Source organism: Oncorhynchus masou, chromosome 27, assembly GCF_036934945.1.
Source record: "Oncorhynchus masou masou isolate Uvic2021 chromosome 27, UVic_Omas_1.1, whole genome shotgun sequence".
NCBI classification, from domain to species: Eukaryota; Metazoa; Chordata; class Actinopteri; order Salmoniformes; family Salmonidae; genus Oncorhynchus; species Oncorhynchus masou.
Window position 1 is genome coordinate 36,649,005 of NC_088238.1, and position 72,089 is coordinate 36,721,093.

Sequence of the window (72,089 nt, forward strand, 5' to 3'; positions counted from 1 at the left end):
GCGTGCGGTGACGTCGATAGACCGGTCGTGATGGATTAGGGTTCAGAGTAGCAGAGGGGTCCATGTCCAATTGTCAAAATAGGTATAGTGGCCCAAGAAATTGGCCGATAGATCTATTCATCTAACAGTCCAATATGCTCTAGACAGCTAACGGGCTGCGGCTAGCAGCTAGCGGGCCGCGGCTAGCAGATGGGCATTCAGGGGACGTCGCTACGTAGGGGCCAGTTGAGTACCCCCTCGAGCAGATTATGTCGATAGTCCAGCAGTGAAGGATTGGCGAGCTTCCGTGCCCCGTACCGGCAGCAGAAGGGGTCTGAGTATTGTAGCCCAGGAGTGGCTGATGGGCCTCTTCAGCTATCCGTGAGAATGGGCCGAGCATGAGCTAGCTCCAGGCTAATTGGTGCTTGCTTCAGGACAGACGTTAGCTAGGAGTAGTCACTCGGATTGCAGCTAGCTAGTTGCGATAATCCAGGTGAAAAGGTTCAGAGCTTGCAGTTGGAATCCGGGGATATGGAGAGAAAATAGGTCCGGTATGCTCTGGTTTGAGTCGAATTGTGCAAACTGGCAAGAGCTTTCCGAGCTAAAGGTTAGCTGATGACCGCTAGCAGTGGTTAGCTGACTACTAGCTAGTAGCTAGTGAGCTGGCTAGCTTCTGTTGGGGATTCCGGTTCCAAGGTAAATAAAAATATTTTAGAAAAAAACAGATCCACACCACATTGGGTGAGTTGGGTTGTAGGAGAGTATTTTGAGGTTTAGAAAAAGATAAAAAGATATGGGAAGAAAAATATATAAAAATATATATACATGGGACACGACAAGACGAAGGACAAAGACGTCTGACTGCTACGCCATCTTGGATTCCTGTGGACATCTGTTCTGCAATGAGCCAACAGAGCATGATACCCTTTGTTGGCATAATTGATATCTTTCAGGCAGAGTACACCTGGCATAGCCCTTTTTATCCACTGTATTGAAAAGGTGTGAAAGAGGGAAAGTGTGGCAGCTTAAGCCAGGCCCAGCTCCAGCTACACTTGTTTAATATCAAGCAATGCCTCATTTTCTCATTCTGAAAAGTAATCACATACTGTAGAACCACATTAGTTCACAGATAGTAGTTTGTTCGTTAGCTAAATATAATTAGTTAACATTTCACACAGATTGCCAGGGTCCAGTACGCATCTAACGCATTATAACTTGAGGAACAGCAAGGCGTTGTAGCGAATTGGTTAGATTACTAACGTTAGATCATCTGACGTTGTAACATTAGCTGCCTGAATTTATTAGCCAGACAATTTTCACCCCATAAACTAAATTATTTAATCAATTGGCTAATGCTCATCATTTCTCTGGCTAGCTAACAGATAATTCGAACCAGCTAGCAAGATATTTAACAATGCTAACAATACTTGGTCCACCACAATTCTTTTGTGTGATGTAACTTAAAACAACACACTTCACTGCACCTATCCGGTGTATGTGATAATAATAATAAAAACACAATAGAATGAACTTGCCTGTGCAATCTAGCAAGGCATTTCTAAGAGCTGGTTAGCGTTTTTCGTCATGAATCTTATTTTGAAGGCAGCTCTGCAGAGTGTTCACCTGCTGGCACAGCCACAAAGTCAAAAACTCTGATTTTAATTGGACTTTGCAGCTGGCCTATCTAATGGCAAATTGCCCAGTTATGCCTCCAGGACAAGACTCATGACAATAAACGTCAACCTGCTTTCTGGGAAAGACCTACTCTGAAGAGAAACTCTCCTCCTCCTGCCCCTCTCCTCTGTCTCTCCCTCCCTTCCAATCTCCTCCCTCTTCCTCTCCTCCTTTCCTCTCTCCCTTCCCCTCTCTCCCTCCCCAGAGGTCAAATTCCAAGGAGCTTGGACAGGAATCTCTGACTCAGACAAAAAATAACTGAACAGTTTGAAACAACCGTTTCTCTTGGGCTGCTTCCCAAATGGCACTTTATTCACCAAAGGGCTCTGGTCAAAAGTATTACACAACATAGGAAACCAACTTTAGTTATGACACACACATTTATAGGACCCGTTAGTTCATGCACTCAGCAACTTTCACTTTCTCTCTCTTTGTCTTCTTTCTTTTTACAATTACTCTGAAAACAAGTTTCTCAACCAGTGGAATTGGTGTGTGTGTGAGAGAGAAACTATTAGTATTGATAATAATAGCAATGATTTCTCTAATTCCTCTCTCTCCCACCCACACTCTATTTTTCTTTCTCGCTCTCTCGAGGCGCTACAGACCCTGGAGCATTCAGCACTACACAGCTACCTTCGAGCAACCAACCTCTCTGCCCCCTCTGGCCGTGCTCTATACCGCTTACCACCCCCGTCTGCCTGCTCCTGCCTGTCTCCACGTCATCTATTTCCCCCATGACTACCCCTGGACCCTCTGTGTCCAGGCTCTCCCCCTCTCCACTCTCACCACTGTTGCTTCAGCTTCCCATGTGACCAACCCATACCCAATGCTTCCATTCAGCCACAAGAACATTAGTGAGGCCAGGCATTGATGTTGGGCGATTAGACCTGGCTCGCAGTCAGGGTTCCAATTAATCTCAAAGGTGTTCGATGGGGTTGAGGTCAGGGCTCTGTGCAGGCCAGTCAAGTACTTCCACACCGATCTCGAAAAATAATTTCTGTATGGACCTTGCTTTGTGTCATGCAGTGTCATGCTTAAAACTTCTTAGGGCTGAGATCCCGCTAATGGGACCGATATGACAACAGCCAGTGAAAGTGCAGGACGGCAAATTCAAAACAACAGAAATCCCATAATTAAAATTCCTCAAACATAGGAGTATTTCACACCATTTTAAATATACACTTCTTGTTAATCCCACCACAGTGTCCGATTTCAAAAAGGCTTTACTGCGATTATGTTACGTCAGAGCCAAGTCACAGAAAAACACAGCCATTTTTTCCAGCCAAAGAGAGGAGTCAGAAAAATCAGAAATAGAGATAGAATGAATCACTAACCTTTGATGATCTTCATCAGATGACACTCATAGGACTTCATGTTACACAATACATGTATATTTTTTTTGATAACGTTCATATTTATAGAAGAAAATCTCAGTATACATTGGCGCGTTATGTTCAGTAGTTCCAAAAACATCTGGTGATTTTGCAGAGCCACATCAATTTACAGAAATTCTCATAATAAATGTTGATGAAAATACAAGTGTTATGCATGGTACTTCAGATACACTTCTCCTTAATGCAACCGCTACATCAGATTTCAAAAAAGCTTTACGGAAAAAGCAAACCATGCAATAATCTGAGTACGGCGCTCAGAGACCAAACCAGCCAAAGAAATATCCGCCATGTTGTGCAGTCAACAGAAGTCATAAATAACATTATAAATATTCACTTACCTTTGATGATCTTCATCAGAGTGCACTCCCAGGAATCCCCGTTCCACAATAAATGTTTGTTTTGTTTGATAATGTCCATCATTTATGTCCAAATATAAACTTTTGTTAGCGCGTTTTGTAAACAAATCCAACCTCACGAAGTGCGTTCACTAGGAGCAGACAAAATGTCAAAAAGTTCAGATACAGTCCGTAGAAACATGTCAAACGATGTATAGAATCAATCTTTAGGATGTGAATTCTGTAGTGTTAAGATTTTTCCTTTCACTGGATCTAAGGGCCCTGCCCAAACCATGAAAAACAGCCCAGACCATTATTCCTCCTCCACCAAACTTTACAGAAGGCACTATGCATTCGGGCAGGTAGCGTTCTCCTGGCATCTGCCAAACCCAGATTCGTCCGTCGAAGTGCCAGATGGTGAAACATGATTCATCACGTGATTCATCACTCCAGAGAACATGTTTCCACTGCTCCAGAGTCCAATGGCGGCGAGCTTTACACTACTCCAGCCGATGCTTGGCATTGCGCATGGTGATAGTAGGCTTGTGTGCAGCTGCTCGTCCATGGAAACCCATTTCATGTAGCTACCGATGAACGAACAGTTCTTGAGTTGATGTTGCTTCCAGAGGCAGTTTGGAACTCGGTAGTGAGTGTTGCAACCGAGGACAGGCGATTTTTACGAGCTACTCGCTTCAGCACTAGGCAGTCCCGTTCTGTGAGCTTGTGTGGCCTACCACTTCGCGGCTTAGCCGCTGTTGTTCTTAGACTTTTCCACTTCACAATAACAGCACTTACAGTTGACCAGAGCAGCTTTAGCAGGGCAGCAATTTGACGAACTGGAAAATTGGCATCCTATGATGGTGCCAAGTTGAAAGTCACTGAGCTCTTCAGTAAGATCATTCTACTGCCAATGTTTGTCTATGCAGGCTGTGTGCTCGATTTCATAAACTTGTCAGCAACGGGTGTGGCTAATCTGAAGAGGCATCCCCATACTTTTGTATATATAGCAGTGGCGGTCAGTGCCATTTAAGATGAGGGAGGACCATTTTTTTCTCATGAGCATGGCCTTATTTCAATTACAGCATATCAGATGTCATTCATATTCCATTCAGCCAGTTCATTGTAACAGCAATGGATTTTGGCTATTACATGATACTCTAATTTCCCTATACCTATCATGAGGTTGTTACAACCTAGCCAATGAATGAAAGTTTACAACGTAGGTGCGCGCAGGTCGAGGGAAAATTGAGGTGACAGACAGTGACACATTCAATACTGCCTTGCACACACTTACTTGCATCTAGCTGATATAGGGTTTATAGCTGATATAGGGTGTAATCATCAGTCCAGGTATATTTATCCCCGTTTTGTTCTGTTTAAATGTTTTTCAATCATGCGTAAACACAGTTCACTTTCATAACAGCCACGTTGTATCCTTCTTGCATCTATGCTCTCTCCTCCTCTCATCTTTCCTTTAGTCGTTTGTAGACTTCAATGTACAACACATCAGTTGTATGTGATCAGGCAAAAAAATCTTTCCAAGCCAAACCACATCATAACTGCTACACACAGCACACATCGTTGTCAACCATAGTAGCACAAACTAACACATTAGTAAACCTGCTACAATCATGCAGTAACATTACAGCGAACAGTCAGTAAGCAGTTTAGCACTTACTCCAGCGGGCCCCGATGGCAAAGAAATTGTAAAACCAAAGCTTACCTTGACTTGGGTTGTGTTGTTCCAGTGTTGTGTTGGATAGTCATAGCGAGCTAGCTAACATAGCATTCCACTGTTTGAGCAGGGTTTTTGAGTAGGCTAAACTATCTAGCTGCATTTGCTAGCTAAGTAAGTGAAACTGTTAAAAAATGATGAAATCTCTCTCTCTCTCTTGCTTCTCCTTCATTTTGGAAGAAATTAATTTGTTCAAAACTGTTCAACTATTGTCTTTCTCTCTCTGAGTCAACTATTCACCACATTTTATGCACTGCAGTGCTAGCTAGCTGTACCTTATCAGAGCTCTTGCAGCAATCCACCCAATCAAAGGATCAGAGAATTAATCTAGTAATGAAAGCAGAAGTTGGAGGACGTCCTCCGGAAATTGTCATAATTAATGAGAGCTTGCACCATCCCGGAGCCTGTGTTGGCATGCTTCTCTGGCTCCAGTCAAGCCCTGCTCACTCCTTTCAATCCATCCTTCTCTCAGCCACTTTCTCTCTCAATCTCTTTATCGTTTCTCTCTCAAAGACAGGCAGGCAAGCAGTTCTTGTCAGTTTTTTTGTAAACATTTCTCCATGTTCAACTGTTTTCCTATTGTTCATTGATCTGTTTAGATTTAAATTTTTTCTTACATAATCCTGTATTTTCAAGAATGACCTATTCTGATGTCCTGGTTTGTGTATGGTGAAGTACATTATTGACCAGTATTTGTCAATGTTCTTATCACTGTGTCTCTGTTTCTCTCTCTCTTTCTCACCCCTACATTCTGGAGTTGTAATGTTGCTCTTTTCAAATGTTGTTATTTGTGGTTAAAGTGCAATTCAGGTTATGAGTTTGAATACAGATATTTGTACACATATTGTTTTTCTTGCAATATTACATTTCAGGGAGCTGTCTTCTAAAGACCACCTGCAAGCCTGCTTAGTACTGTAAAATAATTGTCTATTACTGTAGGTATTTCCCTGTAAATCTACAGCATTTACTGGCACCACAGTTGCCAGTTTAATACTGTAATTTTGCTTTTACAGCAGTCATGCTGTAATATAGTTCACATTATGATTTTCCTTACTGTAAAACATATTACAGCATCCCTGCTGTAATTTTACAGCATGGATGCTGTACTATGTTACAGTATAATGCTGTAAATATAAAGGGAAAAGTTTTACAGTATAGGCATACATGCCAATTTTTCCATTTTCTGGTGTCTTTTTGTTCCTATATCATTATAGTTATTTTGATTTCATTTCATCTATTTATTATTTCCTTTCCCAGATGTCCATTTAAAATCCATTTTGGGGGTAGCCTTTTAGGCTCGATGACAATTTAAAAATAAAAAGGTATTAACTAATCTGATTTAAAACTTAAAATAAAACTTGTCATATAAAACGTTTTCATATAGAAATACGTTTGGGAGATGTAGGAGTGGTTTTGTTTACTCAGGAATTGGAGTAGGGCAGGGGGAGGAGAGTAAAGGAGGAACCATGGGTACAGTGCATTTGGAAAGTATTCAGACCCCTTGACTTTTTCCACATTTTGCTTTGTTACAGCCTTATCCTAAAATGCATTAAAAGAAATACCCATCAATCTGCACACAATACCCCATAATGACAACACAGAAACAGGTTTTTTAAAATTACATTCAGAGACTTGTCCCAAAGCCACTCCTGCGTTGTCTTGGCTGTGTGCTTAGGGTCATTGTCCTGTTTGAATGTGGTTCCTTCGCCCAAGTAAAAACGTCCCCACATGATGCTGCCACAACCATGCTTCACTGTACGGATGGTGCCAGGTGTCCTCCAGACCTGACGCTTGGCATTCAGGCCAAAGAGTTCAATCTTGGTTTCACCAGGGAATCTTGTTTCTCATGGTCTGAGAGTTCTTTAGGTGCCTCTTGGAAAAATCCAAGCTGGCTGTCGTCTGGCTTTTACTGAGGAGTGGCTTTTGTCTGGCCACTGCCATAAAGGCCTGTTTGGTGGAGTGCTGCAGTGATGGTTGACCTTCTGGAAGGTTATCCCATCTCCACAGAGGAACTCTGGAGCTCTGTCAGAGTGACCATCGGGTTTTTGGTCACCTCCTTGACGAAGGCCCTTCTCCCCCGATTGCTCAGTTTGGCCGGGCGGCCAGCTCTAGGAAGAGTCTTGGTTGTTCCAAACTTCTTCCATTTAAAAATGATGGAGGCCACTGTGTTCTTGGTGACTTTCAAGGCTGCAGACATTTTTTTGTACCCTTCCCCAGATCTGTGCCTCGACACAATCCTGTCTCGGAGTTCTATGGACAATTCCTTCGACCTCATGGCTTCATTTTTGCTCTGACATGCACTGTCAACTGTGGAACCTTATATAGACAGGCGTGTGCCTTTTCAAATTATGTCCAATCAATTGAATTTACCACAGGTGGACTCCAAGTTGTAGAAACATCTCAAGGATGATCAATGGAAACAGGATGCACCTGAGCTCAATTTTGAGTCTCATAGCAATGGGTCTGACTACTTATGTAAATAAGGAATTTCTGTTTATTTTTAATACATTTGCAAAAATGTCTAAACCTTGTTTTCAGTTTGCCAATATGGGGTATTGTGTGTAGATTGCTGAGGAGTTTTATTTATTTAATCAATTTTAGAATGAGGCTGTAACGTAACGAAATGTGAAAAAGTCAAGTTGTGAATACTTTCCGAAGGCACTGTAACCATTGATTACAATTCCGTGAACATACCCATCTCGTGACCACTGTGCTCGACATCAGCACCATCTCCTGTTTACCAAACTGCTACCTGCTCACGTGTGCAAGGAGAGGTGACAACAAGAGAGAGGAGGAGAGGAAAGGAGGAGAGGCTAGTGAAAGCGAGAGAGAGCAACCTGGTCTCAGAGCATTTCGTATTATTCTGTACCTCAATCCGAGAGACTCCATTTTGCATGTTATGTTTGGTATTGTTACATGAGATAAATGGTTAATTAATAAGGCAAAAACTCAAATGTTGCCAGTTTGAATCTCGTCATCGACAACTTTAGCATTGTAGCGAATTAGCAACTTTTCAACTACTTACTTATTTTTAGCTAATTTTCAACTAATTAGCATGTTAGCTAACCCTAACCCTAACCTTAACCCTTTTAACTAACCATTTGCCTAACCCTAACCCTAACCTTAACCCTTTAACCTAACTCCTAAACTTAACCCTAACCTTAACCCTTACCCTCAACCCCTAACCAAGCTAACGTTAGCCACCTACTTTTTCAAATTGTTATTATATTGTACATTTTGCAATTCGTTATATATTGTATGTTTTGAAAATTCTTAACATATAAGAACTGTAATTCGTAACATTTAATATGAAATGGGTGATGACAATCCACAAATGATGAATACATAGGCCTACAATACCAAATTTAACATAAATGGAGTGAGACACTGAATTCAAACCCAGAATAATATGAAATGCTCTGAGACCAGGTTGGAGAGAGACAGCATTACGACACCACTGGAGAGACTTGGAACAGCGATAATAAACCATAACGGCTAGGCTTACTAACTGGGTTAATACAGATGATTACATCATAAACATTGCGCGTGCAGACACCAGGCACTAGAACGCAGGCAGTGACCAGTTGCGCAATTGAGAGTAAGAAACTGGGTTAGAACAAACGGAGGAGCTGAAGAAGGAAGGGATGAACAATGGGTTACCTCGTCTGTAGACACTATTAGCCTCAAACTAATGTAGACACGCACAGAGGGGAGGAAAGAAAGGGGTGAAGGAGGAAGAGAGAGGGAGGAGAGAATGGCACAGTCACATAGAGACAGTGGTGAACAATCGGTGGACGAAGCCTAGCTAAAGAAACAGAAGGAGAGGACAGGAGGTCGGATAAAGGGGATAAACTATGTTCTTTTTTATTTAAAGATGGGGAGTGAAAGAGGGAGTGTTCGCCCTCGGCGTCATAACGCATCCATATATTAGCCCAAACCAAACGCTCCACCGCCCGTCCATGGCGTAAAGACTGGGGTACATAAATATATCTGAAATAATTAAATAATTCGCTGTGGCGAGAAGAGCGTCAGCCGCAGTGTGTCTCTCCTTGCACCACGTAAGCGCAGCCGAAACAGAGACGAGGACAGGGAGGACGGAGAGAGAGAACAAGCCATCCCTTTCCTAGCCGAACCAAGGAGAGAGGAAACGCGACAGGCAGACAACAATGGGAATATAGGTCTATATATACCTAAACCATCTGTGAGCAACCAGCACAGCGGAGGTTTTTGTGGTGTTTTTAGCGGTTAGCTATAAAGGAGACCGGGGATTCGGTGTTGCAGCGGCCGCGCTGAAGAACCGCACATGTCAACACGTTCAAGCTCCACATCTCCATCCCCGCCCTGCGCGGATCGCAGATCCGTCTAACGGCAACGCCAGGCAGGTTATCGAATAACGGAACTGTTAACGGAACCGGGGAACAGTGATGAGAAGGACTCGGATCAATGGTTTTATGATATGAGCCTTTATAAACGAATCAATTAATGAATTACTTATCATCGATGCGAAAGGACCAATCAAACAACTGATTTTATGGATTCATGTTGACATTTTCGGAATGATCCCTATAACCTGCTTTATCGGTGTGATGTGCTTTATCTAAGGATCTATAGGCTATGGGCTCTATTCATGACAGAAATATATACATAAATACCACATTTAGGCTGATGACTTAGTAGTAGTCTTAATTAAAACAACCCATGCGTTTCTTCCTATCTCTATCGATAGATACGTGGACAATTAGGCCTACCCGTTAGATCTATGCGTTTGTCTTTGCATAAAAATATGTTTCGGTTAATTTAAAAACGAGTGAAGCAACCGTTTTTTCCTCCCTCTGCTGTGTTGAGACGTTAGGCAGCAGACAGGCAGTCACAAGCAACACACACCATCCGTCCCTCTGTGGACTGCACCTCTCCATCTATATCCTCCCTCCTTCCTCCCTCCTCTATCCCCCCTCCACTAATCCTCCCCATCCCTCTGTTCCATTCCCAGATTATCCATTTTTATTAATTTGTTAACGTATGAGCTCTTTTAAGGATTAAAAACTGTTCACCCTATCTCAATCCTATACGCCTTTCCTTCACTAGCATATCATCGGCGCATCCAGACACAGACACACAAACTTGACATACACACCGGACAGCTCGCCAATACAACACAGCAGCGATGGAGACAACTAAACTGCCCCCGACCAGCCCGTCCTCCCCGACCACCGGGTTCTCGGTACCGTCAGCAGAGAAAGTGGATGGGTTTCCCCGGCGCTCGATGCGTAGAGCCCGGCAGAGGCGCTCCCACTCCTCGTCCCAGTTCCGCTACCAGAGCTCCCAGGTCGAGCTAACGCCACTGCCGCTGCTCAAAGGTGGGTCCTCTGCTTTCTCCTCAATATCTATTCTATGTAGTAGACCTATTGTAGTACGCTACTACTTTATGTCCTATCAATGTGTATTCTATGTTTATAGTAGGCCTGCCTTTGCTCAAAAATGGGTCCAATACCTGCTTATCAAGCTCTATTCTATGTAGTATGGCCTGTAATATGATTTAGGTTGCAGCCTATTTCCTCAATAGTGTACTTTTGACCAGGGCCCAAAGGCGTGTCCTACATCTCCATCAACTTCGATTCTATCTTTTTTTTCAGGAATAGGCCTACAGCCTAGGCTGTATTCTATGTAATAGGACTATTGATGAAATGTAGTGCACTACATAGGGAATATGATGTCAAAGTAGTGCATTACATATGGAATAAGTAGTGCACTACAGTACATCAACAACATTTATTGATTTGATTTAGTCATTTAAAATCATAAGCCTATCAACGTGCATGGTATAGTCCATTAGGATGTACTGTATGTAGGCTAATAGACCGTATAAACAATTACACTACATGGCCAAAAGTGTGTGGACACCCCTTCAAATTAGTGGATTTGGCTATTTCAGCTACACTCGTAGCTGACAGGTGTATAAAATCGAGTTAACAGCCATGCAATCTCCACAGACAAACATTGGTAGTAGAATGGCCCGTACTGAAGAGCTCAGTGACTTTCAACATGGCACTGTCATAGGATGCCACCTTTCCTACAAGTGAGTTTGTCAAATTTCTGCCCTGCTAGAGCTGCCCTGGTCAACTGTAATTGCTGTTATTGTGAAGTGGAAACGTCAAGGCGCAACAAAGGCCCAGCCGGGAAGTGGTAGGCCACACAAGCTTACAAAACGGGACCGCTGAAGTGCGTAGTGCTTAAAATTTGTCTGTCCTCGGTTGCAACATTCACTACTGAGCTCCAAATATCCTCTGGAAGCAACATCAGCACAAGAAATGTTAGTCGGGAGCTTCTTGCACACAATCCTAAGGTCACCATGCACAATGCCAAGCGTCGGCTGGAGTATTGTAAGCTCGCTGCCATTGAACTCTGGAACAGTAGAAATGCGTTCTTTGGAATGATTAATTACACTTCAACATCGGGCAGTCCGATGGACAAATCTGTGTTTGGCGTATGCCAGGAGAACGCTACTTGCCCGAATGCATAGTGCCAACTGTAAAGTTTGGTGGAGGAGGAATAATAATCTGGGGCTGTTTTTCATGGTTCAGGTCAGGCCCCTTAGTTCCAATGAAGGAAAATCTTAATACTACAGCATACAACGCCATTCTAGACGACACTATGCTTCCAACTTTGTGGCAACAGTTTGGGGAAGGCCCTTTCCTGTTTCAGCATGACAATGCCCCCGTGCACAAAGCGAAGTCTATACAGAAATGGTTTGTTGAAATCAGTGTGGAAGAACTTGACTGGCCTGCATAGAGCCCTGACCTCAACCCCATCGAACACATTTGGGATGAATTGGAATGCTGACTGCGAGCCAGGCCTAATCGCCCAACATCAGTGCCAGAGCTCACGAATGCTCGTGACTGTATGGAAGCAAGTCCCTGCAGAAATGTTCCAACATCTAGTGGAAAGCCTTCCCAGAAAAGCACAGGCTGTTGTAGCAGCAAAGGGTGGGACCAACTCCATATTAATTCCCATATTTTTGGAATGAGATGTTCGACGAGCAGGTGTCCACATACTTTGGGCCATGTAGTGTATGTTTGATGTAGGCTCATCAGGTCATTTCTAATAATTATCAAAGTGAATGAGTCTAGAACAGAGCATCCCATAATGCAGGAGTTCCCAAACCTTTTTGGCCCATGACTCAATTTTGTTATCAACATTTATTTGTAACCCCACCATGTAAAAGGAAGTAATTTAATAAACGGCATTGCCGCTGCTCAAAGGTGGGTCCTCTGCTTTCTCCTCAATATCTATTGAAGTAATTTAATAAATGGCCAATGTTTACTTTTTTAATTGGGGATATGACAGTCTATTACAGATCAGTCTGACAGTACTTTTGACAGTATTTCAATCTGAAGGAAGGATGATTTGTAGTGATTGAAATCAGAATCAGAAAGGTATTAAGTTAAGAAGATCCTCAGGCAATAATTTTGTATCGTCTTCTGTGTGGAAAAGAACATCATCATTGTATTCATAAAGTATCTCAGAGTAGGAGTGCACAGTTTTGTCTTTTCATAATGAATAAGATTACAGGGGACCTGATTCTACATAACCACTTCTGCTCCGAGAAGCTTTGTGAGTACACATGCAACAATACAGTAAAATAAATAAGGATTTGTCCTCCAGACCTCCACATCTCCCTCAAACAGGCTGTTAGCTTGGCACTCATCCCCAGCTTTGATGTCCTCCCCTCAGGCTACAGCATCAGCTTGCCTCCCTGGTCATGGGTCTCCACGCTTTAGCTCACACGCTAACGATGCTAAGGTCACATTTTCACCCACAGGGTAAACTTTCTCCCTCTCCTCTCCTCTCCTCTCCTCTCCTCTCCTCTCCTCTCCTCTCCTCTCCTCTCCTCTCCTCTCCTCTCCTCTCCTCTCCTCTCCTCTCCTCTCCTCTCCTCTCCTCTCCTCTCCTCTCCTCTCCCTTTTTAGTTTAATTATGTATTATTTTACCTTTATTTGACTAGGAAGTTGAGGCAGAGAATCAAGAGTTAATTCGACCCAAGAGTTATTGCGACCCAAATGGCAATATATTCCCTTTGTAGTGCATTACTTTTGACCAGAGCCCTATGGTCAATAGTAGTGCACTACATAGAAAATACTGTGCCATTTGAAACACAGCCAGTGAACCTATAACAGAGGCCTGGTCATGTTTCTAGAACATTATAGCATTACTCATACAGATTCTTTACTGAATCCAATTAAATTCTGAATCAATTACAATCAAATTAAATACAGCAGTGTTTTTTAGTCCTGGTCCTGGGAACCCAAATGGGTTCACATTTTAGTTTTTGCCCTACTGTAGCGCTACACACCTGTTCCAACTAATCAACTCATCATCAAACCTTTGATGAGTGGAATCAGGTGTGTTAGTGCTTGGGCAAAACCAAAAAATGGACACCCCTTCCTTCGGGTCCCCAAAACCAGGATTAGGAAACACTGGAATACAACAATCAATTAAAATACAGTTGGATAAGTAATAGAATATGCAGACGATGAAGGGCACACAGTTAGAATCCAGAGGCATAAGGGGGTTCTGTCTGTGTGTGAGTGTTTTTGTGTGTGAGAGCTCTGGGCGCAGAAGCCGTTGGCAGAGCCTTGCTCCCTAAGAAAGACCAGATAGTTTCTCGTGATCGCGCGCACACACACACACACACACACACATACACACACACACACACACACACACACACACACACACACACACACACACACACACACACACACACACACACACACACACACACACACACACACACACACACACACACACACACACACACACACACACACACACACAATTATACCCTTGCCAATCGTACCTTAAAAGAGCCTATAGTGTACTTTTAGGGGACAAAATAGTATCTTTCTTACATATAGTCTACAGGTACAAAAGTGTAACTTTAGAAAAGGTGTGCCTTTTCAGGGTATCACCATAGTGACAAACCCGTTTTTTCCTTTTAAGTGACAAAAACATACCTGTTCTCTATACCGAGTCCTAAAATGTACACACCCCTCCATCATTCAACTTCTGACACCAATGTAGCAAGTTCAAGGGTATCCCTGAATGGGACTTGAACCTGGATCCAGCAACTGTAAAGTCAACACCTTAACCATTATGCCACAAAGTCCATACCTCATGGCAGTGTTGTGTTAAGGTCACTATGTTATCCATTACAGCCCTTTAGTGTGAAATGCTCTTATGGAAGCCTATATGAAGACTTCAGAAGTGGCAGCAGACATACTCAAACTTTAACTAACTTAACTATAGACTTTTTAAACTGGCACAACACTTCCACTCATGGGTGGCGAAAAATAACTAACCGAAAGCCACACACCCACTAAGCCACGCCTTCAATATAAGGCTGGCACAGGTGTATTCATCATTGTGCCTTATGTTGGGTACAAATATGTACCTTTCTTCAATACATTGTCAATTTGTAGCTTTTCTGCTAAGCAAAGGTACAGATTAGTGCCAACAAGAATTGTTTTTAATATGTGTTTTTGCATGTACTGTACATTGAGTGATTTACTGTTTGATAAATACAAAAATGCTAACTATCCCAATATTTTTTTGCAACTGTTACTGAAATGGTTGTTCCAGTTTAAAATACATAGGTGGTCTCCTCACACTGTTTTTAATGCTGGCAGCCATTATACATGCAAGTTGCGGGTGAATACACATTTGAACTGTTGGATGGACTAACACTGGCTGGATTCCTTTAGGAATTACTAAACACTTTGCAAGCCAGCATAATGTGACTTGCAGGTAGGGTTTCAAAATGCTGGTAAATTTCCCTTGTTTTCAAGAAATCCCGGTGTGATGATTCCTGGAAATCCTTCAAACAGGTTTTAAACTTAGGAATTTTGGGAGACTTACCAGAATTTTGCAAACTTACTTGCAGGCCCGATGTGGCCTGTAAACCATGAGTTTCAGGCCACTGTATTAGGATAAAGCTAGGTCTCAAAATAAGGCCTTATGAGATATGTAATGTATTGTGATAAAGACTTTAATTATAATAATAACATTCACCTAAGAACTCATTTGATGAAGGCCACAGGACTAAAAATGAATTAATTCAACAACCACGTCTCTTTCACTAAAGGTCATGAACAGTCAAAATCATGTTTCTCATGAAATTGGATGATATATGAAACCAGAACAAAGTATGATGACCAAAGTATGAACAACTATTGTTGCTTCTGCATAAATAAAGTTTGATCATAAAGTTACTGGTCCCCTCCCCCATGTCAAACTCTTGGATTCAGGAGGCGGGATTATTAAAGGGAATGGCTGATATCACCCTAATTCACTTTTTTAATACACCAATGGTAACCTTATAATCTCTTACCTAATAAAACCAATATTGTAACCAATATCGGAGAAGGCATGTTTGCAGAGTTGCGTGGTTTATAGCCAGATAGCTACTCTACTGGTGCCAAAATTTGACTGTAGGGTGTCAGGAAATATAATTAAAAGTGTACACTATTCATCTATGGCAAAGATATTTATATGATTCCTTTTCATTTGTGTCTGGTGTTAGCTGGTTACTTCAGCCAGCATGGAACAGGGGGGGGGGGAAGGTTTGTTCAAAACTATGACGCAGTTGTCACATCCGTCTGTGCTGCTGTGAACCGCATCACAAGAGACATGCCAAATCGGAGATGTGTAAAATAGGGTTGAAGTCGGAAGTTTACATATACCTCAGCCAAATACATTTAAACTCAGTTTTTCACAATTCCTGACATTTAATCCTAGTAAAAATTCACTGTCTTAGGTCAGTTAGGATCAGCACTTTATTTTAAGAATGTGAAATGTCAGAATAATAGTAGAGATAATGATTTATTTCAGCTTTCATCACATGCCCAGTGGGTCAGAAGTTTGCATACCCTCAATTAGTATTTGGTAGTATTGCCTTTAAATTGTTTAACTTGGGTCAAACGTTAAAGGTAGCCTTTCACAAGCTTCCCACAATAAGTTGGGTGAATTTTGGCCCATTCCTCCTGACAGAGCTGGTGTAACTGAGTCAGGTTTGTAGGCCTCCTTGCTCGCGTACACTTTTTCTATGGGATTGAGATCAGGGCTTTGTGATGGCCACTCCAATACCTTGACTTTGTTGTCCTTAAGCCATTTTGCCACAACTTTGGAAGTATGGTTGTGGTCATTGTCCATTTAGAAGACCCATTTGCAACCAAGCTTTGTCTTGAGATGTTGCTTCAATATATCCACATAATTTTCCTGCCATCTATTTTGTGAAGTGCACCAGTCCCTCCTGCAGCAAAGCACCCCCATAAGATGATGCTGCCTCCCCCCGTGCTTCACAGTTGGGATGGTGTTCTTTGACCCCCGCCATAAAAAAGCCTCCCCTTTTTCCTCCAAACATAATGATGGTCATTATGGCCAAACAGTTCTATTTTTCTTTCATCAGACCAGAGGACATTTCTCCAAAAAGTACGATCTTTGTCCCCATTTGAGGTTGCAAACCGTAGTCTTTTTTATGGTGGTTTTGGAGCAGTGGCTTCTTCCTTGCTGAGCGGACTTTAAGGTTATGTCCATATAGGACTCGTTTTACTGTGGAAAGAGATACTTTTGTACCTGTTTCCTCCAGCATCTTCACAAGGTCCTTTGCTATTGTTCTGGGGTTGATTTGCACTTTTCACACCAAACTACATTCATCTCTTGGAGACAGAATGCGTCTCCTTCCTGAGCTGTATGACGGCTGCGTGGTCCCATGGTGTTTATACTTGCGTACTATTGTTTGTACAGATGAACGTGGTACCTGCAGGCATTTGGAAATTGCTCCCAAGGATGACCCTGACTTGTGGAGGTCTACAATTTTGGCTTATTTCTTTTGATTGTCCCATGATTTCAAGCAAAGAGACACTGCGTTTGAAGGTAGGCCTTGAAATACACCTCCAATTGACTCAAATTATGTCAATTAGCCTATCAGGAGCTTCTAAAGCCTTCTAAAGCCATAACATAATCCAAGCTGTTTAAAGGCACAGTCATTGATGAAATGTCAATGTAATTTGAGCTTTGTGTGTCAGCAAATGTGCTTGAGATGATTTTACTCTAACTCGTTGTGTGAAGTACTTAAAGTAAAACTACTATAAAGTACTACTTGAGTAATTGTTTGGGGTATATTTTTTGACAACCTTTACTTCACTACATTCCTAAAGAAAATAATGTGCTTTTTACTCCATACATTTTCCCTGACACCCAAACATACTCGTTAAATTTTGAATACTTAGCAGGACAGGAATTTATTCAATTCCCTCACTTATCAAGAGAACATCCCTGGTCATCCCTACTGCCTCTGATCTGGTGGAATCACTAAACAAATCAAATTTATTTATATAGCCCTTCGTACATCAGCTGATATGTCAAAGTGCTGTACAGAAACCCAGCCTAAAACCCCAAACAGCAAGCAATGCAGGTGTTGAAGCATGTTGGCTAGGAAAAACTCCCTAGAAAGGCCAAAACCTAGGAAGAAACCTAGAGAGGAACCAAGCTATGAAGGGTGGCCAGTCCTCTTCAGGCTGTGCTGGGTGGAGATTATAACAGAACATGGCCAAGATGTTCAAATGTTCATAAATGACCAGCATGGTCAAATAATAGGTCTGGGACAGGTAGCACGTCCGGTGAACAGGTCAGGATTCCATAGCCGCAGGCAGAACAGTTGAAACTGGAGCAGCAGCACGGCCAGGTGGACTGGGGACAACAAGGAGTCATCGTGCCAGGTAGTCCTGAAGCATGGTCCTAGGGCTCAGGTCCTTCGAGAGAGAGAAAAAAAAGAGAGAAAGAGAGAATTAGAGAGAGCATAATTAAAATTACACAGGACACTGGATAAGACAGGAGAAGACACATAAACTACTGCAGCATAAATACTGGAGGCTGAGAAAGGAGGGGTCAGGACACACTGTGGCCCCATCTGATGATACCCCCGGACAGGGCCAAACAGGAAGGATATAACCCCACCCACTTTGCCAAAGCACAGCCCCCACACCACGAGAGGGATATCTTCAACCACCAACTTACCATCCTGAGACAAGGCTGAGTATAGCCCACAAAGATCTCCGCCATGGTACAACCCAGACAGGAAGATCACATCAGTGACTCAACCCACTCAATAGACGCACCTCTCCTAGGGACGGCATGAAAGAGCACCAGTAAGCCAATGACTCAGCCCCTGGAATAGGGTTAGAGGCAGAGAATCCCAGTGGAAAGAGGGGAACCGGCCAGGCAGAGACAGCAAGGGCAGTTCGTTGCTCCAGAGCCTTTCAGATTCACCTTAACACTCCTGGGCCAGACTATACTCAATCATTTGACTGACTGAAGAGATGAGTCTTCAGTAAAGACTTAAAGGTTAAGACCGAGTTTGCGTCTCTCACATGGGTAGGCAGACCATTCCATAAAAAGGAGTTCTATAGGAGAAAGCCCTGCCTCCAGCTGTTTGCTTAGAAATTCTAGGGACAATTAGGAGGCCTGCGTCTTGTGACCGTAGCGTACGTGTAGGTATGTACGGCAGGACCAAATCAGTGAGATAGGTAGGAGCAAGCCCATGTAATGCTTTGTAGGTTAGCAGTAAAACCTTGAAATCAGCCCTTGCCTTGACAGGAAGCCAGTGTAGGGAGGCTAGCACTGGAGTAATATGATCACATTTTTTGGTTTTAGTCAGGATTCTAGCAGCCGTATTTAACACTAACTGAAGTTTATTTAGTGCTTTATCCGGGTAGCCGGAAAGTAGAGCATTGCAGTAGTCTAACCTAGAAGTAACAAAAGCATGGATTAATTTTTCTGCATCATTTTTGGACAGAGCATTTCTGATTTTTGCAATGTTACGTAGATGGAAAAAAGCTGTCCTTGAAACAGTCTTGATATGTTCGTCAAAAGTGAGATCAGGGTCCAGAGTAACGCCGATGTCCTTCACAGTTTTATTTGAGACGACTGTACAACCATTAAGATTAATTGTCAGATTCAACAGAAGATCTCTTTGTATCTTGGGACCTAGAACAAACATCTCTGTTTTGTCTGAGTTTAAAAGTAGAAAGTTTGCAGCCATCCACTTCCTTATGTCTGAAACACAGGCTTCTAGCGAGGGCAAATTTAGGGGCTTCACCATGTTTCATTGAAATGTACAGCTGTGTGTCATCCGCATAGCAGTGAAAGTTAACATTATGTTTTCGAATGACATCCCCAAGAGGTAAAATATATAGTGAAAACAATAGTGGTCCTAAAACAGAACCTTGAGGAACACCGAAATGTACTGTTGATTTGTCAGAGGACAAACCATTCACAGAGACAAACTGATATCTTTCTGACAGATAAGATCTAAACCAGGACAGAACTTGTCCGTGTAGACCAATTTGGGTTTCCAATCTCTCCAAAAGAATGTGGTGATCAATGGTATCAAAAGCAGCACTAAGGTCTAGGAGCAAGAAGACAGATGCAGAGCCTCGGTCTGATGCCATTAAAAGGTCATTTACCACCTTCACAAGTGCAGTCTCAGTGCTATGATGGGGTCTAAAACCAGACTGAAGCATTTCGCATACATAGTTTTTCTTTAGGTAGGCAGTGAGTTGCTGTGCAACAGCTTTTTCAAAAAAAATTGAGAGGAATGGAAGATTCGATATAGGCCGATAGTTTTTTTTATATTTTCTGGGTCAAGGTTTGGCTTTTTCAAGAGAGGCTTTATTACTGCCACTTTTAGTGAGTTTGGTACACATCCGGTGGATAGAGAGACGTTTATTATGTTCAACATAGGAGGGCCAAGCACAGGAAGCAGCTCTTTCAGTAGTTTAGTTGGAATAGGGTCCAGTATGCAGCTTGAAGGTTTAGAGGCCATGATTATTTTCATCAAAACACAAATGCTTTGTTTGCAAATTATGTCTTGAGTGTTGCTGTAAATCTGTAAATAAAATTGTTTTTTCCACCTCATCAATCTACACACAGTACCCCATAATGACAAAGCCAATACAGGGTTTTAGAAATGTTTGCAAATGTATTAGAAATAAAAATGTGATATTACATTTACATAAGTATTCAGACCCTTAACATCTATGGCAGGGGTGGGCAACACCAGTCCTCGAGGGCCATCACTAGCAAACACCAGCTGATTAATCAGATTGCATTCTAAATTGAAGATCATGAGTAAGATCATGAGTAGGTGATTATTGGATTAATTTGTGTTAGCTGGGCCTGGGGAATAACTGTGACACCAATCAGGCCCTCGAGGACGGTTGATAGTAACGTACGCTAACGTGCGCTAATGTGACAAGAATGACGTTGTAAGTAACAGCAAACCTTCCAGGACATAGACATGTGTTATATGGGCAGAAAGCTTATATTCTTGTTAATCTAACTGCACTGTCCAATTTACAGTAGCTTTTACAATGAAAAAATGCAATGCTATTGTTTGAGGAGAGTGCACAACAACAAAAAAACATTTATCACGTCAACTGGTTTGATACCTTCAGTTCAAGGTAAATAATGTACTTACATTCAGTAATATTGCTCTGATTTGACATCCTGGGGGTCCCAGAGATACAATGTCGCATAGTTTTGTTTGATAAAATACATGTTATATTAAAATGTAGGAACTGGGTTCTACAGTTTGAACCCCTGCTGTCTCTGGCTCCACGTCCACCCTGCCTGGCCATCTTGATGTGTGAAAGTTAGTGTATAAGCAAATGATCCATCATGTATGACATTCCTGGGAGTGTGTAAACTTACATTTTGTATTACCATAACATTTTTGTATGTTTTCTGTAGTTAGGTACTTGAAATTTTATCAGTTGACCAATTCAGCACATTTGGGGAGACTTGATACAAAATACTGTGCAGTATTTCAATGCTTCACTGGATCAATCTGGAACTTTGCACACACACTGCTGCCATCTAGTGCCCAAAATCAAACTAACGCCTAAACTGTAATATTATATTATGACCTTTCTCTTTCATTTCAAAGACAATGATGAAAAAAAAGAATAACGCTTTTTTTCTGTTTGTACTATCTTTTACCAGATCTAATGTGTTATATTCTCCTACATTAATTTCACATTTCCACAAACCTCTCATTATTTCCTTTCAATTGTATGAAAAATATGCATATCCTTGCTTTAGGTCCTGAGCTACAGGCAGTTAGATTTGGGTATGTCATTTTAGGCGAAAATTGAAAAAAAGGTCCTTAAATGAACTCAGTACTTTGTTGAAGCACCTTTGGCAGTGATTACAACCTTGAGTCTTCTTGGGTATGACGCAACACACATGTATTTGGGGAGTTTCTCCCATTCTTCTCTGCAGATCCTTTCAAGCTCTGTCAGGTTGGACGGGGAGCGTTGCTGCACAGCTATTTTCAGGTCTCTCCAGAGATGTATGATCGGGTTCAAGTCCGAGCTCTGGTTGGGCCACTCAAGGATATTCAGAGACTTGTCCCGAAGCCACTCCTGCCTTTTCTTGGCTGTGTGCTTATGGTCGTTGTCCTGTTGGAAGATGACATTTTGCCACAGGCGGAGGTCCTGAGCGCTCTGGAGCAAGTTTTCATCAAGGATCTCTCAGTACTTTTCTCCGTTCATCTTTCCTTCGATCCTAACTAGTCTTCCAGTCCCTGCCGCTGAAAAACATCCCAACAGCATGATGCTGTCACCACCATGCTTCACCGTAGGGATGGTGCTACGTTTCCTCCAGATGTGACGCTTGGCATTCAGCCCAAAGAGTTCAATCTTGGTTTTCATCAGACCAGAGAATCTTGTCCTTTAGGTGCCTTTTGGCAAACTCCAAGCAGGCTGTCATGTGACTTTTACTGAGGAGTGGCTTCCGTCTGGCCGCTTTATAATAAAGACCTGATTGGTGGAGTGCTGCAGAGATGGTTGTCATTCTGGAACAAGCAACCTTTCAAACCAGAGGCAGATGCCATTCCCGTCCACAACACACTAGCAAAACCAAAAACTACTTGAAGGTAACAGTGCTCATTGTTGCCCCTAGTGGCCGGTTTCCACACCATCTTCCTTCATCTTCAGACATGGATGGATGTTGAATACTGACTCGTATCACGGGTGACCTGCCTGAATATTGATAATATTGAACCATCATATAGAAGTAAACTTGTAGTCACATAATGATATGGTGTGTGATCCTCCCACTACGACTCGGGAAATCATGCAAGTTAATGTCAGTGTTAAATAACGTATGATGAACTTCACAGGGTGGTGAAAGTGCACGGTGATCTTTTAATGCTCATTTCCAATAAATATTGAGTGTCTGATTCTGGTGACGTGATGGTAGCTGCTTGACTGCTTGGATGCCATAATAATGTCATCATGTAGACTAGCCTACCAGCACAGCCTACCCGCACTGTATCTGCAAGCTGTTTGCTGGAGCGCACGTGCCATGACCAGAGTAGGCACATTTGCTATTTAACGCAAAGTCTTTGTGACAAAACTATCAGTAGAGCTGAAAATGTGATGTAAACACACCGAACACATGTACCGATTTTTATTCGGTACATGAAAACTTAAGAGAAAAAGTACATTTTGTGTGCACTATGTTATCACATGGTGATTTTTAGTCTGTTTGGTGGAAACACCATTGGTGGGAAAATACGCATATTTTCTTTATGTGGATTTTTAAATATTCACATGAAAATCTTTTGCCAATTGAATGGAAGCCTAACTTATGTCAATCTCGATAAACAGAAAATACTTCTGTTTGTAGGCCTATTCAGTATCGAAGGGTTTGTTTGACAATCTCAGAATGTCATTAAACCTTTCGGTGTTGTGTAACAGATGTTTCTTTCCATTTATCAGATGGCTGCTGCACAGTTTTTAATGCTAGAATTATTTTTTGGAAGAACGTGCGTAGATAGCCTACAGGAGACTTTTGAAGTATCCTAATCAGATTAAAACATTGTGACTGGTTGTGTTTATGCCACATATAAAAGGTAATACATTGTAAAATATAAATTACAAATCTTTGTGTTAAATAACTCCTATATTAAACACAAATCTCAAAGGCTATATTAAAGAGTTAGGTTCTAGGTGCGCGAGGAGTAGTTGTACGGATTGGAGAGGAGGCAGAGCACCATTAAGCTTTCCTTAATAACTGGGCCTGCTGGGAGGATATGTCTTTGTTTACACAGGCAGCCCAATTGGCAGCCCAATTATGGTATTCTTCTCCCTAATTGGTCTTTTGACCATTCAGATCAGCTCTGAAAAAGATCTGATGTGAACATTTATGATGTGATTGGTCAAAAGACCAATTAGTGGAAAAAAAGATCAGAATTGGGCTGCCTGTGTAAACGCAGCTTATGTGGTCACATAGGACGACTTGGGAGAATGATGATCCGCAACAGACAGCATATCTCAGTATGAGAATTGAAAATACAGCCAGACTGGCCTGTTACTGTCCCTTTCCAGACCTTGTACATTATTGAGTGGAGAATAATTGAAAATTATTGAATGAAACATTCAAATCACAGGGCTTTTGCACCATTATTCAAATTACATGTTCACTGCAGCCTAGAGTAGAATGTTGAAAATTGGTGCAGCTTTGAATGATTTTTTTGTGTTGTATGAATGCTAGTCAGCCTATTGCAGATCTGGACATATACGATCCACCTACTACCATTGTCACTATGAATGGTGGGTGAGGGCAGGATATATAGGTAGACTGTAGACCATATTGACCTGGTGGTATAGTAATAGTTAGCACACGGAAAAGCGTAGTGCATAAGGGAAGTACCAAAACACCTTGATATACAGTGGGAAGAAAAAGTATGTGAACCCTTCAGAATTACTTAGATTTCTGCATAAATTGGTCATAAATTGGTTCTGATCTTCATCTAAGTCACAACATTAGACAAACACAGTCTGCTTAATATTATTAAACTAATAACAGACAAACAATTATAAATGTTCAAGTCTTTATTGAACACATCGTGTAAACATTCACAATGCAGGCTGGAAAAAGTATGTGGATTTAAAAACAAGTTGACCCTGCTTTGGCAGCAATAACATCAACCAAACATTTTCTGTAGTTATGGATCAGACCTGCACGATGGTCAGGAGGAATTTTGGACCATTCCTCTTTACAAAACTGTTTCAGTTCCACAATATTCTTGGGCTGTCTGGTGTGAACCTCTCTGTTGAGGTCATGCCGTAGCATTTCAATCGGGTTGAGGTCAGGACTGACTGGGCCACTCCAGAAGGTGTATTTCTTCTGTTCAAGCCATTCTGTTATTGATTTACTTCTGTCTTTTTGGTTGTTGTCCTGTTGCTTCACTTAACTTCTGTTGAGCTTCAATTGGCGGATAGATACATTCTCCTACAAAATGTCTTGATAAACTTGAGAAAGAATTTTTCCATCGATGATTGCAAGCTGTCCAGCCTTGAGGTAGCAAAGCAGTCCCAAACCATGATGCCCCCTAAGAAGAGACTTGCTTTGGCCAAGAAACACAAGCAATGGACATTAGAATGGTGGAAATCTGTCCTTTGGTCTGATGAGTGCAAATCTGAGATGTTTGGTTCCAACCACTGTTTCTTTGTGAGATGCAGAGTAGGTGAATGAATGATCTCTGCATGATTTATTCAGAATTTAAGGCACATTTAACCAGCATGGCTACCACAGCATTCTGCTCTGCAGCGATACGCCATCCCATCTGGTTTGCGCTTAGTGGGACTATCATTTGTTTTTCAACAGGACAATGACCCAACACATCTCCAGGCTGTGTAAGGGCTATTTGACCAAGAAGGAGAGTGATGGAGTGCTGCATCAGGTGACCTGGCCTCCACAATCACCCAACCTCAACCCAATTGAGATGGTTTGGGATGAGTTGGATCGCAGAGTGAAGGAAAAGCAGCCAACAAGTGTTCAGCATATCTGGGAAGTCCTTCAAGACTGATGGAAAATCATTCCAGGTGAAGCTTGTAAAGAGAATACCAAGAGTGTGCAAATCTGTCATCAAGGCAAAGGCTGGCTACTTTGAAAAATCTAAAATATTTGGTTACTACATGATTCCATATATGTTATTTCATAGCTTTCATGTCTTCACTATTATTCTACAATGTAGAAAATTTGAGAAATAAAGAAAACCCCTTGAATGAGTAGGTGTGTCAAAACTTGGTACTGTAGGTGAGGTGCATGCTAGCAGGTGAGGAAATTTGACTAGGATGGAGAAATTATGCACCAAAACCTGCAAAAGGGTAATGTTAACCCTCTTCTGTGCCCAATAAAACAACACACAACCCTCCCCAAAGCAAAAAAAAAGTTAGACAACCCTGCCTTATTCTGTACCCAGCCCAGTACATTTTGGACTGTCCCTTATGTGGTGATGCTGTGTTGTGTTCTCTGAGATGTAAGACACATTTCCTGAAAGGGACATAATAAAGAAATTGTTGTTCTATGTCCTCACTCTCACTGTCTCTCTTTCTTTTTCTCTCTCTCTCTCTCTCTCTCTCTCTCTCTCTCTCTCTCTCTCTCTCTCTCTCTCTCTCTCTCTCTTTCTCTCTCTCTTTCTCTTTCTCTCTCTCACTGCGTCACAATGTGGGTGAGGTTAGACAATGAGAGAGAGACGGAGGAGGGCTGCTGCTATAATAGTGGCTCTTCGTCTCACACACACACGCACGCATACACACACACACACACACACAGCCAAAACAGAAAAAGTGTTTTTTAAAGACGAGAGTAGTAGTTGCTCATCTCATGTAGAAAGCCACAGAGACAAGGAGGGAGGGAGGGAGGGAGGGAGGGAGGGAGGGAGGGAGGGGAGGGAGGGAGGGAGGGAGGGAGGGAGGGAGGGAGGAGAGGTACCCAGGGATATGGAGGGAGGAAGGGGAAGAGAGTAAGACAGAAGAGCAACATAGATGATGTCATCCCCTCTCTCTCTCTCTCTCTCTCTCTCTCTTTCGACCTTTCCCCATCTCTCTCGTCTCCCTCTCCCTCTTTCTCTCTCCGTTTCCCTGTATCTCTCGCTCTGTCTCTCCCTTTCCCCCATCTCTGTCCTGTCTCTCTATCTCTTCTCCCTCTCTCTGTGGTAGTACTATATTTAGCTCTGGCTGTGAGTGTGTGTTGCCGGGTGTCTGAATCAGTGATGCTTCTTCATGTCTGCCCCTTAAAGATGTCTGCACACCTTTAAACTCCATGTTTATTTCACGTTCTTTCTCTCTCCTACCCTTTCACTCTCTGGCTCTCTCTTTCTCTCTTTTCCGCTCTCTCCATCCCTGTTTCCACAAACTCACTGTCTCCAATTTAATTTGTATTTTTCTGCCACTGTGCTCTGGAAGCTACAATATGTACACTTAGAAAAAACGGTACCAAAAGGGTTCTTCAACTGTCCCAGTAGGATAACCCTTTTTGGTTCCATGTAAAATTATTTTTAGTTCCAGGTAGAACTCTTTTCGGTTCTACCTGTGTAAAGGGTTCAATCAGTTCTCCTATGGGGACAGCCGACGAACCCTCTTAGGTTCTAGATAGCACCTTTTTTCTAAGATTGTAGCTCTCTCTCTCTCTCTCTCTCTCTCTCTGTCTCTCTTATTCAAGTTCGCTCCCCCTCTCTCCATCCCTTTCCCTACCACCCCCTCCTGTATCGCTAATCTTCCCTACCAAGCAAAAATGTATCTTTAAGTGATACCCTATTCTCTATATAGTTTACTACTTTTGAACAGAGCCCCATTGGTCCATTGGGGACACACACTCTATTCCCAGCACAATTCCTTTCCTTGATACTGTAGCCCAGGGATGGGCAACTTTGATGGGGATTGGGGCCACAAAAAATTGGAACTCATCATGAGGCGACGCAGTGGCTTGCGGGTCTGCGTACCCACATCCATACCCACACATGCAGTCTAGTGATTTATACAATCAATATATTTGTGCAGTTAAACTACTTAAATATCTTAACTAAACCCCCTGTATATAGCCTCACTATGTTATTTTAATTATTTAAAACTTTTATTGTTATTATATTTTTACTTACCTATTTTTTATTTAAAACTGTATTGTTGGTTAAGGGCTTGTAAGTAAGCATTTCACTGCAAGGTCTACTACACCTGTTGTAAACGGCATGTGTGACAAATAACATTTGATTTGATTGAAATGCAGGACCGGCCTTAACCTTTTTAACATTTACCGCGTCATGATGGCACAGAGAAATATTTCATACAATTCTACACATTTTGCCATGGGTCGCAGAGATAATGTTATAATTTGCATTATAAAGGAAGTTTTCTTCAATTCTACATATTTTACCATTGGGCAGAGAGAAAATGTTGTAATTTTACAACAAATTTCATTTTGCCATGTTAATATTTTTTTTTACTAGGCAAGTCAGTTAAGAGCAAATTCTTATTTTCAATGACGGCCTAGGAACGGTGGGTTAACTGCCTGTTCAGGGGCAGAACGACAGATTTTGTACCATGTCAGCTCGGGGATTTGAACTTTTTCGGTTACAAGTCCAATGCTCTAACCACTAGGCTACACTGCCGCCCCTGATATAGGGATATGATATCTGATTGCAAGTGATTTACAAAATCAATGGGGCCCCATTGGAGGTCGGGGCCCCATTGGAGGTCAGGGCCCCTGGGCATGTGCCTTGTGTGCCCTGTCGATATTTGGCCATGATTACTCGTTGGCCATGATAACTAGTTTTAGATAACTGGCTAGAGTAAATTACCAAGCTCCCGAGTGGCGCAGCAGTCTAGGGCACTGCATCTCAGTAATAGAGGCGTCACTACAGACACCCTGGTTCAAATCCAGGTTGTATCACAATCAACTGTGATTGGGAGTCCCATAGGGCAAAGCACAATTGGCCCAGTGTTGTCTGGGTTTGGCCAGTGTAGTCTGTCATTGAAAATAAGAATTTGTTCTTAATTGACTTGCCTGGTTAAATGAAAAAAACATTTACTGACATGGCTATTTGAGGAACTGTCAGTGACTGACATACTTAAACAAAAGAAACACTGCTGATGCACAACCACATTTTAAAATTGCATCTTGTGTATTCTACTATTCTAATTCTCAACAGTACGTTGAGACCCCAAAAATGTAAATGTTTTGCGGGAGGCCCCCCCCCCCCTTTTGGAAATCTATCCGCGGCCCCCCCCCCCCCTTTTTGGAAATCAATCCGCGGGCCTCCGTGAGCCGTCTGTTGCCAATCCCTACTCTAGGAATACTCCTTTGCTCTCTTCTTTCTCTCTATTTTCCCTCCCTTTCTCGATCTGTTCTTTCTGGTTCCTAGTTCGGCTCTTCTTCATACAATTACTCCCTATTAAAAACTGATTCGATTTCTCCTTCATAGTCGGACTATGGAGGGAGAGAGAGAGGAATGGATGGAGGGAGGAGAAAAGAATGGAGGGGTGAGACAGAGCTCTACAGTTCGACCATTTTACTCGCATATGCACCTAAATGTTTTGCTGTGCTACCTGGAAGTTTTATTTAGGAGCACCAGTGAGTGAGCCTAACATTTTTGGGGATTCTAGCATTAATATCTAAAATATTTTTCATTGTGTTACAATTTTTTTGCGTGGGGTGCAGGTGCCTACATTTTTCAACTTAAGTGCACATGTGCTCCTTATAAAAAAGGTCAGCGTAGAGCCCTGTGAGAGGGAAGGAGGGATGGGGGAAAGGGTTGGAGTGGTGAGAAGAGGGGAGGGATGGATGCACATTTTTAACAGAGACTTTGAACATTTAGTTCTCACAAATTACTGTTTGGTGTTACCTTGATGTGATCAAAAAGTGCAGCCTGTTGGTTTAACGGTTTTGACTGTTTGCGGGAGTGTTGTGTTTAACTTCTCTCTCTACATCCCTCTCACTCTCCCTCTCTCCATACCTCCCCAGATGCCCCTGTGGCAGAGCTCCATGACCTGTTCTGTAAGAAGCTGCAGCAGTGCTGCGTCCTCTTTGACTTCCTGGACTGTGTTGCTGACCTGAAGGGGAAAGAGATCAAACGAGCTGCACTCAACGAACTGGTGGAGTCTGTTGCTACAAGCAGAGGAGTTCTGATAGAGCCACTCTACCCAGAGGCTATTAAGATGGTGAGAGAGGAGGAGTGAGGGAGGGAGGGAGGAGGAGGCAGGAGGAAGAAGAAAACGTGAGAGGAGAGAGGGAGGGAGAGGGGGGATAATAGTAGCGGAAAGGGGGTGGAAAGTGGATAGAGAAGAGTAGAAGAGTGGAGAAAGGGAGAGAGGGAGGGACGAGAGGAGGTGGAGAGATGTAAAGAACTCTTCAACCGGAGTGTAGAAGAAAATAAAGGATTGGTTGAAGGAGAGAGAAAGAGGGAGGAGAGGAAGAGAGGGACAAGACGAAGGAAGGAGATAGATAGCATTGGAGAAAAGGGTTATGAAGTTCAGAGAAGCCTAGGTTCATTTATTTTCTATTCTCTTATTTTCATCCTTTTCCTTTCCTCCTGCCTCCTCCTCTCCTTTATCCACCTCTCCTCTCCTCTCCATCCTCTTTTAGATCTCAGTGAATATCTTCAGGACATTACCTCCCAGTGAGAACCCAGAGTTTGACCCGGAGGAGGATGAACCCACTCTAGAGGCCTCCTGGCCACACCTGCAGGTACACACACACACACACACACACACACACACACACACACACACACACACACACACACACACACACACACACACACACACACACACACACACACACACACACACACACACACACACACACACACACACACATATATATATATGGGCAGTCACATGATTAGAAACAGATTTTAAATCTATGTTTGTGAAGATGATTCCATCTATCACCTTCTGTCTTTTTTATTTTTATTTAACTCTCAACTGTGTGTGTATGTTTACTCAGCTGGTGTATGAATTCTTTCTGCGTTTCCTGGAGAGCCCAGACTTCCAGCCCTCCATGGCCAAACGCTACGTTGACCAGAAGTTTGTTCTTCAGGTAGATATCCATTTCTTACATGTCTGCCTCTTACAATATGTATTTCAATATGTCTGTCTCTATTTGTGTATTACTCAGACTCTCTGGGTTCTGCATTTTGATAATTTATTTCTCTTTCTCTCTGTGTGTGTGTGTGCGTGTGTGTGTGTGTGTGTGTGTGTGTGTGTGTGTGTGTGTGTGTGTGTGTGTGTGTGTGTGTGTGTGTGTGTGTGCGTGTGCGTAGCTGTTGGAATTGTTTGACAGTGAGGATCCGAGGGAGAGAGAGTACCTAAAGACCATCCTGCATCGTGTCTACGGCAAACTGCTCGGCCTGCGGGCATACATACGCAAACAGATCAACAATATCTTCCTCAGGTACCACGCACACACACACGCTCAGGTATACACACATGCATGTACATGTACACACTCACATACTTACTCACTAACATGCAAACACACACAGACACTCATGTACACTCACACGTTAACATTGCAAATTATGCGTTTGTGTGACAGTGTGTGTGTGTGACCTTTCTCTGTTCTTCCAGGTTTATCTATGAGACCGAGCACTTCAACGGTGTGGCAGAGCTACTGGAGATCCTGGGCAGGTGTGTCTTCTTGTATCACACACTCTTTACCCTCTATGGGGTGCAGGTGCTCAAGTTCTGTAAGATCAATACATGTCACTGAAAGGTCAATTTTTTTGAAAACCAGCCAACATTGCTGTCCTTGAGGACTGAAGCGGTGCATCTCCTCTACACTCTACACCAAGAATGTGCAACTTTGATGGGGTTGGGGGCCACAAAAAATCTGAACTTGTGGGTCTGCGTACCCACATCCATACTCACACATGCAGTCAAATGATTTGTGCAATCAATCTAGTGCAATCAAAACTATTCTTAACTCTGTTAACTAAATGCATTATAAACTCCTAGCCTTTTGGGGGCCCTAGGCAAGATTTGGCCCCCCTACCCCCTACCTCCTACTAATTATTTTTTACTGGCCAATGTCTTGAATGATGGAGAGAAAATGTTTAGTTTTAAAGGGATAGTTCGCCCAAATTACAAAATGACACATTGGTTTCCTTACCTTGTCAGAGTTTTAGCATGTGATGTCATTTGTCCTGGCACAAATGCCATTCGTCATGGGACAGATTTTTCAAACATCATGTTCAGAACCTCTATAAGTGACCTTTATGAGCTTCCCAATCAATTGCAAATACTTTCGGATGATTTATAATTTGGGTTAACTATCCCTTTCAAGCCAAAGTGCAGTCAAAAAGGTGATTTCCCTGTGTTTTATATATATTTACACATTATGAGGTTGGAACAATACTGTGACATTTTTTACATGATGATGCCCTTTTAGTGTTTAGCTGTTTGAAAAGACTGCCCGAAATTTCAGCCTGCTTGGGTGGTTTGGAGTTTTGGACTGCATGGTGTAATTAGTTAATAGACCAATAACAGCTAATTTTCAGTTTTCCCTTCACACTCAGACCACTCCCAGACAGTCCTAGCAAAATTCTTACTTGAGAAATTACTCTTTGCTACAAAGTTATTTTTGTTTATTTTTTACCATTTTATTTTAAAACAATCACTGTAAAGTACTTAATTGTAACCCAGAAATGATTTGATATTGAGATAAAAGCAGCTGCATTGGACTTTTAAAGTTCATTTTCTGCAATTCTACACATTTTGCCATGGCGTGGGGAGAAAATTTTGCAATTTTATAACAAACTTCAAGCAATTCTCCTAATTTTGCCATAGGGCAGAGAGAAGAAAATAGCATATTTCCTGCAATTCGACGTCGGTTGGAGATACATTCTTGCAGTTTTAAAATTAATTTCCTACAATTCTACACATTTTGCCATGACTTAGCCATGTTAATATGATATCTGGGTGAGAGTGACTAATAAAATCATTGGGGGCCTACTGCAGGTCAGGGCCCTGGTCGGTATTTGGCCATGATTACTACAAGTTTAGATAGCTGGCTACACTAACTTACCAATCTAAAAATTGTTAGCTGACGTGGCTAATTGAGTGACTGTCAGTGACTGACATAACCAAATTTCGATGCACAGCCAAATTTCGAAATGGCACCTTGTGTATTCTACTATTGCAAGTCTCAACAGAAAGCTGAGACCCCGACTGAGTAGAAAAAAACATGTAGGTCGGATTGTTTTTGGAAATTGTTCCGCAGGCTGCCAGTTGCCCCTCCCTGCTCTACACAGTTTCTCTTTCTCCCTTACTACAAGTGACACACACCGTTTATCTTTCTCCCAAGTCAACAAAACATACCTTTGATTTTAGGTTTCTTCATGCTGGGACTGAGAAGATTGAGAGATAGAGAAATGGAGGGAGGGTGAGGGAGTGAGTCAATGTTTTGGGAAGGAGGGGGTGTGGGCTTCAGGTTGATACTGACTGAGTATTTATAGACCCACCCACAAACTCACTGATAGATAGAAGAAAGGGAGAGAGAGGGTGGAGAGAAAGAGACGGGAGGGGAGGGAGAATGAAACAGAGGGGTATATAGGGGTGCCGTAGACAGAGAGGATGAGAAATGAGAAGGATTAGAGAGGGATGCGATAGAGAGAGAGGCAATAGAGAGGCAGATATAGAAAAGGAACGGAAGAGAAAAACATTTGTTCTATTTTATCCTCCATAGCTATTTCTCTCTCTTTCATTCCTCAAATAGGAAGAGAGAAAACAAGGTAGAAAAAAGGTTGATTAAAGGATAAAAAAAACGATAAACAGAAGACAGACACAAATAACAACTATGAGAGAGAGAGAGAGAGAGAGAGAGAGAGAGAGAGAGAGAGAGAACTATACATACCTCTGCCTAAACATCAGTGCCACAGGCAGGGGTGCAACTTTGGTTTTAGAAGTGTGGGGAGATTACATAATAGTATATATTTTTTAATCAGATAAACTCTCCAAACAGCCTACCTAGCCGCTTGGAGGCGTCCGCAAGGTTCTGGCAAAAAATACTTGAATCAGCAGAGAACCCATTGCCCTTTATGGTTGTGAGGCTTTGGTCACCAACCAATAACTCACAAAATGGGACAAACACCAAATTGAGACTCTGCAGAGCAAAATTCGTCTAATTATCCAAATCCAGAAAAGACCCGTTAAATTCTACAACCACCTAAAAGGAGGCGATTCCCAAACCTTCCATAACAAAGCCATCACCTACAGAGAGATGAGAGATGAACTTGGAGAAGAGTCTCCTAAGCAAGCTGATCCTGGGGCTCTGTTCACAAACACAAACAGACCCCACAGAGCCCCAGGAGAGCAACACAATTAAACCCAAACAAATCATGAGAAAACAAAAAGATAAGTACTTGACACATTGGAAAGAATTAACAAAAAACAGAGCAAACTAGAATGCTATTTGGCCCTAAACAGAAAGTACACAGTGGCAGAATACCTGACTACTGTGACTGACCCAAAATGAAGGAAAGCTTTGGCTATGTACAGACTCAGTGAGCATAGCCTTGCTATTGAGAAAGGCCGCCGTAGGCAGACCTGGCTCTCAAGAGAAGACAGGCTATGTGCACACTGCCCACAAAATGAGGTGGAAACTAAGCTGCACTTCCTAACCTCCTGCCAAATGTATGACCATATTAGAGACATCTTTCCCTCAGAACTCCCTCACACCCCAGACCTCACAACCATAAAGGACAATGGGTATTTTTAGCCAGATTCTAATTGTATGTAGAATTTTATGTTCCTTTTGATGGCGTAGAACGCCCTTCTTGCCTTGTCTCTCAGATCATTCACAGCTTTGTGGAAGTTACCTGTGGCACTGATGTTTATGCTGAGATATGTATAGCTTTTTGTGTGCTCTAGGGCAACGGTGTCTAGATGGAATTTATATTTGTGGTCCTAGCAAACTGGACCTTTTTTGGAACACCATTATTTTGTCTTACTGAGATTTACTGTCAGGGCCAGGTCTGACAGAATCAGTGCAGAAGATCTGGGTTCTGCTGTAGGTCCCTCCTTGGAAAGAAGCACCAGATTCTAGTAGGGCGAGGTCGGGTGCTGCAGACTGTTCTAGTGCACTCGCCAATTCTTTGATATAGATATTGAAGAGGGTGGGGCTCAAACTGAATCGCTGTCTCACTGCAGGTCCCTGTGGAAAGAGATGTGTGTGTTGTTAGCCAATTTTAACCTCACACTTGTGTACATGGATTTCATAATGTTGTATGTTTTTCCCTCAACACTGCTTCCATCAATATAGCAGACCCTCATGCCAAATTGAGTCAACATCTTTTTTTGAAATCAACAAAGCATGAGAAGACTTTGCCTTTGTTTTGGTTTGTTTGGGTGTGCAGGGTGAGTTTGTGGTCTGACATATGGGAATTTGGTGAAAAGCCAATTTGATATTTGCTCACTACATCGTTTTCACTGAGGAAATGTAGGAATCTGCTGTTAATGATAATGCAGAGGATTTCCCCAAGGTTGCTGTTGCCGCATATCCCATGGTAGTTATCGGGGTCCAATTTGTCTCCACTTTTTGGTTCCACATTTTGGGGAAGATGCCAGAGCTCAGGGTGAATTTAAGTATAGCCAATTGGAATTGGTGGTCTGTGTATTTTATCATTTCAATTAGGATACCTACAACACCACAGGCCATTTTGGGTTGGAGGGTTTGTATTTTGTCCTGTAGTTCATTCAATGTAACTGGAGAATCCAGTGGGATCTGGTCGTCTTTAATAGTTGATTCTAAGATTTGTATTTGATCATGTAGAGCGCATTCGGAAAGCATTCTGACCCCTTCACATTTTGTTACATTACAGCCTTATTCTAAAATGTATCAAATAAAAAAATGGCCTCATCAACCTACACACAATACCCCATAATGACTAAGTAAAAACAGGTTGTGTAGTCATTTGAACATTTAAAAAATGTAATACCTTATTTACTTAAGTATTCAGAACCTTTGCTATGAGTCTCGAAATTGAGCTCAGGTGTTTTCTTTGATCATCCTTCTGATGTTTCCACAACTTGATTGGAGTCCACCTGTGGTAAATTCAATTGATTGGACGTGATTTGGAAAGGCACAATCCTATATATATATAAGGTCCAGCAGTTGACAGTACATGTCAGAGCAAAAAACCTTCCAGATGGACAACCATCTCTACAGCACTCCACCAATCAGGCCTTTATGGTAGAGTGGCCAGACAGAAACCACTCCTCAGTAAAAAGCACATGCGAGACCGCATGGAGTTTGTCCAAAAGACACCTAAAAGACTCTCAGACGATCAGAAAGAAGAATCTCTGGTCTGATGAAACCAAGATTGAACTCTTTGGCCTATGCCAAGCGTCACGTCAGGAGGAAACCTGGCACCATCCCTACGGTGAATTTTCAGCAGCAAGGACTGGGAGACTAGTCAGAGAAAAATGAACAGATTAAAGTACAGAGAGATCCTTGATTAAAACCTGCTCCAGAGCACTCAGACTGGGGCGATGGTTCACTTTCCACTCAAACAATTATTTTATTTACCTTTATTTAACTAGGCAAGTCAGTTAAGAACAAATTCTTTTTTTCAATGACAGCCTAGGATCAGTGCCAGTTCAGGGGCAGAACGACAGATTTGTATCTTGTCAGCTCGGGGATTTGAACTTGCAGCCTTTCAGTTGCTAGTCCAACGCTCTAACCTCTTGGCTACCCTGCCGCCGCAATGACCCTAAGCACACAGCCGAAACAATGCAGGACTGGCTTCGGGACAAGTCTGAATATCCTTGAGTGGCCCAGCCAGAGCCTGGACTTGAAACCATTTGAATATCTCTGGAGAGACCTGAAAATAGCTTTGCAACAATGTTCCCCATCACAGAGCTTGAAAGGATCTGCAGACAAGAATGGGAGAAACTCCCCAAATACAGCCGTGCCAAGCTTGTAGCATCATACCCGAGAAGACTCAAGGCTATAATCGCTGCCAAAGTTGATTCAACAAAGTACTGAGTAACGGTCTGAATACTTATGTAAATGTGATATTATATATTTTTTAAACTTCTTAGATTGCCCCCTTTTTTTCAATTTTCGCCTAAGTGACATACCCAAATCTAACTGCCTGTAGCTCAGTCCCTGAAGCAAGGATATGCATATTCTTGGTACCATTTGAAAGGAAACACTTTGAAGTTTGTGGAAATGTGAATTGATTGTAGGAGAATATAACACAATAGATCTGGTAAAAGAAAATACATGTTTTTTTTCTACCACCATCTTTGAAATGCAACAGAACGGTCCCAGTTCTAGCCATCACTCTGGTTGTAATTCCGATGGTGTCTACAAGATGGCAGCAGTGTATGTGCAAAGCTTCAGATGGATAACTTGAAGTATGAGCAAACTTCATGACATTCAGTGTGAAGTCACCTAGGTACATTTGGGCAAATTGTGAAGGAGGCATTTGCATTCATATTACATTTTTCTGAAAGAATATCATCCAATCTGTATACTTGGACTTTGAATTAGCTTTTCCAGTATTAGTAGCCATATTATAAGTTCAACATTTGCAAAACAACCAGTTTTCATAACTTCACAACTCTGAATATTCTTATAATTTTTGTCCAAAAGTAAAAGGCATGCTTTTCGAACAAGATTATTAGCTACATTATCCCGTAAAGCCCAGCTCATTGGCTATCTAGCTAGCTTTGTTTGATCCCGATTGGTGCTTATTTGACCAAGTTAGAGTTGTTCAAGTGAAGATCGCCCGCGTCATCGGCGTGCCATGAAGGTGTCGCTATCTCACCAAATATGGTGTCCTATATGATATACTACACCCCTAATTATATAGTGAAGTTTGGTTACGTTCTAGGATCTCTGAGGAATACAAACAAACGTGATTTGACTGGTTGAAACAACGTTTAGGGTTAGATTTTCAGGTTCCTTTCTTTGCAAATTGAACAAGTGGAAATACAAAATCGATTATGCATGCTATATGGACCTTTTTAGGATATGAAAAAGGATTGTATCTAGCAGAATTTAAGTACACATTTAACTTCAGAGGTGAATTTATCAAACATATCGTGGTGAAAAAAGTGTTTTGTTGTTAGGAGCTCTCCTCAAGCAATAGCATGGCATTTTTTCGCAGTAATAGGTACTGTAAATTGTACAGTGCAGTTATATTAACAAGAATTTAAGCTTTCAGACGATATTAGACACTTATATGTTTCGACATTTGTTGTTTCTCTAAAATCTGCGATCGTGACAAGGCTCTGCATGATTTACAACTGTCCCGTTGACCGGGCGCCTTTCCTACATTTGCACAAATGTCTAAAAACCTGTTTTTGCATATTTTATCAAACATTTGTCATTGTTGTAAATTTCCTTAGGCTGTCTGCTTGATTTTTTTTTGATTTCATAGGTAAGCTTCTCTCTCTGTCTACAGCATTATAAACGGGTTTGCTCTGCCCTTGAAGTCGGAACACAAGCAGTTCCTGGTTCGAGTCCTGATACCTCTACACACAGCCAAGTCTCTGTCCATCTTCCATGCACAGGTCAGTCATTCTCTGTCTCTCTCTGACTCTCTCTCTGACTCGTCTGTCTCTGTCTGTGTTTGTCTGTCTCTCTGTCTCTGTATGTCTGTCTATCTCTGTCTGTGTGTCTGTCTCTGTCGGTCTCTCTCTGTCTGTCTGTTTGTCTGTCTCTGTCTGTCTGTGTGTTCCCCAGTGCTAAGAGTTAAAGGTGCGCTATGGAGAAATAATTTTCTTGATGCTAAAATTCAAATACTTCAGGTTATGTGACAAAACAAGGAATTATAGTGTAGAAAATCATTCTATAATCTAAACCGCTGTGAAATATATTTTCCATAACCAAAATAAGTCACATTTCTATGTGCATTTGGTTGGGTTGCCAAAAAGGTTACACATTGCAGCTTTAAATATTAAATGAGATTGCATTGTACACCCATGACCACTAGAGACCAGCCTGGAGTCACACTACAGACTGACTGCACATCCAGCTGTGATCACAACTCACACTATACTCTTATAGACACACACAACCAGTATCTGTGAATGTGTGTGTCTGTGTCAATGTGTAGGTTTCTATATATGTTTGTGTGCTCTATTCAATCTGTATGTACATGTATCTTTGCATCTCAGCCTTGGTGTGTGTGTGCATATATATGTGTTTGTGAATGTGTCAGTGTTTGTGTGTGTATTCTGAGTATAAACGTCAGCTTGCCCTACATTTCCCTCTTCAGACTCCATGTATTATTTATTAACACACACAGCACGGCCTGCCAAACACACATGCTCTCTCGCTCACTCGCTCTGTTTCCCAGTACTAAGAGTTAAAGGTGCATTATGGTGAAATAATTTCCTGGTTCCTGAAACTCTACTACTTCGCCTAATTTCAGGTTATGTGACAAAACAAGCAAGTATGGTGTAGAGAATCATTGTACAATCTAAACTGCTGTGAAATACATTTTCAATAACCAAAAATATAGTTTGAAGCAAAAATTAAGCTTCAAGAACGGGAAGCATAGAAATAGCGCACACAGAACAGATCTACCGCTTCTTTGACTTGCTTTCAGAAGGACAGATCTATAACTCACATTTCTATGTGAAATTTGTTAGGTTGCCCAAAAAGTTAAATATTGCCGCTTTAAATATTATATGAGACTGTAATGTGCACCCATGGCCACTAGAGACCGGCGTCGAGTCACACTACAGACTGACTGCACATCCAGCTGTGATCACAACTCACACTATACTCTTATAGACACACACAACCAGTATCTGTGAATGTGTGTGTCTGTGTCAATGTGTAGGTTTCTATATATGTTTGTGTGCTCTATTCAATCTGTATGTACATGTATCTTTGCATCTCAGCCTTGGTGTGTGTGTGCATATATATGTGTTTGTGAATGTGTCAGTGTTTGTGTGTGTATTCTGAGTATAAACGTCAGCTTGCCCTACATTTCCCTCTTCAGACTCCATGTATTATTTATTAACACACACAGCACGGCCTGCCAAACACACATGCTCTCTCGCTCACTCGCTCTGTTTCCCAGTACTAAGAGTTAAAGGTGCATTATGGTGAAATAATTTCCTGGTTCCTGAAACTCTACTACTTCGCCTAATTTCAGGTTATGTGACAAAACAAGCAAGTATGGTGTAGAGAATCATTGTACAATCTAAACTGCTGTGAAATACATTTTCAATAACCAAAAATATAGTTTGAAGCAAAAATTAAGCTTCAAGAACGGGAAGCATAGAAATAGCGCACACAGAACAGATCTACCGCTTCTTTGACTTGCTTTCAGAAGGACAGATCTATAACTCACATTTCTATGTGAAATTTGTTAGGTTGCCCAAAAAGTTAAATATTGTCGCTTTAAATATTATATGAGACTGTAATATGCACCCATGGCCACTAGAGACCGGCGTCGAGTCACACTACAGACTGACTGCACATCCAGCTGTGATCACAACTCACACTATCCTCTTATACACACACACAACCAGTATCTGTGAATGTGTGTCTACGTGTAGGTTTCTATATGCGTATGTGTGCTCTATTAAATCTGTATGTACTTGTATGTATGCATCTCCGCCTTGGTGTGTGTGCATATATGTGTGTGTTAGTGTGCATGTATTCTGAGTCTAAACGTTGACTTGCCTTGCATTTCTCTCTTCTGACTCCATGTATTATTTATTAACACACACAGCATGGCCTGCTAACTACACAAACACACAGTTCCCTCAGGGAAAGAGCATGGTTAGCAAACCCCATTCACTCCAGCTAGGATCAGCTCAAACTGCCCAAATAAAAACCATTAGCAGTGCAGGTCGGTTTGGTTTATCTCAAGGGTATTCAACTCTTACCATAAGGGGTCCAGAGCATGCTGGTTTTCTGTTCTACCTGATAATTAACTGCATCCACCTGGTGTCCCAGGTGTAAATCCGTCCCTGGGCAGAGGGGAACAATGAAAAATGCAGTGGAACTGGCTTTGACTTCCAGAATTGAGTTTGAGGGGTCTCGCTGGTCTGACCAGCATGGTCTAGCTCATTGTTTGTTTGTAGGGGAAGCAATGTGGGGTCCTGATTTAAAAAATGTGGTTGCGAGAAGCAGTTGTAATAAACAGAACGGTTTCTGTTTTCTTACTACAAATGTGCCTCTATCTTTTTAAAGGGATACTTCAGGATTTTTGCAATGAAGCCCTTTATCTACTTCCCCAGAGTCAGATGAACTCATGGATACCATTTTTGTGTCTCTGCATCCAGTATGAAGGAAGTTTGAGGTAAGTTTTGTGAGCCAATGCTAACTAGCTTTAGCACAATTACTGGAAGTCTATGGTATCTACTAGTATGCTAGCAGTTACCATAGACTTCCAGGCATTGCGCTAATGCTAGTTAGCAATTGAGCTAACTGTTGTTAGCAAATTCCTTCAATCTGCACGCAGAGACATAAATGGTATCCATCCTCTGGCAAAGTAGATAAAAAGGCTTAATTTTTAAAATCCTGAAGTATACTACATTATTATTATTATTATTATTATTATTATGACCTCATCACTGAAAGATAAGATGTTTCCCTCTACAATACCCACTATCCACACAGGACTAATGAGAAAAGAGTGGACAAGGCACTAAATCAGACTGAGGGAAAAAGAACATCATCAATGATGTACTTTTTTTTACACAGAAGATCATACAAAATGATTGCCTGATGATCATCTTAACTTCCAAATACCATTCTAAATTCAGTCACTTCAAATCATACTTCCTTCAGATTGAAAAACGATCACAATTACTGCCCGACTGATTTGTAATTGACTGTCATAGCCCCAATATCAATAATATTTTGATATCAAAATGGGGTCGTGGGCCAAAAAAGTTTGGAACCCATGATCTGGATGGTTCTGCTGGCTGACCAGCATAGTCTAGCTGGTTCTGTTGGCAGACCAGCGTGGTCCAGCTCAGGGGTATTCAACTCTTACCCCACGAGGGCCGGAGCCTGCTAGTTGTCTGTTCTACCTGATAATGCATTGCATCCACCTGGTGTCCCAGGTCTAAATCAGTCCCTGATTAGAGGTGAACAATGAAAAAAAGCAGTGGAACTCAGAGTTGAGTTTAAGGGGTTTAGCTGGTCTGACTAACATGGTCTAGCTGGTTATGCAAAAATACAGCAAAGGCTGGTCATGAGCAAAAACACAATGAAGGCTGGTTACCAGCCTATGCTGGTCTATGCTGGGGTTTTTTTCAGCAAGGTGGGAGGGAACAATGGCCTGTTTCTCAAATGGAACCCTATTCCCTATATATTGCACCACTTTTGACCAAAGCCTTTGGGACCTGGTCCAAAGTAGCGTACTACTGATAATAGGGTGGGGACTCTGGTTAAAAGTAGCCCATGGTTTAGGCCAGTGTTTCCCAACTCCAGTCCTCGAGTACCCCTAACAGCTTACATGTTTCTATTACTCCTTGACAAGCATACTTGATTCAACTTGCCAACTAATCGTCAAGCCCTCCATGAGTTGAATCAGGTGAGTTTGTCTGGGGCTCCAAAACATATGTGTGTGTGTGTGTGTGTGTGTGTGTGTGTGTGTGTGTGTGTGTGTGTGTGTGTGTGTGTGTGTGTGTGTGTGTGTGTGTGTGTGTGTGTGTGTGTGTGTGTGTGTGTGTGTGTGTGGTTCGGGGTACTCGAGGACTGGAGTTGGCAAACACTGGTTTAGGCTGCTATATTTACATTTTTAAAGTCACCAGTTGTCACCTCTTATTAGCCTGGAACTACAAACACCATAAACTCTATCCTAACAGACTACAATACCGATAATCACTCACCTAACAACAGAAAACAACTCTGTATTTACCCTAGGCTTGTCACTAATCTGACTTTAATCCTTTAAACGCTTCAACTCCTGTCTTATTTTAATCACTGGTTCTTTCCTGCGTTTCTCATTCATCCCTCCCTCCATTCACCCTCTACCTCCGCTCCAACCCTCTGTTGATCTTTCCATATAATGTGCATATTGGAGAAAGGGATGGAGAAAGTCAGGGATGAAGAGTGAAAAAAAAGAAAAGTGGAAAAAAAAGAAAAGTGAAAAAGATGAGCGAGAGGGGAAAAGGTGAATGGGAGGCAGAGAGGTAGAAAGTGAATGAATTATAGAGAAAAAGAAAGTGATACAGATAGTTAGAAAGATCGAGAGAAATATACAGAGAGAGAGAGAGAGAGAAAGGAGAGGTATAAGCTCTATGTCATATCCCCTCAGGGCAGGCTGTGACATCACTCCTTCCGAAGTAAACACACACTCCATCACCACGGTGCCCACTCGCCATGGCAACGGACCTAGGCGGAGGGGCAATCGCGAAACACACACACATGCAGGCACCAACTTGAAAAACATATCTTTCCGATCCTCAGAGCAGTAATCCGGTGGGATCAGGGTTTTACATCCCATTGTATTCCCACTCTAGGGAAGCGTTTCCCAAACTCGGTCCTGGCCCCCCTAGGTGCACATTTTGTTTTTTGCCCTCAGCACTACACAACTGATTCAAATAACCAACTAATCATCAAGCTTGGATTATTTGAATCAGCTGTGTAGTGCTAGGGCAAAAAAAAGAAATTTCCACCCAGGGGGTGGGCCCCAGGACCGAGTTTGGGAAACCCTACACTATAGGGAACATGTGGGTGGGTGTGTGTGGGTGTGTATTCTGACTCTAGGGAATGCTGCAACAAGAAAAAACTACAGATTACTGCAATATCACTGCTCATAACACGACAGATGGGGTGTGAGTGTGTGCAGTGTTCGTGTGTGTGTGTGTGTATACACACACACACACACACAGTATTTGAATGTGTGTGCGTGCATGTTTAAAATACAATATTTTAGTGCGTACACAGTATACAGTACTCCCAGCTAGCCCATTTGATTCATTGGAAGTTGTTGGAAAGTACGTTTTTGGTTTCCCATTGGTTCTGGGAACTGTCAAACTTTTAGCTTTTTGCCATTCTCAGTGCAGGTGGTACATAAAGCCCTGAAATCCTTAGATCAGTGAAAGCCTGCAGGTCCTGATCTTTTGGATCCCTGCTTTTTAAATCTGGCAGCTGATTTCATATCTGAACCACTTACATCTCTGTTCAATCTAACCCTGGAAGATCTGGAAATCAACATTTGTCCTACCACTTTTAAAAGGGGGAGATCCAACTCTTTTAAATAATTATAGGCCAATCTCAAAGCTGTCACCCCAGGTGAAAATACTTGAAACCCTTGTAAGTGAACAGATAAAAGAGTTTTTATTTACTAACTCTATTTTACCAGTGTACCAATCAGGCTTCAGGAAGAAGCATAGCACAATTACAGCAGCCATGAAGGTTTTAAATGATATCACTGAAGCCATTGACAAAAAACAGCACTGTGTCTCACTTTTTATTGATCTCTCTAAGGCTTTTGATACAGTTGCTCATGCTATACTAAGGCAGAGATTGTCGAGTGTAGGTCTTTCGGAGCATGCAGTTGCATGGTTTGCTAACTATCTGTCAGTGCACTCAATTTGATGGGCTTACGTCTGTTAAATTGTCTGTCTTGAATGGTGTGCCCCAAGGCTCTGTACTTGGTCCTCTCTTATTCACTATTTACATAAATGATTTAGACAAAAATGTCCAAAATGCACAACTTCATTTTTATGCTGATGATACTGTTATTTACTGTTGTGCCTCATCTCTTACAAAAGCTTTCCAGAACATGCAAACTGCTTTTTATACTGTTCAACATACCTTGTGTCAATTGAAGCTTATCCTCAATACTGACAAAACTAAACTAATGGTGGTTTCTAATTTCAAGAAATAGACCTCTGAACCTTTCACCTATTACTACCTGTCAGGGCAAGGAGATTGAGGTTGTAACCTCATATAAATATCTTGGAATTTTAATTGATGACGGCCTCTCTTTTAAATTGCATATTCAACAACTTACAAAAAAATTGAAGCTGAAATTGGGTTTTATTTTAAGAATAAGGCCTGTTTTTTTTTTGAAGCCAGAAGGAGGCTAGTATCAGCTACATTTATGCCTTTACTAGACTATGGGTATATGTTATATATGAATACTTCCGGTCAGTGTTTGAGATCAATTGACACTTGACCATGGCACTTTGGATTTTTTTAAAACTGCAAAACCCTTATGCACCACTGCACTTTGTATACCAGGGTTGGCTGGCCTTCCCTAGTCAGTCGTAGGCTCAGTCACTGGTATACTTTTATTTAGAAAGCCATTTTGGGTTTACTACCTTTTTATTTGTGCATTTTTATTGTTCAGAAATGTGGTGGGTACTCTTCGTTCGTTGGACTTTATCCTGCTAACTGTTCCAAATGTCCGAACTGAATTTGGTAAAAGGGCTTTTATGTACTCTGCGCCATCGTCTTGGAACATCTTTCAAAATACTTTTAAAATGGAAGAACTTGTCCCGATTGGTGTTTTCAAATCACTGATGAAGGATTTTGAGGCTGATTCCCTGACCTGTCAATGTTTTTAATTTTCTGTTTTATACTCTTGTGAATTCAATGGTTATTACTAGATTAATTGTAGTTTTTCATGTTGTCTGTCTGTAATTTTTTTGTAATGACTTGATGCTGCCTATCTTCGCCAGGGCGCTCTTGAAAAATAGATTTTAATCTCAATGAGCCCTTCCTGGTTAAATAAAGGTTAAATTAAAAAATTAAAAAATTAAAGTCTCCTGACTGTTAAAACTGAATGTTTTTAAATGTTCTGGGAATTTACATTTTTAGGTTGCAGGGAGGTTCTGAGAGCATTTTACTATGGTACCTTGTAAGTTCTCCTGGTAGTTTTTATTAACGTTCTGAGAACCAAAATTATAGGTTATTTTGAGTTTTTTAAATAATTTCCTTTAAACTTTCACTGAATGTTTCAATAAGACTTTTAATTGCACTGCTAGCCTACGTAGCACATGTTCTGAAAACCATATGTTTCTCAGAGCTTGGTGAGAGCATGGTTTTCCAATGGTTATTTTGCATACAACCTTCCCACAACATTCTGGAAATGGTGCAGGATACCCAGCTAGCACATAACTTTCTAAGAACCAGTACTTCATCGTACATTTTTTTTAAAGGTTTCCTCATATTCCTATTTAAAGTTATGTTCTCTGAATGTTCAGAGAACGGTAAGATACCACGATCTTCTGTGGGAATTTCAGTAGTTCATCATAAAGTTTTGTGCAGGTTTCCTCATGGTTCTATTTAAAGTCATGTTCTCAGAACATTAAGAAAACGTTCCATAAAAACCACAATAAAACATTAAGAATGTTATTTTTTTAAATCTTGTTAAGTGTGTTCAGGTGTGTTAGCTGCGCCCACTAATTGCCCACACCTGATCTTAATGAATGCTTGTTTCCTTTGAAATGGTGTCTGATTGAATATACTAAAATGAACAGCTTTGTATGAGTTAAAAAAACATGGCATCCTAGCTCCATCCTGGAGGCGCAGTGGACAAATTCCATGGATAGAGAACAGAAGACCATTGGTTAAAATCTCACTGATGCCATGCCACAAGAAAATTGTATGTTTTTGCATGATTAATGCCTAAACAGATGAAATTCCATGTGTTATATCTGTGCTTGGAGTTCAACACAGTTAAGCTAGCAGTGTTTTTAAAAGTCTTATTGAAACATTTTCTCAGAACATTATTTAATTACTTTCAAATAACCTAGACTTCCATTCTCAGAATGCTAATAAGACCTCACAGGAAAACTTTCAGGGAACTATAGTAAAATGTTCTCAGAAAACATTATGCGGAAGTACTTCCCACAGAAGAACGTTTTTTCTTAACGTTATTTCTTAACTATTTGAGAACACTCCCAATGTCAAACCAGTTGGAGAATATTCCTAGAACATTATCAAACTGAAATTAAATATAACCATGTTTGAACTTTTAGGAAACGTTCTCTTAATGTAATAAAACATTTTTTTTGTTAAGTTCCTTAAATGTGCTGAGCAACTATACGGCGCCATTCCCAGAAAGTTATGGGAAGGTTGAATGCAAAATAACCATAGGACAACCATGCTCTCACCAAGTTCTAAGAAACATATGGTTCTCAGAACATTATGTGCTAGCTGGGCTGTGTGTGTGTTAACCTGCTGTATGTATCTACCACTCTACAGCTGGCGTACTGTGTGGTCCAGTTTATGGAGAAAGATTCTACTGTCACAGAATATGTAAGGAACACCTTTTCTGTCATTTAGGGTTGTAAAATTACAGTAACTTTCCTAAAAATCCCAGGCCTTCCAGAAATCCTGATTGCAGGATTTCCTGCATATTCCCTACTGATTCCAGGAATACTCCAACTGGGATTTTGGGAAAACCTGGGAATTTTGGATTATCGTTTACTGGAATTTTGCAACCTTACTGTTGTTAGTCACTGCTCACACTGGAACTTCCAGTATACATAAAACACTGTAACACCGTGCTGGACTTTGCCTCTGTTTGTTTTCTGTTCAGATCATACGAGGGCTCCTCAAATACTGGCCCAAAACCTGCACCCAGAAAGAGGTGAGACATCTTTGTGTGTGTGTTTTTTTATAAACCCATGGTGTGCTTCTCTCATATGTGTGTGAGCCTGTGTGTGTGCATCTGTGTGTGTGTGTGTCCGCCCGAGCGTGTTGTGTGTATATTTGTGTGCATCTGTCTCTTCATCTGTGTGCGTGTTTTTCTTGTGTGTGTGTGTGTGTGTGTGTGTGTGTGTGTGTGTGTGTGTGTGTGTGTGTGTGTGTGTGTGTGTGTGTGTGTGTGTGTGTGTGTGTGTGTGTGTGTGTGTGTGTCTATCTGTAGGTGATGTTCCTAGGGGAGATAGAGGAGATACTGGATGTGATCGAGCCATCTCAGTTTATCCGTGTTCAGGAGCCTCTCTTCAAACAGATTGCTGCCTGCATCTCCAGCCCACACTTCCAGGTACATGCACACACACACAATAAAATTAAAGCTCACACATGCACGCACGCACACATACACACAGATCTCTGCCTGCATCTCCAGCCCACACTCCCAGGTTAGGCCATGCCCACCACATCTGGACAGCCTATCCCCTGTCCTCTCACATTGATCTAACAAACTGCAAAGGACAAATTCTCTGGACAATAAAGATTTGTTCTACTGTTATACACTGAGTGTACAAAACATTAAGAACACCTGCTCTTTTCATTGCTGAATTACCAGGTGAATGCAGGTGAAAGCTATTATCCCTTATTTATGTCACTTGTTAAATCCACTTCAATCAGCGTAGAAAAAGGGGAGGAGACCGGTTATAGAAGGATTTTTAAGCCTTGAGACAATTAAGACATGGATTGTGTATGTGTGCCATTCAGAGTGTAAATGGGGAGAGAAAAGATTTAACTGCCTTTGAACGGGGTATGGTAGTAGGTGCCATTTTGTATCAAGAACTGCAACACTGCTGGGTTTTTCACGCTCAACAGTTTCCCGTGTGTATCAAGAATGGCCCACCACCCAAAGGACATCCAGCCAACATGACACAACTATGGGAAGCATTAGAGTCAACATGGGCCAGCATCCCTGTGGAACACTTCCAACACCTTGAAGAGTCCATACCCTGACGAATTGAGGCTGTTCTGAGGGCAAAAGGGGGGTGCAACTCAATAGTCGGAAGATATTCCTAATGTTTTGTACAGTCAGTGTATATAACCTAAGCTTTCTCGTTCTTCCTCCCTCTATTCCCCTTCTGCTCTCCCTTCCTCCATCCATCCCTTCCTCCCTCTTCCTTCCTTCTCGCTCACTACTTCTCTCTCTCTCCATCCCTTTCTCTCTCTATCTCCCTCCATCCCATTCTCTCCCTCTCCTTCTCCCCCTCTCTCTCCATCTCTCCCTCCCTCCTTGCTGTAGGTAGCAGAGAGGGCCTTGTACTTCTGGAACAACGAGTACATCCTGTCTCTGATAGAGGAGAACTGTCAGGTGATTCTACCGCTGGTCTTTGCCACACTCTACAGAGTGTCCAAGGAGCACTGGAACCAGTGAGTGACCTCTACCCCTTAACCTCTAACCCCTAACCTATAACCTTTGCTCTTTAAGTCTGTATGAACTGTGAATCTCTGCAGATATACCTCTCTAACCCCACCTTCACTTGTTTTCTGTCCTTCTCTCTTTCTCACCTCTCCATCTCTCTCTCTTTCTCTCTCCCTCCATTTCACTCTCCCTCCATTCCTCTCTCCCTCCATCCCCCTCTCCCTCTCTCTATCTCGCTCTCTCTCTGCAGGACTATAGTCTCTCTGATCTACAACGTTCTGAAGACCTTTATGGAGATGAACAGCAAGCTGTTTGATGACCTCACTGCCTCTTACAAAGTGGAAAAACAGAAGTGAGCGTGCGTGTACTAATATGTGTACTAATACCCCTGTTTCTCATCCTCCTGTCTTTCTTTCTCCTTTTCTCTTTGTGTTCACTTGCATTCAATTCAAGGATCTTTATTGACACCAATGTTCCCTCTAAGCTACATGCATGCGCAGGTGCGCAGCTCCCCGGGACTGCCCCACAGAAGAAATATCAGCCCGCGCAGAGAAGCACGAGATTGAACTTCACTCAACTTCCTACAGTGTTCCTCATTAGTTAACACTATTAACATTTCCCTTTCCTGTGGGAATTGTGATCGAATCAATGCAACATTAGCCACAACATTAGGCCCTGCCCCGCCCCACTTTCAGAAAAGCTGACCACGACTCCATTTTGCTGATACCTGCCTACAGACAAAAATTTAAAAAAGAAGCTCCCACGCTGAGGTCTGTCCAACGCTGGTCCGACCAAGCTGACTCCACACTCCAAGACTGCTTCCATCACGTGGACTGGGACATGTTTCGTATTGCGTCAGATAACAACATTGACGAATACGCTGATTCGGTGTGCGAGTTCATTAGAACGTGCGTTGAAGATGTCGTTTCCATAGCAACGATTAAAACATTCCCTAACCAGAAACCGTGGATTGATGGCAGCATTCGCGTGAAACTGAAAGCGCGAACCACTGCTTTCAATCAGGGCAAGGTGTCTGGTAACATGACTGAATACAAACAGTGCAGCTATTCCCTCCGTAAGGCTATCAAATAAGCTAAGCGTCAGTACAGAGACAAAGTAGAATCTCAATTCAATGGCTCAGACACAAGAGGCATGTGGCAGGGTCTACAGTCAATCACGGACTACAGGAAGAAATCCAGCCCAGTCACGGACCAGGATGTCTTGCTCCCAGGCAGACTAAATAACTTTTTTGCCCGCTTTGAGGACAATACAGTGCCACTGGCAGGCTGCAGGCCCAGACGGCATCCCCAGCCGCGCCCTCAGAGCATGCGCAGACCAGCTGGCTGGTGTGTTTACGGACATATTCAATCAATCCCTATACCAGTCTGCTGTTCCCACATGCTTCAAGAGGGCCACCATTGTTCCTGTTACCAAGAAAGCTAAGGTAACTGAGCTAAACGACTACCGCCCCGTAGCACTCACTTCCGTCATCATGAAGTGCTTTGAGAGACTAGTCAAGGACCATATCACCTCCACCCTACCTGACACCCTAGACCCACTCCAATTTGCTTACCGCCCAAATAGGTCCACAGACGATGCAATCTCAACCACACTGCACACTGCCCTAACCCATCTGGACAAGAGGAATACCTATGTGAGAATGCTGTTCATCGACTACAGCTCGGCATTCAACACCATAGTACCCTCCAAGCTCGTCATCAAGCTCGAGACCCTGGGTCTCGACCCCGCCCTGTGCAACTGGGTACTGGACTTCCTGACGGGCCGCCCCAGGTGGTGAGGGTAGGTAACAACATCTCCTCCCCGCTGATCCTCAACACTGGGGCCCCACAAGGGTGCGTTCTGAGCCCTCTCCTGTACTCCCTGTTCACCCACAACTGCGTGGCCACGCACGCCTCCAACTCAATCATCAAGTTTGCGGACGACACAACAGTGGTAGGTTTGATTACCAACAACGACGAGACGGCCTACAGGGAGGAGGTGAGGGCCCTCGGAGTGTGGTGTCAGGAAAATAACCTCACACTCAACGTCAACAAAACTAAGGAGATGATTGTGGACTTCAGGAAACAGCAGAGGGAACACCCTCCTATCCACATCGATGGAACAGTAGTGGAGAGAGTAGCAAGTTTTAAGTTCCTCGGCATACACATCACAGACAAACTGAATTGGTCCACTCACACAGACAGCATCGTGAAGAAGGCGCAGCAGCGCCTCTTCAACCTCAGGAGGCTGAAGAAATTCGGCTTGTCACCAAAAGCACTCACAAACTTCTACAGATGCACAATCGAGAGCATCCTGGCGGGCTGTATCACCGCCTGGTACGGCAACTGCTCCACCCTCAACCGTAAGGCTCTCCAGAGGGTAGTGAGGTCTGCACAACGCATCACCGGGGGCAAACTACCTGCCCTCCAGGACACCTACACCACCCGATGTTACAGGAAGGCCATAAAGATCATCAAGGACATCAACCACCCGAGCCACTGCCTGTTCACCCCGCTATCATCCAGAAGGCGAGGTCAGTACAGGTGCATCAAAGCTGGGACCGAGAGACTGAAAAACAGCTTCTATCTCAAGGCCATCAGACTGTTAAACTGCCACCACTAACATTGAGTGGCTGCTGCCAACACACTGACACTGACTCAACTCCAGCCACTTTAATAATGGGAATTGATGGAAAATTATGTAAATATATCACTAGCCACTTTAAACAATGCTACCTTATATAATGTTACTTACCCTACATTATTCTTCTCATATGCATACGTATATACTGTACTCTATATCGTCGACTGCATCCTTATGTAATACATGTATCACTAGCCACTTTAACTATGCCACTTTGTTTACATATTTACATTTACATTTAAGTCATTTAGCAGACGCTCTTATCCAATACTCATCTCATATGTATATACTGTACTCGATACCATCTACTGTATCTTGCCTATGCTGCTCTGTACCATCACTCATTCATATATCCTTATGTACATATTCTTTATCCCCTTACACTGTGTATAAGACAGTAGTTTAGGAATTGTTAGTTAGATTACTTGTTGGTTATTACTGCATTGTCGGAACTAGCAGCACAAGCATTTCGCTACACCTGCATTAACATCTGCTAACCATGTGTATGTGACAAATAAATGTGATTTGATTTGATTTGACTTTCAATGCAACATACCGAAACAAAATGAACTATGCTAAGTTAGTAGGCAAAACTAACTTAGTATGCAAAACTAACTATGCAAGAGATTTTGTTGTAGGCAGAACGTTTCAGAGTAAGATTCTATTGCATTGACACGCACAACTTAGCCCGTACTCTACACAGACTGGTGTGTCATAACCAATCAGAGCTGCAGTAGGCCTATATGCAAATAGGCCGTTGCTGTATATGGATCTATGCCATTCACTTTGAACTGGACTGTGTTTACAGCATGAGTGGTCATGTGCAGATACGCTTGTTTTAAAATCAAAGCGAGAGCCACATGTGCACATTTGTTCATATCCTTTAATAATTAGTGAATTATTAGCCCAGTTATTGATCATTTGTAGTCAGCAATGGTGGAGTTATTACTTCCTACAAGAGCACAAAACATGTATCTTTGAAAAACGAGTTGGGTAAAGAGCATTTTTTGTCTTCATTTTGTAAATTGAGACAGTCTTGAATTAGCTAAATTGCCAATAGGCAAAGGGTAGAATAATTTGTCTGATTCTCTGTAATAATAATATGGAAATAATAATGCATTTTATTTTGTAAAGTGGTTTCTTGCATCAAACAACAAGACAACATTTTCAGTTACCTCCTTGTCTGAAGGATAAGTGGATATATAGGTTAATGTCAAGCCCTGCATGTTTTTTTTTAATCTCATGGAATGTAGGCCTATGTACATTGAACACCACACATTGGCTTCTACTGTTAGAACAGATATTTCCATGTTAAAATGTTATGGGATACATTTTCTCATTTGGAAGTTGCATTGATTGACACCACACGTCATTATCTTCAATCAATCAATCAAATGTATTTTATAAAGCCCTTTTCAATCAGCAGTTATAACAAAGTGCTGTACAGATTATTTTACATTTCTCTGACTCAATTTCACCCCCCCCCCCACAACTTGACACAGCTGTGGGTAGCATTGAAGTCAACATGGGCGAGTATCCCTGAGGAACGCTTTCGACACCATGCCCCGATGAATTGAAGCTGTTCTGGGGGCAAAATGGGGGTGCAGCTCAATAGTAGGAAGGTGTTGCTAATGTTTTGTACACTCAGTGTGTATATAACCTAAGCTGTCTCTCTCTTCCTTCCTCTTCCCCTTCTGCTCTCCCTTCCTTCCTCCCTCCATCCATCTCTTCCTCCTCTCTCTCTCTCCCTCCACCCTTCCTCACCTTTCCCCTCAAGGGAGTTGAAGAGGGAGTGTGAGCGTGCAGAGCTGTGGCGGGGGTTGGATGAGCAGCAGGAGAGGAGACTGCAGATCCTGGGGGAGGCCAGTCGCAATCAGAAGAACCTCCAGGAGAGAGGGGAGCCTCCTCAGCCCACCTCCACACAGACGGCATTCCCTGAGCAGCCAAACCCCGAGCTCAGCGGAGCCTCTTCTAACACCTAGAACCAGACAGCGGAGGATCAGTACCAGGATACATAGAGTACTTAGAGGACATACAGAGACAGTATGCACATAGCCAAACACACACATGTACACACAAAGGAGCAGACGCACACGCCCAAACACACACACACTGACAACGTACACATAAACACATACACACACATACATATACTGTTTACACACACACACACTCATGCAGAATGTAAACAAAAGATGAATCAACTCAAACACATAGACTACATTGAAGTGCAAACACAGCCCTCTACAAACTCACTGGAAGACTACACACAAACTGCCCATCTTAAACAAGACATATTTCTCTCTCTCACACTCACACACACTCACACACACAGGTACTGGTTCTAGCTGTCTAGTTTTTGACGTGGAACCATTTTCCCCGGTTCTCTGACAAAGGACTGTATACCGTCCCAAAAGATACAGAGGAATGATGACGTGAATGCTACATAATATTGTTGCTTCTTCTTCTATTCTTCTCTACTGTACTACTACTTCTACTACTACTGATGATTTTATATATATATATATATGTCTGAATATTATGATTATTATAGTGTTGGTGGGAGAATCTTTAGTGTAGAACTCCTAAAGCTTTAGCATAACTTGAGCATGGTCCAAATCACACCCTATTCGCTACAGAGCGAGTGCACTATTGGCCAAATGTAGTACACTATATGGGGCCTAATCCCCATATTGTAGTGCAATACTACTGACCAAAAGCAGTGCACTATAATGGGGAAAGGGGCTACTTCCCAAATGGCACCCTATTCCCTACACAGTGCACTACTTTTGACAAGCGCCCTATGGATCCTGGTCAAAAGTAGTGCACTATTTAGGGAATAGGGTGCCATTTGGGACGTACAGAGTGTATGATTTTGGGCGACCCCTAATCTCCTAAACTAAAACAATGTTCTGATATGTCATTATTCTTGTCCATTCATAATTGGGCATAGAGAGAAGGAAGAGAGTCAGAAAACCACATTTTTCTAGTAATATTCAAATTTGTTTTGGATAATGTGTGTATTGGGGTCGTGTCCTAAATGGCACAATTTTCCCTATGAAGTGCACTACTTTTGACCAGGGCCCATAGAGCTCTGGTCAACAGTAGTACACTATATAGGGAATAGGGTGCCATTTGGGATGTGACCTCAGTCTACCATCTGTGGGCTCAGTCTACTAGTCCTTGATATCACACTGTCTTACTGTTCTTCTGTGCATCTTATTATGATTCATTCTTTTGATGAAACTATTTTGAATTTGTTTTAATATTTTTATGTTTTTGTGTGTTCATTTTGGCGATATCTGATATTTATGATATTTTTTTATTTGATCTCTGGAATTGTGACCTTATTGCAGGAAGTTGGCAAAGATGAGACATATTTGTGTGTGTGTGTGTGTGTGTGTGTGTGTGTGTGTGTGTGTGTGTGTGTGTGTGTGTGTGTGTGTGTGTGTGTGTGTGTGTGTGTGTGTGTGTGTGTGTGTGTGTGTGTGTGTGTGTGTGTGTGTGTGTGTGAGAGAGAGATGGAGAGGTCATGGAAGTGTGTGTGTGTATGCGTGTGTGTGTGTGTGTGTGTAAGATGCAGAGGTGATGGAAGTGTGTGTGTGAGAGAATTCAGTATGAGTGTAACAGTGACAGGAGATGTGTATAGACAGAGTGATAGAGGGAGAGAGGTGGCATCGATCCCTCTTTCTCTCTTCTCTCCCTTTCTCTCCTTTCGTAGGAACAGGATTTGAATTAGAATGTAAAACTTTTGATTGATTGTGAATCTGGAGGTTTTTCTTGCGTCTTGTTACCAAGACAACCTGACCAGCAGCCTTCAACACTCCTTTAACAGTTTTTAGTTTCAACAAAACAAAAAAGGACATAAAGAAACAAACCTCACTATCGTTAAAACACTTCCTGAATTTTGCAAGTTACCCATAATTCCCCCATTTGTCAGTCAGTCAGTTCGCTGGGAAAATAATCTTCCCTTCCACTATTCTGTTCTAGAACAAGAAGAATCCTTCCGGAAATCGGGAATTAACCCAACTGAAAGAAGAGATTCCCGTCAGTAGAATTATAGAACAGCAATAATAATGGAATTGAATATGTACGCATAAGTAGCATTGCTAAACTACAATTGCAGTGTCCTCCTGGTCTGGTTTGTAGGCTCTCCGTGCTCAGAAGCATAGAAACGATTGAGGATGACAATGTATTTTTTTCCCGGGGACCAACAGCTGGGTAGATGAATGTACAGTCAAGTTAAACCGGGATTGTAGAAAGGAAAAGATGTGTTAAATTAACTTCACTTTGAGAAAACAATGGAGTGTGTTTGTGTCGTTTTTTTAATGGTCTCTTGTGTATTTCTCTCTCTCTCTCTCTCTCTCTCTCTCTCTCTCTCTCTCTCTCTCTCTCTCTCTCTCTCTCTCTCTCTCTCTCTCTCTCTCTCTCTCTCTCTCTCTCTCTCTCTCTCTCTCTCTCTCTCTCTCTCTCTCTTTTGTCCCTATCACTCCATCCATCTAATGTGGCATAGATGTTAAGTCCCCTATTTAGGCTTCTGGACCGGTTCCAACTGATATATTGCTGTACAGAGCACTCTGTGAATTTCACAGGGTTCAGTGCTTTATAGTGCCAGAAAGCCCCATCTGTCTGCTTTCCGTTACCACTCTTGTCAGTGGTGCTGACTTGAAGTGTCAGGTTTCACACCATACATTTGCATAGGGAATGAGTGTAACATTTTCTGTTCTATCCAGACAAAGAAAATCTGGTAATCATCATTTCATCTCGCTGTGATATTCTCAGACTAATTTATAGCTGTCAACATTAAAAAAAACATGAAATATCATTTTTTATATTTTAATAATATTTGTACTATGTATTTGAGCTTGTGTTCTCGAAAGGGAGTACACCTCAGCAAGTTATAACTATTTTTACAAAAAGGTGAACTCATTACTAGTTATTATTTAGTGCCATCTCATGAAATCTACATTTTGCAATAACGTTCATGATTAAGCACACACACACACTATCTACCTTTCTCTTACTGCCTCTCACTCGCTCCCTCTCATCCTTCACTAATTTCTCCATCTCTCAAATCAAATTTGTCACATACACATGGTTAGCAGGTGTTAATGCGAGTGTAGCGACATGCTTGTGCTTCTAGTTCCGACAATGCAGTAATAACCAACGAGTAATCTAACCTAACAATTCCAAAACTACTACCTTATACACACAAGTGTAAAGGGATAAAGAATATGTAAATAAAGATATATGAAGGAGTGATGGTACAGAACGGCATAGGCAAGATGCAGTAGATGGTATCGAGTACAGTATATACATATGAGATGAGTAATGTAGGGTACGTAAACATAAAAGTGGCATAGTTTAAAGTGGCTGGTGATACATGTATGACATAAAGATGACAAGATGCAGTAGATGATATAGAGTACAGTATATACATTTACATATGAGATGAGTATTGTAGGGTATGTAAACATTATATTAAGTGGCATTGTTTAAAGTGGCTAGTGATACATTTTTTTACATAAATTTCCATTATTAAAGTGGCTGGAGTTGAGTCAGTATGTTGGCAGCAGCCACTCAATGTTAGTGGTGGCTGTTTTAACAGTCTGATGTCCTTGAGATAGAAGCTGTTTTTCCGTCTCTCGGTCCCTGCTTTAATGCACCTGTACTGACCTCGCTTTCTGGATGATAGCGGGTTGAACAGGCAGTGGCTCGGGTGGTTGTTGTCCTTGATGATCTTTATGGCCTTCCTGTGACATCAGGTGGTGTAGGTGTCCTGAAGGGCAGGTAGTTTGCCCCCGGTGATGCGGTGATACAGCCCGGCAGGATGCTCTCGATTGTGCATCTGTAGATGTTTGTGAGTGCTTTTGGTGACAAGCCGAATTTCTTCAACCTCCTGAGGTTGAAGAGGCGCTGCCGCGCCTTCTTCACAATGCTGTCTGTGTGGGTGGACCAATTCAGTTTGTCCGTGATGTGTACGCCGAGGAACTTAAAACTTGCTACCCTCTCCACTACTGTCCCATCGATATGGATAGGGGGGTGCTCCCTCTGCTCTTTCCTGAAGTCCACGATCATCTCTTTTGTTTTGTTGACGTTGAGTGTGAGGTTATTTTCCTGACACCACACTTCGAGGGCCCTCACCTCCTCCCTGTAGGCCGTCTTGTCGTTGTTGGTTATCAAGCCTATCACTGTAGTGTCGTCCGCAAACTTGATGATTGAGTTGGAGGCATGCATGGCCACGCAGTCGTGGGTGAACAGGGAGTACAGGAGAGGTCCCAGTATGTACCCTTGTGGGGCCCCAGTGTTGAGGATCACCGGGGTGGAGATGTTGTTACCTACCCTCACCAACTGGGGGCGGCCCATCAAGAAGTTCAGACCTACCCTCACTCACTTTCTCACAAACAGACACACACACATGGATGACCCCCCCCCCCCCCCCCCCCCCAGGAGTTGCCAAGTTTAAGGGCATTTCGTTATAATTGCTATGATGTCAGAGTGTCCGTACAATTTAACTGGACTAAAAGCAAAATCAAGACATTTGTTCTGAGATAGTAGGGCATATTCAGACAGTGGAGAAGATGCCCTACTGTTGTTTTTATAATTAAACTAGTCTTTACGTAGCCTACCAAACAGATTTGTATAGTCTACTTTCGTTGTTGGTGGTTCTTTATTTTGACAATATTTGTGAAATGTTTTATTTTTGTTTCTCCTTTAAAATAGTTTAATCCTTTTATTTTTTTTGTAGTTAAAGGGCACTGCGCACGTCACTCCAGGTAATTTGAGCGCATGAGGATCATCAGCCTTGCTGTTGCCATTAGAAATGTTTTCACGTACATTTCTGTACGTGAACAAAACAGACCTTTGATTCTGTTGATAAGACAACGATAGGAACCAGTAGATTGTAGAATGCAGCATAACTAATAACACATCTGTAATGTAAATGTTTAGAAATCAGTTTAGCTTACAATTTGAATAAAATAAAAACGTTGTATAACTGATGGACATTTTATTTCCTTTATCATGACAAGAACGTATCACTGTACTTGTCTAGTTGCTCAGGCTCAGCACAGAGATCTCTTGATCGGCCGTGCAGGAATCATGACGTACGCTGGGGAGATTCTATATGTTTGTAGTGTAAGAACAGAAGAGACTTCAATAGTTTGACTTACCTGTCTTATATGAAGCAAAGTTAAACTGATAGTAACATATGTGAAAGTTACCATAAATTTATTACAAAAATGTTGTGGACCAGATGTAGACCAGATGTAAATTTGATGTATGAGTTTAAAATGTATTGAGCCATCAGACCATTGTCATCATCACTTCTCTCTCTATTCATCTCTCTCTGTCTAGGTCTCAGGATTTTGTTGCCCCGCTAACTCTCTCTGGCTACATTTACACAGGCAGCCCAATTCTGTTTTTTTTTGTTGCTAATTGGCAATTTGACTGCTGCAACACCTGGGAGATAGGTAAACAGGACAACAAACACATGCACACACCTGGACACTTCCTTGAACAAAGATAGTGCTTTTTTAAGCTGCTGTAGAGCTCCTCCTCGCTTGGCCTGCCTCCAAGCCGCCGATTGTGTATGTGTTTATTCTCGCTTGCTCTATAAGTCATCCTACGTCTTGCCATCTCATCATATCATCTTGCCATATCTCACCTTATAAAACAACAGTGATGTATCATTGGCAGGGTTAATAGGGTTGTTATGTTGTTTCTGTTGCCCTATAGAAGTCATTCCCGGAGCCCCCCTACATCCAGCGGCACCACCATGTGTGTTCCTACGGGCGTACCCGTACACCTAGAGCTGTGTGGGGAGTGTATGTGTGTGTGAAATAAAGGTCTCACCCCTCTACCCCATCCTCTCACCCAGCAGTGCCACTACTGTCTGCTTCACACAGGACACTGAGGGAAAGGAGTATGTGTATTGGTTGGGGTGGCGGAGAGCAGGGATTGTGTGTCGGGGGAGGGGGACCAGGATGTGTGTTTGTGTGAGAGAGAGCGATTGAGGAGATGAGAGGTGTGTGTGTGTGTGTGTGTGTGTGTGTGTGTGTGTGTGTGTGTGTGTGTGTGTGTGTGTGTGTGTGTGTGTGTGTGTGTGTGTGTGTGTAAGACCAAGAGGGTTTCATATTGCTGTATGTACACCACTGTAGTGTTGTCACACAGAAAACTTCTTTAAAAATATGTTGTAATCTTTTAAATGTTTATTTCCTCAACACTTCCAACATTCTTTCTTGTCACTTATTTACAAAACATCAGTTGTTCAAGCTCATTAAAATAAATTAAGTTTAATGTATATTCTTTTGTCTCTTAATGTCTGGCTGTGTAGTGGCCATAGAATTAATAGAACAGAATTGGAACTTCTGACCATGGCAACTTGATTGGTAAACACTCAAATTGGCTGCCAGTCCACCCATTGATTTGAAAGTTGGATTCTAGTTCTACTCATTCTAGTTCTGTGGTAGGGGCTGTATAGCAGATCTATGTAGAGTTAATTATTGTATTATCTATAGCGGTTTGACTGGCTGCCAGTGCCTACGAATGCATCCCAAATGGCACCCTATTCCCTATTAAAGTGCAGTACTTCTGACCAGAGCGCTATGAACCCTGGTCAAAAGTAGTGCACTACAAAGGAAATAGGGTGTTAACTCATACAGGGTCACAAACGGTCTTCTTCTGTCTTAAACCAATGTTTAAACCAACAATTCTTTAAAAAAGCAACATTATAAAAAGTGTTTCTCAAGTCTTTTTTCCCTGCTCCACCATTCCATTCTAGGCATGCACAAACCTCTCTCTCTCTCATATACAGTACATTTGATTGACAGATTGCTCTCCTTGGGACTCCTTCTTATCCCAGTCCTCATGATACAGCTTGTGCATGTTCCCGCGGCGACAGTGGCATCTCAGTAGTGTGACTTGCGACACATGTCGCAGTGACAGGCCCGCGCCGTCAGGATCTCAATGTCGTTGTGATGACGAGCACGAGGGCAGTCCAGACGAACTTTGATCTTAGGAAAATGTATACAATTTAAATATTTTATATCACATGTTTTACATTTTCAGACATGTCAAGTGACAATGTTCCAACCAAATAGGTAATCAGGATGACATACCCTTACCCTACGTGTGTGTGTGTGTGTGTGTGTGTGTGTGTGTGTGTGTGTGTGTGTGTGTGTGTGTGTGTGTGTGTGTGTGTGTGTGTGTGTGTGTGTGTGTGTGTGTGTGTGTGTGTGTGTGTGTGTGTGTGTGGGTGTGTGTGTGTGTGTGTGTGTGTGTGTGTGTACTCTACCTTTGCGTCTTTGCTGATAGTGCAGTATTTCAAGGCTGAGATAATGTTGTGTGTGTCTCTGTCTCTGTCTCCATACTCTACCTTTGCATCCTTGCTGATGGTACAACATCTTGACGCTGAGGTGATGTTGTGAGTGAAGTTAGATGCCACCAGGACAGAGTAGCGTGAGGGAAAGGCACTGGACTCACAGTATCCAACACAGGCATACACAACATGGGTTCCCTTACATGTCCCACGCCGGTCACTACGGATGGTCACGTTAAATGCTGCAGGAGTGGAGAGGAAAGAGGGGAACAATTCATTTAAACAAGTAATTGACCGACATAATTTTAATTATTTGAATTCAATTTTGCATGTTTTTTTTCTGTGAGCTCAATGCACACATTGCAGATTCTCTAGAGATAAATTAGATCCAGACGGAACTGTGACGATGTAGTAGGGAGTTGTTGTTTCCAACAGGCCAATATTCAACATAATTATCACAGTTTATGTGCGAAACTAACTACAATGACCATAATCCATTGCGCATCTACTTGTCCAGTCTGTGTCTCTTTTATGCGTGCAATGGGAAGAGACAGAAGAATGCACAATAGTGAGGGGATAAAGACATCAGCTGTTGCTTGTTGAGGTGTCCCTACCTGAAACTACAGTTGAAGTCAGAAGTTTACATACACCTTAGCCAAATACATTTAAACTTAGTTTTTCCACAATTCCTGACATTTAAACTTATTTTTTCCACAACTTAGCCAAATACATTTACACTTAGTTTTTCCACAATTCCTGACATTTAATCCTAGAATGTGAAATGTCAGAATAATAGTAGAGAGAATGATTTATTTCAGCTTTATTTCTTTAATCACCTTCCCAGTGGGTTAGAATTTTAAATACACTCAACAAGTATTTGATAGCATTGCATTTAAATGGTTTAACTTGGGTCAAACGTTTCAGGTAGCCTTCCACAGGCTTCCCACAATAGGTTGGGTGAATTTTGGCCCATTCCTCCTGACAGAGTCAAGTTTGTAGGCCTCCTTGCTCGCACACACCTTTTAAAGTTCTGCCCACAAATGTTCTATAGGATTGAGGTCAGGGATTTGCGATAGCCACACCAATACCTTGACTTTGTTGTCCTGAAGCCATTTTGCCACGACTTTGGAAGTATGCTTGGGGTCAATGTTCATTTGGAAGACCCATTTGCGACCAAGCTTTAACATCCTGACAGATGTCTTGATATGTTGCTTCAATATATCCACATAATTGTCCTGCCTCATGATGCCATCTATTTTGTGAAGTGCACCAGTCCCTCTTGCAGCAAAGCACCCCCACAACATGATGCTGCCACCCCCGTGCTTCACGGTTGGGATGGCGTTCTTCGGCTTGCAAGCCTCCCCCTTTTTCCTCCAAACATAACGATGGTCATTATGACCAAACAGTTCTATTTTTGTTTCATCAGACCAGAGGACATTTCTCCAAAATGTACGCTCTTTGTCCCCATATGCAGTTGCAAATCGTAGTCTGACTTTTTTTATGGCGGTTTTGGAGCAGTGGCTTCTTCCTTGTTGAGCGGCCTTTCAGGTTATGTCAATATAGGACTCATTTTTCAGTGGAAATAGATACTTTTCCTCCAGCATTTTCACAAGATTCTTTGCTGTTGTTCTGGGATTGATTTGCACTTTTCACACCAAAGTAGGTTCATCTTTAGGAGACAGAGCGCATCTCCTTCCTGAGCAGTATGACGGCTGCATGGTCCCATGGTGTTGATTCTTGCGTACTGTTGTTTGTACAGATGAATGTGGTACCTTCAGGCATTTGGAAATTGCTCCCAAGGAGGAACCAGACTTGTGGAGGTACAATTTTTTTCTGAGGTCTTGTGTGATTTCTTTTGATTTTCCCATGATGTCAAGCAAAGAGGCACTGAGTTTGAAGGTAGGCCTTGAAATACATCCACAGGTACACCTCCAATTGACTTAAATGATGTCAATTAGCCTATCAGAAGCTTCTAAAGCCATGACATAATTTCTGGAATTTTCCAAGCTATTTAAAGGCACAGTCAACTTAGTGTATGTAAACTTCTGACCCACTGGAATTGTGATACCTTGAATTATAAGTTAACTAATCTGTCTGTAAACAATTGTTGGAAAAATTCCTTGTGTCATGCACAAAGTAGATGTCCTAACCGACTTGCCAAAACTATTTGTTCACAAGAAAGTTGTACAGTGGTTGAAAAACAAGTTTTAATGACTCCAACCTAAGTGTATGTTAAATTCCGACTTCAACTGTACGTGGTCTAAATGATTGATAGCTGTATTCAGCAGTCATAATATAATGCCTTATTTACTATGAAGAACTGTGAAATAGTGATTTTGTCAGACAGCATAAGCAACAGCTCGATAGAGATGAAATTATGTCTTGGAATGAAATAATTAAAGTCATCAAATAAAACAAATGTAAATATTTTATTAAAGTAAAGTTACGTGAATAAATGATGGTTTATAAGCAGTAATGGGCAGCCACTACCATCATGGGACTTTAATTAATTGTTTTTTTTCTGTGTTGTTACAGCATTCAAATCTGATTGTTTTTTATTAAATGAACCAAAACCACCTCAAAAAGCAATAATCACTCAGCACGAGTGTATTTATCTGTAAAGAGTGTGTGTGTAACAGTACATTATGTGTGTTTGCGTGTATCTGAACATCGTGTGTGTGTGTGTGTGTGTGTGTGTGTGTGTGTGTGTGTGTGTGTGTGTGTGTGTGTGTCAGAGTATATGTTTGCACATTATGTGTGTGTATCTGTATATGTCTGTGTGTGTTAGACTGACGGTATAGATGGCAGCCAGGTCCTGTGCTGAGCCCCTCGTAGCTGAAGTTGAATGGTGACAGCAGCAGCAGGGTCAGCAGCAGCATTAGCACACATAGGTTAGAGGGCACACACTGAGACATGATGACCAAGGACAGTGGCCTGCATGGGACAAACAGAACAAACAGAGAAAAGGATTAATATAAGTTGGAGTTTCCATGTCTTTAAGTGTGTGTCTGTGTGTGGTCATTTGCACTGTTTAGTCTCAGCCAGTGTGTTTAGGTGATTGTTACCCTGTTTCAGTGTGTGTGTGTGTGTGTGTGTGTGTGTGTGTGTGTGTGTGTGTGTGTGTGTGTGTGTGTGTGTGTGTGTGTGTGTGTGTGTGTGTGATAATCATTACTCATTTGATATGAAAGCAAAATCTATGCAAAAAGATTAACGTCAGGATTCGGCCGCAAGTGCCCAACGTGGAACTCAAGTTTATCCATCATATTCTGCAGGCCTAAATGCACTTATACGTATGACAAAAATAAATATGTTAATGAATCACTTGGCAAAACCCTTAGTATAAATGTAAGAATAATGTGTAGACTAAGTAAATCCCTACAAGATCAGATTTATCTGAAACACACCAATCCACTATTTTGTGGCCAAAACACACAGTATTTATTGCATACTGTATACACTAATTGCAGAACTTAAGTTATTGCATTTTTCTTAGTGAGATGTGGCTCATTAAAACTTTCATGCAACTTACATTGGCAGAGACAGACAAACATCCACTGACACACACAAACACTTAAGAATTTATACACAAAATCTCGCCAACACAATAATGTATCCAAAAGCCTGAATATGTAAAGAAAATACAAAATACTAAATTGAGACTATTAACAGGCTGTACAAATGAGAACAACAATTATCAGGTGTGTGTGTGTGTATAAGTGTGTGTGTGTGAGGTGCTGGTGTTACCTGTTAAGTTGTGGTATATGTTTTCTTCAGCCCAGGGGAGTCAAGGTGAATCGGCAGGGCAGCAGCGTCGACAGGAGTGTGTGTTTTCTACCTCACACACGGCTGGCTATATGTAGCCCCTCAGGTAAACGTGAGAAGAGTCTAAGTTACTCCTTTGGTCACACCCACAGCAACCTCTTTTTCTCTCTCGAAGTGCGTGTGTGAATGTGAGAATGTGTTTGAGTGTGTGCGAGTGTGTCTGGACCCCTCCTTCCCTCCTTTTCTTAACCTTCACTGTTAGCCTCTCTCTCTCTCTCTTTTTCTCTCTCTCGTTTTCTCTCGTTTTCTCTCTTTAACCATGACAACACACACCTGGACAATTCCTTGTCATGAAACAAGCTTTCTTGAGCCGCTGTAGTACTCCTCCTTGCTTGCCCCATCAAGAAGTGTGTGTGTGTTTATTCTTGCTTGGTCCAATAGTGCTCTATTGGTCCTCCCACGTCTAGCCATCTCATCATACACTACATGACCAAAGTATGTAGACACCTGCTCAATTCCAATCTCATTCCAAAATCATGGGCTTTAAAATGGAGTTGGTCCCCCCTTTGCTGCTATAACAGCCTCCACTCTTCTGGGGTGTCTTTCGACTAGATGTTGGAACAGTGCTGCAGGGATTTACTTCCATTCAGTCACAAGAATATTAGTGATGTCGGGCAAGGATGTTGGGCAATTAGACCTGGTTCGCAGTTGGCGTTCCAATTCATCCCAAAGATGTTCGATGGGGTTGAAGTCAGGCCTCTACACGGGTCCATCAAGTACTTCCACACCAATCTCAACAAACCATTGTTGTATGGACACTTGTCAGAAACGGGTGTGGCTGAAATAGCCAAATCCACTAATTTGAAGGGGTGTCCACATACTTTTGTATATATGTTCTAACCATATCTCACCTTATACAACAACAATGATGTATCATTTGCAGGGTTAATAGGTTTGTTATTTTGTTGTTCCAGTCACCCTACAGAAGCTGCTCCTGGAGCACCCCTACACCAGTGGTACCACCATATTTGTTCCTATGGGCATACCCGCTACCTGACGGGCCCGTCTGCCAGGCTGCTACACCTACCCTCTGGCTCTGAACTGACGCTGTACTGTCTGTTCTACACTGGATACAGAATGTGATACCTTCTGATATGGAGCTTTATGGAGAGTGTGTGTCTGTTTGTGTATGTGAGACATGTTTCCCCCTCTACCCCATCCTCTCGCCCTGCAGTGCCACTACTGTTTGCTTTACACAGGACACAGTGTGAGACATGTGTGTGTGTGTGTGTGTGTGTGTGTGTGTGTGTGTGTGTGTGTGTGTGTGTGTGTGTGTGTGTGTGTGTGTGTGTGTGTGTGTGTGTGTGTGTGTGTGTGTGTGTGTGTGTGTGTGTGTGTGTGTGTGACCAACAGTGTTTCAAAATGCTGCATGTACACCACTGTAGTTTTATGACACAGCAAACCTTGGGGATAGCCCCCTTATATTCAATTTTCACCTAAAATGACTTACCCAAATCTAACTGCCTGTAGCTCAGGAACTGAAGCAAGGATATGCATATTCTTCGTACCATTTGAAAGGAAACACTTTGAAGTTTGTGGAAATGTGAATTGAATGTAGGATAATATAACACAATAGATCTGGTAAAAGAAAATACAAAGGGAAAAAAAACAGAACGGTCCCAGTTCTAGCCATCACTCTGGTTGCAATTCCGATGGTGTCTACAAGATGGAAGCAGTGTATGTGCAAACTTTCAGATGGATAACTAAGTATGAGAAAACTGCCAGCCAACAAGAGCATACAGGTCGCAGTGGTGGGTAGTATATGGGGCTTTGGTGACAAAGTGGATGGCACTGTGATAGACTGCATCCAACTTGTTGAGTAGGGTATTGGATGCTATTTTGTAAATGACATCGTCAAAGTCGAGGATCGGTAAGATGGTCAGTTTTACGAGGGTATGTTTGGCAGCATGAGTGAAAGATGCTTTGTTGTGAAATATGATGCCAATTCTAGATATAACTTTGGATTGGAGATGTTTTATGTGAGTCTGGAAGGAGAGTTTATAGTCTAACCAGACACCTAGGTATTTGAAGTTGTCCACATATTCTAAGCCAGAACCGTCCAGAGTGGTGATGCCTGACAGGCTGGCAGGTGCAGGCAGCGATCGGTTGAAGAGCATGCATTTGGTTTTACTTGTATTTAAGAGCAATTGGAGGCCACGGAAGGAGAGTTTTATCGCATTGAAGCTCGTCTGGAGGGTTGTTAACACAGTGTCCAAAGAAGGGCCAGAAGTATACAGAATGGTGTCGTCTAAGTAGAGGTGGATCAGAGACTCACCAGCAGCAAGAGCGACATCATTGATATATACAGAGAAGAGAGTCGCCCCAAGAATTGAAACCTGTGGCACCCCCATAGAGACTGCCAGAGGCCTGGACAACAGGCCCTCAGATTTGACACACTGAACTCTGTCGAGAAGTAGTTGGTGAACCAGGCGAGGCAATCATTTGAGAAACCAAGGCTGTTGAGTCTGCCGATGAGGATGTGGTGATTGACAGAGTTGAAAGCCTTGGCCAGGTCAATGAATACGGCTGCACAGTATTGTTTCTTATCGATGGCGATTAAGATATCGTTTAGGACCTTGAGCGTGGCTGAGGTGCACCCATGACCAGCTCTGAAACCAGACTGCATAGCGGAGAAGGTACGGTGGGATTTGAAATGGTCGATGATCTGATTGTTAACTTGGCTTTCGAAGACCTTCTAAGGCAGGGTAGGATAGATAAAGGTCTGTAACAGTTTGGGTCAAGAATGTCCCCCCCTTTGAAGAGGGGGATGACCGCAGCTGCTTTCCAATCTTTGGGAATCTCAGATGACACGAAAGAGAGGTTGAACAGGCTTGTAATAGGGGTTGCAACAATTTCGGCAGATCATTTTAAGAAAGACAGGGTCCAGATTGTCTTACCCGGGTGATTTGTAGGGGTCCAGATTTTGCAGCTCTGTCAGAACATCTGCTGATTAGATTTGGGGGAAGGAGAAAAGGGGAAGGCTTTGGTGAGTTGCTGTGAGTGTTGCAGGGCTGTTGACCGGGGTAGGGGTGGCCAGGTGGAAAGCATGGCCAACCGTGGAAAAATGCTTATTGAAATTCTCAGTTATAGTGGATTTATCGGTGGTGACAGAGTTTTCTATTCTCAGTGCAGTGGGCAGCTCGGACGAGGTGCTCTTATTCTCCATGGACTTTACAATGTCCAAGAACTTTTTTGAATCAAATTTCTGCTTGAAAAAGCAAGCCTTGGCTTTTCTTACTGCCTGTGCATATTGGTTTCTAACTTTCATAAAAAGTTGCATTTCACGGGGGCTGTTTGACGCTAATGCAGAACGCCACAGGATGTTTTTGTATTGGTTAAGGGCAGTCATGTCTGGAGAGAACCAAGGGCTATATCTGTTCCTGGTTCTAAATTTCTTGAATGGTGCATGGTGAGGAAGGCATTTAGAAAAAATAACCAGGCATCCTCTACTGACGGGATGAGGTCGATATTCTTCCAGGATACCCGGGCCAGGTTGATTAGAAAGGCCTGCTCGCTGAAGTGTTTCAGGGAGCGTTTGATAGTGATGAGTGGAGGTCATTTGACCGCTGAAACATTACGGATGCAGGCAATGTGGCAGTGATTGCTGAGATCTTGGTTGAAAACAGTAGAGGTGTATTTAGAGGACAGGTTGGTTAGGATGATATCTTCTCATGCGGAACCCCATGACAACATTCATACATTCACAAGTGCAATACACCAAATGACAGATAAACTTCTTGTTAACTTCTTATGGTATAGGGGATGCTTGCGTCCCACTTGAAATAAAAACAGGGAAAATGCAGCATGACAAATTAAAATAATGATATAAAATCAAACATTCATTAAATCACACATGTAAGATACTCAATTAAAGCTACACTTGTTGTGAATCCAGCCAACATGTCAGATTTTAAAAAGCTTTTCGGGGAAAGCATAAGGAGATATTATCTGATGATAGCACAATGACAACAAAGAGGGTAGCATATTTCATCCCTGCAGGCACTACACAAAATGCTGAAATTAAATATAAAACATGCATTACCTTTGGCGAGCTTCTTTTGTTGGCACTCCAATATGTCCCATAAACATCACAATTGGTCCTTTTGTTAGATTAATTCCATCCATATATATCCAATTGTCCATTTATTTGACGCGTTTGATCCAGAAAAAAACAGCTGCCAAAAAACTCAACGTCACTAGAAAACATTTCAAAAGTTGCCTATAAACTTTGCCAAAATATTTCAAACTACTTTTGTAATACAACTTTAGGTATTTGTAAACGTTAATAATCGATCAAATTGTAGACGGGGCAATCTGTGTTCAATACAGCAAGTAAACAAACCATGCTCCTTTTTACATCTTGCGCAACTCTCAATAGTGTAACGTTGTTCCAGGATGTGCTTCTTCTTCGTTGCACAAATAACCTAAACCAAATTCCAAAGACTGGTGACATCCAGTGGAAGTGGTAGGAACTGAAAACAGGTTCCAATGAAATATCCCTTGGCAAAAGACAAGTCAGGGAACAGTCAGAGGCAAAAATAATAATAATCTGAACAGTTAGTCCTCTGGGTTTTGCTTGCTACATAAATTCTGTTATACTCACAGACATGATTCATACAGTTTTAGACACTTCAGAGTGTTTTCCATCCACGCCTACTAATAATATGCATATATTATATTCCTGGCATGAGTAGCAGGAAGTTGAAATTGGGCATACTGTTTATCCAAAAGTGAAAATGCTGCCCCCTATACCTTAAGAGGTTTTAATCTACCCATTGTGTCAGATTTCAAAAAGGCTTTACAGTGAAAGCACAACATGTGGTTATGTTAGGTCAGAGCCTAGTCACAAAAAATATACAGTCATTTTCCAGCCAAAGAGAGGAGTCACAAAAAGTAGATATAGATATAAAATTAATCACTAACCTTTGATGATCTTCATCAGATGACACTCATAGGACTTCATGGTACACAATACATGTATGTTTTGTTTGATAAAGTTCACATTTATATCCAAAAATCGCAGTTTACATTGGCGCGTAACGTTCAGTAATGTTTTGCTTCCAAAACATCCGGTGATTTTGCAGAGAGCCACATCAATTTAAAGAAATAGTCATCATAAACTTTAATATAAGATACAAGTGTTATACACAGAATTAGAGATATACTTCTCCTTATTATTAATGCAACCGCTGTGTCAGATTTTTTTTTTACTTTACGGAAAAAGCTAACAATTCAATAATCTAAGTACGGCACTCAGACAACAAATCAAGCCATACAGATATCCACCATGTTGGAGTCAACAGAAGTCAGAAATAGCGTTATAAATATTCACTTACCTTTGATGATCTTCATCAGAATGCACTCCCAGGAATAACCGTTCCACAATAAATGTTTGATTTGTTCGATAAAGTCCATCATTTATGTCCAAATACCTCCTTTTGTTAGCGCGTTCAGTTCACAAATCCAAACTCAGGATGCGTGGGCAGGTCCAGGCGAATGTCATATTACAGTTTGTAGAAACACTCATTCAGCTCCCATTCCCCCCTCCTTCACAGTAGAAGCATCAAACAAGGTTCTAAAGACGGTTGACATCTAGTGGAAGCCGTAGGAAGTGCAATTTGACCCCATAGACACTGTATATTCAATAGGCAAAGAGTTGAAAAACTACAAACCTCAGATTTCCCACTTCCTGGTTGGATTTTTCTCAGGTTTTCACCTGCCATATGAGTTCTGTTAAACTCACAGACATCATTCAAACAGTGTTAGAAACTTCAGAGTGTTTTCTATCCACATCTACTAATAATATGCATATATTATCAACTGGGCCTGAGTAGCAGGCAGTTTACTCTGGGCATGCTTTTCATCGAAATGTGAAAATGCTGCCCCCTATCCCAAACAGGATCTATGAGGGTGCCCATGTTTATGGCTTTGGGGTTGTACCTGGTAGGTTCATTGATAATTTGTGTGAGATTGAGGGTATCAAGCTTAGATTGTAGGATGGCTGTGGTGTTAACCTCTTGCGTCGAGCCATCCCGGATCCGGGAGCGTAATCATAGCCTCAAGCTCATTACCATAACGCAACGTTAACTATTCATGAAAATTGCAAATGAAATGAAAGAAATATATTCACTCACAAGCTTAGCCTTTTGTTAACAACACTGTCATCTCAGATTTTCAAAATATGCTTTTCAACCATAGCTACACATGCATTTGTGTAAGAGTATTGATAGCTAGCATAGCATTAAGCCTAACATTCAGCAGGCAACAGTTTCACAAAAACAAGAAAAGCATTCAAATAAAATAATTTACCTTTGAAGAACTTCGGATGTTTTCAATGAGGAGACTCTCAGTTAGATAGCAAATGTTCATTTTTTTCAAAAAGATTATTTGTGTAGGAAAAATCGCTCTGTTTTGTTCATCACGTTTGGCTAAGAAAAACAAACGAAAATTCAGTCATTACAACGCCAAATTAACTCCATAATACCGACAGAAACATGGCAAACGTTGTTTAGAATCAATCCTCAAGGTGTTTTTCACATATCTATTCGATGATAAATAATTTGTGGCAGTTGGGTTTCTTCTCGGAAGCAAATGGAAAAATACATGCAGCTGGAGATTACGCAATAATTGCGACGGAGGACACCAAGCGAGCACCTGGTAGATGTAGTGTAAAATGGTCAATCTTCCAATGATATGCCTACAGATATGTCACAATGCTGCAGACACCTTGGGTAAACGACAAAAAGTGTAAGCTCATTCCTGGCCCATTCACAGTCATATAAGGAGACATTGGAACACAGCGCCTTCAATCTGGGGCACTTCTTGTTTGAAATTTCATCATGGTTTCGCCTGTAGCTTCAGTTCTGTGGCACTCACAGACAATATCTTTGCAGTTTTGGAAACGTCAGAGAGTTTTCTTTCCAAAGCTGTCAATTATATGCATAGTCAAGCATTTTCTCGTGACAAAATATCTTGTTTAAAACAGGAACATTTTTTTATCCAAAAATTAAAAGAGCCACCGCTATACCCAAGAAGTTATTAAGCATGTCACAGTTAGGTCACCTAGCAGCACGAGCTCTGAAGATAGATGATGGGCATTCAGTTCACATATGGTATCCAGAGCACAGCTGGGGGCAGAGGTTGGTCTATAGCAGGCGGCAACGGTGAGAGACTTGTTTTTAGAGAGGTGGATTTTTAAAATAGAAGTTCAAATTGTTTGGGTACAGACCTGGATAGTAGGACAGAACTCTGCAGGCTACCTCTGCTGTAGATTGCAACACCGCTCCCTTTGGCTGTTTTATCTTGTCTGAAAATGTTATAGTTAGGGATGGAGATTTCAGAGTTACTGGTGGTCTTCCTAAGCCAGGATTCAGACATGGCTAAGACATCCGGTTTGGCAGAGTGTGCTAAAGCAGTGAATAAAACAAACTTAGGGAGGAGGCTTCTAATGTTAACATGCATAAAACCAAGGCTTTTACGGTTACAGAAGTCATCAAAAGAGAGTGCCTGGGAATAGGAGTGGAGCTAGGCACGGCAGAGGAACAGAGAAGGAGTAGGATAAGGGTACGGCTAAAAGCCATGAGAATTGGACGTCTAGGACGTCCGGAACAGAGAGTAAAAGGAGCAGTTTCTGGTGCAATAAAATAGATTCAAAGTATAGTGTACAGACAAAGTTATGAGATTGAGGGGAGGTAAACAGTGGAAGTAAACCTAAGCATTGAGTGATGATGAAAGAGATATTGTCCCTAGAAACATCATTGAAACCAGGTGATGGCATCGCATGTGTGGGTGTTGGAACTGAAGGGTTGGATAAGGTATAATGAGCAGGGCTAGAGGCTACAGTGAAATAAGCCAATAAACACCAATAAAAACATGATCTTTTTTCCATTTTTACTTCCAACATTCTTTGTCACTTATTTACAGAACATCAGTTGTTCAAGCTCTAAAGTTTGGAAACACCTACTCATTCAAGGGTTTTTATTTATTATTGTATTGTCTACATAGTAGAATATTAGTGAAGACATAAATTATTCACTTTGAAATAACACATATAGAATTATGTAGTGACCAAAAAATTGTTAAACAAATCAAAATATATTTTAGATTTTAGATTCTTTAAAGTATCCACCCTCTGCCTTGATGACAGCTTTGCAAACACTTGACATTCTCTAAACCAGCTTCATGAGGAATGCTTTTCCATCAGTCTTGAAGGAGTTCCCACATATGCTGAGCACTTGTTGAATTCTTTTCCTTCACCCTGCGGTCCAAATCATCCCAAACCATTTCATTTGGG

At 41.9% G+C, this 72,089-nt stretch overlaps 2 protein-coding genes across 3 annotated transcripts; one reads left to right on the top strand and one right to left on the bottom strand.

Annotated features, from left to right (window-relative positions):
* Positions 1–8,827: 8,827 nt before the first annotated feature.
* Positions 8,828–54,957, top strand: LOC135516079 (serine/threonine-protein phosphatase 2A 56 kDa regulatory subunit beta isoform-like). Of its 2 annotated transcripts, XM_064940092.1 has the most exons (13): positions 8,828–10,474; positions 28,983–29,179; positions 29,604–29,705; positions 29,967–30,059; positions 30,283–30,413; positions 30,590–30,649; positions 37,432–37,540; positions 46,161–46,214; positions 46,498–46,548; positions 46,828–46,947; positions 47,893–48,020; positions 48,263–48,364; positions 52,433–54,957. In XM_064940092.1, exons 1-13 carry the CDS (start codon positions 10,282–10,284, stop codon positions 52,635–52,637), a joined length of 1,545 nt encoding a protein of 514 aa, XP_064796164.1. In that variant the 5' UTR covers positions 8,828–10,281; the 3' UTR covers positions 52,638–54,957. The 2 variants fall into 2 exon arrangements, with proteins under 2 accessions (XP_064796164.1, XP_064796165.1); XM_064940093.1 differs by lacking the exons at positions 48,263–48,364; positions 52,433–54,957 and having other exon boundaries at positions 47,469–47,985.
* A 3,818-nt stretch (positions 54,958–58,775) lies between these two features.
* On the bottom strand, positions 58,776–65,913 carry LOC135515452 (glycoprotein hormone alpha-2-like). The gene is made up of 4 exons (XM_064939110.1): positions 65,807–65,913; positions 62,769–62,908; positions 60,032–60,216; positions 58,776–59,669 (listed from the first exon to the last, which is right to left on the bottom strand). Exons 1-4 carry the CDS (start codon positions 65,911–65,913, stop codon positions 59,565–59,567), a joined length of 537 nt encoding a protein of 178 aa, XP_064795182.1. The 3' UTR covers positions 58,776–59,564.
* Between the last annotated feature and the right edge of the window lie 6,176 nt (positions 65,914–72,089).

What these genes read in the sequence shown, in the direction of transcription:
- LOC135516079 (XM_064940092.1), top strand. Translation starts at nt 10,282, where the DNA reads ATGGAGACAACTAAACTGCCCCCGACCAGCCCGTCCTCCCCGACCACC. An exon ending in ACCCAGAGGCTATTAAGATG is followed by an intron (nt 29,180 to 29,603) that starts GTGAGAGAGGAG and finishes ATCCTCTTTTAG; the next exon opens with ATCTCAGTGAATATCTTCAG. An exon ending in AAACCTGCACCCAGAAAGAG is followed by an intron (nt 46,549 to 46,827) that starts GTGAGACATCTT and finishes GTCTATCTGTAG; the next exon opens with GTGATGTTCCTAGGGGAGAT.
- LOC135515452 (XM_064939110.1), bottom strand. Translation starts at nt 65,913, where the DNA reads ATGCTCTTCAACCGATCGCTGCCTGCACCTGCCAGCCTGTCAGGCATC. An exon ending in TTCAAATACCTAGGTGTCTG is followed by an intron (nt 62,909 to 65,806) that starts GTTAGACTATAA and finishes TGTCCCATGCAG; the next exon opens with GCCACTGTCCTTGGTCATCA. An exon ending in CCATCAGCAAGGATGCAAAG is followed by an intron (nt 59,670 to 60,031) that starts GTAGAGTATGGA and finishes CATTTTCCTAAG; the next exon opens with ATCAAAGTTCGTCTGGACTG.